Raw genomic sequence first — 62,213 nt, forward strand, 5'->3', positions numbered from 1 at the left:
TTATTACGTAACGAGCTTTGCTTTATACATTACCGGTAAAGTATGAAACGCCGGCATTCTATATAATGCCGGATGTTTTTAGGCAAGGTATGAAATATGAGAAATATTAGATACTTTCCCTAGACATTGCATATAATACCTAACATTCTATAGAATGAGAAATGCTATTTAGGCAAAGTATGCAAAAAAAGGCGTCCTGATGAGGTTATTATGTAAATGATGTGCATTTCTCAAAAATAAAAATTTTATTCTATAAAATGCCTAGACATTGTATATAATGCCGGATGTTTTTATGCAAGGTATGAAATATGAGAAGTATTAGATACTTTCCCTAGACATTGCATATAATACCTAGGCATTCTATAGAATGAGAAATGCTATTTAGGCAAAGTATGCAAAAAAGGCGTCCTGATGAGGTTATTATGTAAATGATGTGCATTTCTCAAAAATAAAAATGTTATTCTGGAAAAATAATGAGAGTGCTATTAAAAAAATTTATCCAAAATGCGTAAAGAAAAATTGAAGTTGTATAAAACATAATTTATGCCTTTCTTATTAAGGGAAACAAAATTTTCGTTAAAAAATTCACATCTAAGTCACAATTATTTTCAGTTGAGAAACAAATATTGCACAAAATATCCATTTAACACCTTTACTAACATGGCCACAGAAGGTTTTATACTTTGCCGATATTTCATTTGGCATTCTATAGAATGCCTAAGAAATGTGTGAAATATAAATCATTTCATACATTGCCGGATAGTTTCAGTTATTATATACAATGCCTAGGCATTGTATAGAATGTCGGATTTCAAATTTTGCCGGTAACATGCATATGAGGAAGAGAAAAACCTCTTCGCAAGCTTCAGAACCGGTTTTTGTTTATATACCGAGCAAAGGACTGGCTTTTATGAGGATTATTTACGCTTTTCATTTAAGCTAGGTTAACAGCTAACTAATAGTTTGTCTATATAAGGAACTCCCCTTACCATTCGTCTGGAGTAATGACGGTGACTATGGTTACGGGGTTTAACTATTTCACGAAGGGATGTTGGGTCATAATTTGAGCCAGGCTTAGCTCGAGTCGGCGAGAGAAAGGGAAACAGGGGAGAAAGACGCTCCCCTCTTTGAAATGAGATATTTCTTCTTTCCAAAGCCTTAGACTTCGTGGCAAGGGGGGTTCCTTCTATACATAAACACTAGCTAGAATGAAAACTTGACTTGTTGTCTATTACGTGAAGCACTTTGGCAGCTGAAAAACAAAATCTTGAGAAAATATTTATTTTTGACTATAACTGACTGTATTGTAATGTTTCGAAGTAAAGCTGTAATTAAAAATCTTTATAGTGTGCAGTTTTTTACTTTCATTCATATAATCTTTAATCTTAATATGGAATATATAATATATTACCACTAAAAAAGATTTTTAATAATTTATTCAAAAAATGATAATATTTGAATTCAAACAAAGCAATTGCCAATTTTAGTTAAAGCATAAAAAATTGGTTTGTTGCGTAAGCTTTAAAGTCTTATTAAATAAGAAGAAAACAAACCTTTTGCTTAAGAAACTTCTTTAACGACTTTAATCTCTTTTGAACATTCACTTTGGATTTTCAACAACTGAAATACAAGCAAAACAAGCATAACTCTGAAAACGACAGGAACTTTTTTCTTCTTTTACTATTTTAATGCTAGTTGAGAGATCTTTCTGCATTTCAAGAATAAGTTTCGAAACCCTAACTACTACAAGTCATTAAATATGAAGAATTTTTGGAAGAAATAAAAGTAGACTACATACAAATAATAGGCTTATTTATTTTCGGTCTCCCAACAGAAAACCACTTCTAAGGCTATTCTAAATAAGAACTGCAAATATTTTTTCTTAAATTATGATTAGTCAATTATATTATATTAATGACGAAGAAATATTGATCAATAAATTTGACAGTAATATTATTCCTTTTCATTTACCTTAAATATTAAGAAGGTTGTTATCAAGCAAAAATAAATGATATAGAAAGTTAAAAAGGATCTATACATAAGAAATGTATAAATTCTTTTGAATCGAAGAACAAAAGATTTTTTTTTTGATCTTCTTAACCTACTTCTTTTGTTATTTAAATTTAATAATCAATTTATAAGTTTTGAAAGAAATTCTACAAATCATGAAACATAAAGAATTTTCTGAAGAAATGAAAGCAAACTACATACAAAAAATAAGCTTATTCATTTTCGGTCTCTATACAAAGAACCACTTCTAAGGCTATTCTAAATCAAGCTGAATACGACTTACAAATACTTTTTTAAATTATGATTAGTCAGTTATTTTATATTAATGGAAAAAAATGGATGAATAAATTTGACAGCAATTAATTTTTCCTTATTTACCTTAAATATTAAGAAGATTGCTATCGTACAGAAATAAATTATATAGAAAGTTAAAAAGGATATATGCATAAGAAATGTATAGATCCTTCTGTACCAGAGAACAAAAAACAAATTTTTTTTGCTTTTTTTATCCTATTTTTTTTTTGTTATTTCAATTTAATAATCAAGGTATAAGTTTTGAAATAAATTCTGCAAGTCATTAAATAAAAACAATTTTCAGAAGAAATAAGAGTAAACTACATACAAATAATAAGCTTATTTATTTTAGGACTACCTACAGAAAATCACTTACAAAGCTATTCTAAATCTAACTGAATAAATTTGAAAAAATAATTTAAAATTATGATTAGTTAGTTATTATGGAAAATATGGATCAAAAAATTTGACAGTAATTATTTTTCTTTTTAATTACCTCAAATATAAGAAGATTGTTTTCGTGCAGAAATAAATGATATGGAAGTTAAGAAGTTAAGTTTTACATAAGAAATGTCTAGATCCTTCTGTACCAAAGAACAAAGCCTTTTCTTATCCTATATTCTTTGTTATTTCAACTTAATAATCAAAGCAAATTCTAAAAATCATTAAATATAAAAAAAGAATTCTGAAGAAATAAAATATTTAAAAACGAGCAATAAAATTCACTTAGTTTTCCGTCTCCTCTAGAAAACCACTTCTAAATATATTCTAGATATTGCTGAATAAGAACTGTAAGATTATTAACAACAACAACAAAAATATGATTAGTTACTTATGTATCATTTCTGAAAAAAAGGGATCAATAAAACTGGTAGTTAATATTTTTTCTTATTTCTTATTAAGTAATTAGAATATAGCAGAGATAGATATAGTAAAAATATAAATAGTATAGAAAAATCAGATGTATTTGTGAATACCAAATGATTGTAAGTTAACCCTTTGCTTACGGAAGCCCACGATTCTGGTCCACCTGTTATACCAGCCGTACTTTTTCTCTGTCTGTCTCTTTCATTAAAATGAGTGATAGTAAATATCTGTATCATCATTTGGTGCAAATCTGATATCATCATTTCGGCACATTATTTGGTATCATCATTTGGTCATCACTCTGACAAAGGAGACTAGGGAAGTGTGACTCGCCAATTTCGAAATAAACTAGTGGGATGTATGCCTTATAAGGAATAATTTAAGGGGGCAACATTCGTTTCGGCCCATAGAAGGTCCTATGAGAGATAAAAAATAATTCAATATATAGAAAAATCGATATTTTATTACTTCAATGCAGACTATTAGTTATTGTAATTATCTCATACTCCATTTAATTTGCAATTAATTGATTAATTAATCAATTATTTAGCAAATTAATTAACTAATTATTAATTAACACTAAAACTTTGCAGGTTCTTTTTCAAATTTTCATAATGTGAAATGATTTTCACACTAAACTTTTCTTGGCATAAAAACAAATTTTTTAAACACCTACTATGCCACATCACAAACATAAAATTAAGTATATAGAAATATTTACAAATCACATCATCAAAACGCGCTTCGCTCCTTCCTCCCACATACTAATCCTTTCTACACCACACTAATAGAAGACAGATTCTTTTTTTTTTTTTGATTAATTCTTAAGTTTTGTTCATATTTTGTAGCGCCATCTAGTGGTGGCAAACCTTACACCTCCCACCAAGGGAAGCACATGCGTCATCTTCAATGACCAGGTGCTGAAAGAAAGAGGTTAGTCACACACTCACCGGAGTCCTGTTCCTGAAATGAATATCTAATTTCTAGTTGAAGAGTGCACTATTTGATATAGTAAATATAAATGACTAACCAAGATCTTTAGCATATACACACAAAATTGAAACAAATACAACAAATCAGATAAAATACATGATATACGACTATTAATGATTACATTTATTATAACTAGAAAGTTTTCCTATTCATATGCATAAATAGTAAAAATGGAATGAAAATACGTACTAAAAAAATTAACTAGTTAAATGGAATGAAAATATGTACAAAAAAAATTAACTAGTCTTCAAAAGGTAAGCGAGAGAGGGCGTCTGCATTACCATGGTGAGCTCCCTTTCGATATATAATGCGTATATCATAACGTTGTAAGGCTAGAGCCCATCTAGCCAATTTTGTACCATGAGGTAATCCTTTAGTCAAAAATGTTAGTGGGTTGTGGTCAGAGACAACCTGTATCTGAGATCCAAAGATCCAACAATCAAACTTTTTCAATGCACTTAGCACAGCATAGGCTTCCCGCTCTATCGTGGACCAGTTTATTTGGCACGGTGTTAATTTTTTGCTGAAGAAAGCAATTGGATGTTCTGTGCCATTCTCGTCATTTTGTGCAAGGCAAGCTCCAACGATAGTAGCTGAAGCATCGGTATACAGCTGAAATGGGCGATTCAGCGCAGGGGTGTAGAGAGTAGGCATTTCAACTAAGTTTTTCTGTAATAACTGAAAAGAGTTTTCGGCGTCATTGTCCCAAGGAATCTTGTTAGCTATCTTCTTCTTAGTCAAGTTCGTTAAGGGTAGAACAATAGAAGAAAAGTTTTTTATGTAGTCACGATAATAACTAGCTAAACCTATCAGTCCTCGCAACTCTTTTTTAGTTGTAGGTCTTAACAATTTGGACATAGTTTCCATCTTTTGTGGATCAGGAGCATGCTTTCCAGAACCAATCACATGACCCAGGAATTTTACTTCGTTTTTCCCAAAATCGCACTTTTCTAAGTTGACGGTTAGTCCAACTTCTCTCAAGGTCTTAAAAACATTTTCTAAGTGCTGCATGTGATCTGACCATGTTTCTGAAAACACTGCCACATCGTCTATGTAAGATCGACAGTACTTCTGATGAGGGCTCAACACTTGGTCCATAGATTTTTGAAATGTGCTACCCGCATTCTTCATTCCGAATGGCATAACTTTCCACTGATAATGTCCAGTATGGGTAACGAAAGCTGTATAGTGTTTTGACTCTTCTTCCATAGGTATTTGCCAGTACCCTTTTGTGAGATCTAAGACTGATATAAAATGAGCTTTGCCTATCTCGTATATTAAATCCATCGCATGTTTCATTGGATATGCATCAGGTATTGTATAACTGTTCAAGAGTCTGAAGTCTATGCACAACCTAATGCTTCCATCTTTCTTCGCAACACACACCAGAGGATGCGCCCAATCACTATCACTCGGTTCTATCAAGTCCATTTCCAATAACTCTTTAATCTGACGATCCACTTCTTTCTGGAGGGCAATCGGCACTCTATATGGTTGTAATCGCTTCGGTGAACAATCTGCAGTAACTTTAACAGAGTGTCCTCTCACTTTGGCTTTTCCAGGACGTTTACAAAATATATCTTTATATCGTTGTAGTAGACTTTTCAACTGGTATTCTTGTTGGTCATTCAAGGTATTAGTCATTCGTTTTAATTCAATGTCATTATTTTTATTCCATGTGGTTTCTTTGTCCGTTGGAGCATAATACAATTCCCCAAAATCACTATCTTGATCAAATATAATTCCAACTTGTTCAACTCTAGCGATATAAGGTCTCAATTTATTTACATGTAATTCTCTTGTACTACCATCCTCCATTTCTACTAAACAGGAGTGGGGTCTAGTGAGCTTTACTACTTTGGCTGGTCCTATCCAGGTATTAAGCAATTTATGAGTTGAGGAAGGCATAAGAATCAGCACTTCGTCACCAACAGAAAAACTCTTTTCTCGGGATCTCATATTGTAGTGTGAAATCATACGTTCCTGATTTTTAGAACTATTTTCAGATGCTATTAAGTGGGCATCTTGCAGTTTCCTTTGCAATTGTTTCAAGTAATCTTCAACAGGACGAGCAGCATTAGTTGGAATTCCTCTTTCACCAGTCTAAAATTCTTTTAAAATGGCTAATGGTCCAGTTGGTAATCTTCCATAAACCAATTGATATGGTGACACTCCAGTGATTGCATGAGGTATTTCCCTATATGCAAAAAGTAAATAAGGAAGGTGAGCGTCCCATTCATTCCCATGTTCTTGGATGTTTTTGTTCAACATGTTTTTCAAAGTTCTGTTCCATCTTTCAACTGCTCCCATACTCTCAGGATGACCCGGAGTGGAAAATCTAGGAGAGACTCCCAGTATGTCATGAAAAGCTTGAGTTAACTGTGCTGTAAAATTTGTACCTTGGTCCGTACATATAGTCTTGGGGAAACCAGTCTGACAGAAAATCTTCATCAGCACATCGCAGGTAGTCTTTGCAGTAATATGTTTGACCGGTATGGCTTCCGCCCATCTTGAACACAAATCAATAGCGCATATGATGTACGAGTGTCCTCTTTTAGATCGGGGCTCTAAAGGTCCAATACAATCCACGCTCCAAACCTCAAATGGATTATTAGGCCTTACAATTGGCTGTATAGTAATTCTATCTCTATATGTTGTAGTTCTTCGTAACTGACATGGCTTGCATGCTTCACAAAATGTTTTCACGTCACTTTTTATTGAAGGCCAGAAAAATGAATATTTAATGCGTTGCTTAGTTTTCTGTTCTCCAAAGTGTCCAGCTAAAGGAATTTCATGAGCCATCTGTAAAACTTCCTTTCTTTTGCAATTAGGCAGAACAACTTGTTTTACCTTCTCCCCACAAACAACATCATTATGCATCAGCAAGCAATCTTCTACTTCGAATGATCTTTCCTTCTTAGTTGCTTTTTCCCATGCATCTTGTAACGTTACGTCCTCTTTCTGAAGTTTGATAAATTCCTTTCTCGTCTCACTGTCAAGATTAGAATCAACTTTGTTTTCTAGGTTGACCGGTTCTGCAAATAACTCTCTTTCTAAATATGATTCAGGTGTTTGATCTTCATTGACCTCGACATTTGCGACTTTGATTATTTGGGATTCATCATCCATTTTTATATTGAATATTCTCAAAGGAACAATTTCACTATCACCAAAAGCTGATACTAATTGGATTTGTCCTTCTCCAGCACTTTCAATGTCTTTTACTAAGTCCGCTCGCACAACAGAGATTTGTGCTCCAGAGTCTACAGTTCCTTTGAAGACAACATCACCACATTTGACTTTTACAGTCTTCAATTCATCAATATTCTGTGCCAAGAAGTTATAAGTGGATTTGGGAGTAGACATCTGTACTGTCATAATATTTTTCGTATTATCCTCAGCCTGCACTGCATTACTTTGGGCTTTAACTGGTAGAGGTTTGTTTCTTTGAGAATTCTGCTTACTTATGTTCCTATCCCTGCATTCTCTCAAATAATGACCTTCTTTGCCACAAGAAAAACATGTAGGTACAAAACGTGTTCGATTATATTGAGTTTCATGGCTGTTATTAGAATAAAAATTATTGTACTTGTGACTTGTCACTTTATCTTTATTTCCTATATTCATTTCTTCTTTATGGCGTGGTTGATTCCATTTATTCGAAGGAAAGGTCCTGTGAAAAGATTTCTCTTTACTGTTCAATGGCACAGCTGGTTTCTTGGTTTTCCGATGAATGTCCTCATATTCATCAAGCTTTTCCACAAGCACCTTTGGAGTTTTTATTTTAGACCAGTCATCTATGAAATGTTCACGTATCTCGGTGGGCACCTTCTTTTTCATTTGGTCCGTTATGAGAAGATCTTTAAGTTCATCAAAGGTTTGAATATTTAACCCATTAAGCCATTCCTCGCAAAAATTTCTAATTTCATAAAAGAAATCTTTCCAGGTTCCTTCGGGGTTCTTTTGATGTGTGACAAACATTTGGCGAAATTTTTCAGGGCTCATTTTAAATCTTTGAAGTAATAATTTTTTCACATATTCATAATCAGCCGCATCTTTTTCTGGTTCACGAGCAATAAGGCATACGATATCTGACGGTATAATACTCATAAAATGCGTCACCCAGCATTCCTTCGGTAAATTTAAGATTTTTGCTTGACGTTCGAACGAAACTAAGAATAAACTGATATCATCATTTTTTGAATCAAATTTTGGAATTAACTTATGTAAATCAATCTTGAATTGTCCAGATTCTTTCACCTCATTTTCATCTCCTGTTTTCATCTCGATTTGTTTCTTCCGAAGCTCGAATTCCATTTCATCCTTCCTTTTCTTTTCTTCAACTTCATCTTGCCTCTTTCGTTCCGCCATTTCAAATTCTTCTTTTCTTTTACGTTCTTCAATTTCAAGTTCTTCTTTTCTTATGCGTTCATTTACTTCGAGTGCTTCTTTTCCTTTACGATCGTCTATAATAGTGTTCAACAGTTCTTTACGAAAATCTTCATCGAAATTTTCATTCTTCAAGATGAGCTCTTTCAACTCAAACACTCTTAGATTAGTAACATTTTCAACCCCCATTTCTATTGCCATGAATTGCAAGTCTATTTTTAAGCCTTTTCCTAAAAACGCCATCTCGCACCTTATTATAATTAACTTAAACTAATTACTTTACCTTGGTTAAAAAAAATCTAAAAGTTTGATATGTAAAAGAAAAATAATAAAATTTTTTAAACTTTTTTTTTTTTACATATATCTGATTAAATTTAAATTCAGCCATATGCTATTATAATAAAAAAAAATTAGTAATATCCTATTGTAATGTATACACGTAATACCACACAAAAAAAATCTCTTCAAATGCAATAAAAAAAGGTCTTTTTAAATTAGAATTCTACTTAAAACAAACAACTTATTAAAATGCAATCCTAAAACAGAACTACAAAATTCTCGAAACATAAATTAAAATTTTATTAAAACGCAACCTTCTTAAGTTAAAATAATACCAAAGCAATTTGTAAAATAATAGCAAACTACTTCTTAAAATCAATTCAAAATCACTAATGAGAACATAAAAAAAATCAAAAAGCATTAGACCTCAAGAACACAGTAATAGTAATAAATCACTAGATAATATTTCTAGCAACAGAATAAATGTATATCTTTTATCAATAACAGAATGAAGTGAATACTTTTGACAAAATATTTCTCTTAATCACCACATCAAATTACTTTTCAAAACAAACTAATAAAATCTATCACTTTAAATATAAACATTCAATCGTATATTTATTATTCTTTTTCAGAGTCATAACTTTCCTTTTTTTTTAAAAAGAATGAATAAGAATTCACCAAAACAAAACAGCATTTCACTTACTAGACTTCTTTTTTTTCATTAATCATAAAACAGAATGCCAAATATCAAATCAGAAAACATATAAACTTTACTGATATATAATTTAATATTCAATAAACCATAAGGAGAAGATTTCATTTAAACATCTACCATCATTAAAAGCAGTTATACAATATTTCAGAATTACTAATTCCAAAGTCATAAATAACTCTTATAAAGTATAAACATTTCTTCAACTAAGAAACGAATTAATCCATTACTTCCGCTTTCGGAAAATAAGTTTCACTTTGTATGCTTAACTTTCTTTTTTAAAATCTTTAAAAAGCAATAGATTTTAGAATAAACTGCAACTTTATGCTTTTATACAGATATAAACACAGTAAATATATATTTTCGTTGATTAAAAAATAAGTTTTCTTAAGATTAGGATAATCTTTACACATTAAAACACAATAAAGTGATCAGGTTGATCAAAAGGTTTTGAATTGACCAGGACGGTCTCTGAACGAACGATAATATTAAACGTTTTAACCGGGATGGTTAAAATCTATATTTATTTATGATCAGGATTGATCAAATTTATATTTAGTAAACTAAATATAAAAACTACTTATCGTCTTGGATTGACGCATCTATTCTTTTTGTTTTGTTTTGAAAACAAAAGTTCCACCACATAAATTTAACTGATGTCAAAGAAACTATGAACTAAATATTAAATTCTTTATATTTTCGATGAAACATAAATACTCCTTTGAAAACTTTTGGAAACAATGATATATTTAGAACAAAGCGTTCTTTCTTCAAACCAAAACAAAAATGCGTTTTCTATGGCAGAAAACCTAAATGAAAATATGTTTTCTATGGCAGAAAACCTAAATGAAAATATGTTTTCTATGGCAGAAAACCTAAATGAAAATATGTTTTCTATGGCAGAAAACAAAAATTATTCCTTCTACAACGAATATTTAATACGATTCTGATGAATCAAAACTATACGATTCTGATGAATCAACCCAATAAGTTAAACTGTAACTTATTATTTTCATACAATTAATACCAATTATTCACAGTTCCAAAAGTAATCAAGGCTAATAATAATGCACTCTTACCATTATTTTAAATTTAACTAAAATTTTACTAGTGAGTGTGGACTCCTCTTACCTGGTTTCTAATGGAATCCTTCATTTCCTTGATTGGAAACCATATTTCGGTTTCAGCTAATTGCTAATTAATTAGCTAATTTCATCTAGAATTCCATCCTGCCGACTACGCCACTAAAACTTTGCAGGTTCTTTTTCAAATTTTCATAATGTGAAATGATTTTCACACTAAACTTTTCTTGGCATAAAACAAATTTATTTAAACACCTACTATGCCACATCACAAACATAAAATTAAGTATATAGAAATATTTACAAATCACATCATCAAAACGCACTTCGCTCCTTCCTCCCACATACTAATCCTTTCTACACCACACTAATAGAAGACAGATTCTTTTTTAATTAATTCTTAAGTTTTGTTCATATTTTGTAGCGCCATCTAGTGGTGGCAAACCTTACATTAACTATTAAGTAATTATTATTAAGTATTAAGTAAGTATTATTAACTATTAGGTAATTATTAATTAACTATTAATAAATTAATTATTAATTATTAATTAATTAATTATTAATTAACTATTAATTAATTATTAATAATTTATTAATAATTTATTAATTATTAATTAATTATTAATTATTATTAATTATTATTAATTATTATTAATTATTATTAATAATTATTAATTATTATTAATTATTATAAATTAATTATTGATTAATTATTAATTTGCAATTACATGCTCCAATTAATTAGGAAAAATTTTTGGAAGAAAAAAGTTTAAAAAACTTGATGCCAATTTTTTTTTTAATTAACCTAACAGGTTTTTCTGAAAAACTACAGATATATAAATTTTCGAAATCAATTTTGATAATAAATATGCATTATATAGTACGTGAAAGTACCACAAAATTAATTGGAGTATGAAATAATTACAATAACTAATAGTCTGCATTAAAGTAATAAAATACCGATTTTTCTACATGTTGAATTATTTTTTATCTCTCATATGACCTTCTATAGGGCCGAAACGAATGTTGCCCCCTAAAATTATTCCTCATAAGGCATACATCCTACTAGTTTATTTCAAAATTGGCGAGTCACTTCCCTAGTCTCCCTTGTGAGAAAGGTTATAGTTTATAAAACCGAATCTGCTTGCAAGTCCATTTCTGTACTTTAATTTTGCTTTATATATAAGTTCCGCGTTTCACTTTTGTATACATAACAGAAAATATATACTTTTTGAATATGTATCACACTCTTTATTAAAAATAATAATATGCAATTTAATAAAAACAAAAGGCTGATACATCACTTTCTATGCCATTACATGATGGCTCATAGAAATTTTAAACTTTTGTAGACCTCTGTATGTAATATAGTTATAACTTAAATTTTAAATGTAATCCCTCGATTCTTGGAACTTAAATATTTGAAAGGAAACTCCTTTTAAGTAATGGCGCAAAGGAATCCTCTTGAATAATATTCTTTGAGATACCATTTAAAGCGAAATTTTAAGTATTTAAATTAAATGCTCGGTTTCTCAATTAAACTCTTGCTTTGTGACATACCTCTCTTTTAGATTAAAAGGTCTAGGTAGTTATATGACTCATGCCATACACTCTTTCAATTAAATTAAGTTAATAATATGAAAAATGAATTTTATATATCACTTTGCTTTGAAAGAGTTTCTTTTTATATATTAAATAAAAAATTTTAGAAGTTGCTCATTAAAATGAACAAATAAAAAGAATTTTACAAAAAGTTTTTTATCATCATACAAAAAAATAACAGGCGTCTCTATTAATTTTAATATCTTGCCGTCAAGTTAGCTTTCAGGAAAGAATTAATTAAGCAGAGTAGTTCTGAAAATAAAATAAAAAATTTTAAAAAAATATAAAATTTATAGTTTTTTAAATTTATTTTCAAATATTACTTACTTTATATTAAAGAAAAAAGAGAGTTGCATGTCCCGAGCAGCACGTTAGCTTTATCCATAAAAGCACTTTTTTTATGAAAAAAGATAATAAAATATTTTTATAAACCTGTTTTTTGCACTTTTTTTTACGTGAACAAAATATTTCTAAAAACTTATTTTAGAGAAATTAATGATCAGGATGATCACATATGTTAATGGTAAATATTTTATTCCCATGATATGTAATTATTAATTAAGATAGTTCTGTTTGGTTTAAGACTTCAACAACAACGTAGACATTTTTTCTTATAAAAGCAAGTAATTTTTTTTTAAATTTGTTTTAGAGAAAAAAAGAAACTTTTTTTCTAAAAGAGTATAAAAATACTTCTGAAATCTGATTTTCGGAAAAATAATGCTCAGGGTGAGATGAATAAGTTAATAGCAAATACTTTATTTCCATCATCTGTAATTATTGATTCGGATAGTTCTGTTTAGTTTAAAACTTTAGCTATAACATAGAAATTTTTTCTTTTAAAAGCAAGTAAAAATTATTTTTTCTATTTATTTTAGAGAAAATAAGACGCATTTTTTTCTTAAAGCGTTTACAAAGTATTTTTAAAATCTGCTTTTCGGAAAAATAATGCTCATAATCAGACGAATAAGCTCATCGTAAATATTTAATTCCCATGATATGTAATTTTTTATTGAGATAGTTTCTAACAGGCTAAGTTTAGTTCTGATTGGTTTAAAATTTTAGAAACATTTTCACTATAAGAACGAGGACAAAATATTTCCAGAAACTTATTTTAGGGAAAATTAGGTGCTTTTCTTCTAAACACGTGTAGAAAATATTTCTAAAAACTGGATCTTAGGGAAAATAGTACACAGGATGAGATGAATAAGATAATGATAAATATTTTACTCCGATGATGTGTAATTACTGATTTGGATAATTAACAGGTTACGATTAGGTTAACGTTACGTTAATAGGTAACGTTTTATTGGTTCAAAACTTCTCCAACAGTAATGGCATTTTTTATATATATAAAAAGGAATATAAAATATTTTTTAAGAAACTTTCTTTTGGGAAGATCAGGCCCTTTTCTACTAAACACTTATACAAAATATTTCTAAAAACCAATTTTGGAGGAATAATGCCTAGGATTAAACAAATATACATGAATAATGACTATTTCATTCCCTTGGTATGTTTTCGTAAACTTTTTACCCAACAATAAAAGCCTTTTTTCTCATTAAAATAAGCAAAATTATTTTTTAAAATTAATTTTTAGAAAAAGAATTCTCAAGTGTACAAGAATGATAAATAAGTTATTCCCTTGGTATGTATTGGAATTTGTTTTATTGCTTTAATTAGGTTAGGTTTAGTTCTGATTGGTTTAAAGCATTAAAATCAACAAAACATTTTTTCTTCCAAACATAGTTCCAACAAAAAAAATCAAACATTGCTAAAAACTAATTTTAGTCAAAATATGGCTAAGCATGATATTAATGAATGATAAGTTTTTCTTCTATTTCCCTGGTATTTATAAATTGGTTTTGATAAAAAGATTATCATAATTAAGAAAAAAGTATGTACACTCATCAAAATAACATAAACCCCTAAAATTATTTAAATTTTCCAATGAAGAATAATGTTAAAAATCTAAATGAAAAAATAAGTCCACAGTACATGAAAGAAATTTCACTCTCTTTCGAAATATTTCTTCTAAACAAATATCATTTTTATCAAACTTTCATTCTACCCGCATAAAATTTTCTTTTAAATTTCGATATTTGACTTTTTAGAAGTACAACGAATTTTTAATTCGATTTTATTTCTAAAAATTATTATTATATTTAAATTTTCCAATAAAGAATAATGTTAAAAATCTAAATGAAAAAATAAGTCCACAATACATGAAGGAAATTTCACACTCTTTCTGAATATTTCTTCTAAACAGATACCATTTTTATCAAACTTTCATTCTACCTGCATAAAAATTTCTTTTAAATTTCGATATTTGAATTTTTCGATGTACAACGAATTTTTAATTCGATTTTATTTCTAAAAATTATTATTATATTTAAATTTTCCAATAAAGAATTATGTTAAAAATCTAAATGAAAAAATAAGTCCACAATACATGAAGGAAATTTCACTCTCTTACTAAATATTTCTTCTAAACACATACCATTTTTATCAAACTTTCATTCTACCTGCATAAAAAAATTTCTTTTAAATTTCAATATTTGAATTTTTCGAAGTACAACGAATTTTTAATGCGATGTTATTTCTAAAAATTATTATTATATTTAAATTTTCCAATAAAGAATAAAGTTAAAAATCTAAATGAAAAAATAAGTCCTCAATGCATGAAGGAAATTTCACTCTCTTACTAAATATTTCTTCTAAACAGATACCATTTTTATCAAACTTTCATTCTACCTGCATAAAAAAATTTCTTTTAAATTTCAATATTTGAATTTTTCGAAGTACAACGAATTTTTAATGCGATGTTATTTCTAAAAATTATTATTATATTTAAATTTTCCAATAAAGAATAAAGTTAAAAATCTAAATGAAAAAATAAGTCCTCAATGCATGAAGGAAATTTCACTCTCTTACTAAATATTTCTTCTAAACAGATACCATTTTTATCAAACTTTCATTCTACCTGCATAAAAAAATTTCTTTTAAATTTCAATATTTGAATTTTTTGAAGTACAACGAATTTTTAATTCGATTTTATTTCTAAAAATTATTATTATATTTGAATTTTCCAATAAAGAATAATGCTAAAAATCTAAATGAAAAAATAAGTCCACTATACATGAAAGAAATTTCACTCTCTTTCGAAATGTTTCTTCTAAACAGATAAAATTTTTATCAAACTTTCATTCAACCTGCATAAAAAAATTTCTTTTAAATTTCGATATTTGAATTTTTCGAAGTACAACGAATTTTTAATTCGATTTTATTTCTAAAAATGAAATATACAAGCACAATTTAATGAGAAAAAAATCTCATTCCATAGCAAATTACCCCAAACAATATTTTATACATCATCTTCGAAGTGAGGAAGTACGTTGTTCATTGCATACGGCATGAAAAAAAAAACTTCCTTGATTGAATGTATGTATTCCTCTATTTTTCTTTCAACTGCATGCTTCCTGATCAGCTAAAATAAGTTATTTCTTTGCCTCTAGTTATCGACTCGGGAAATATCATATCATCCTCTGAGTTTAGATTGTAGGGCATCAGAGCTGAGAAAAATGCTGAATTATTCATGAAATACGCGGGAGTTCACCACAAACTACCGCGAAAGAAAAACTTTAAATTTAAGAAAAGTAGGTGAGTAGAGAAAAACTTGGGAAGTCGAATTATGAATTGGAGTCGAAATTCATTATTCAAAGAAACGTATGTGCAAATTAAATGTACTCTTACATTTTCGAAAACTGGAACCCTCCAGGAGTTCAATGAAACAATATTATAGAAACGACATTTGAGTTTAAAGGAAAATGTGCGTTATTATTGCTGTTATAGAAAAAACTAGTACTTTTTAGAAAAAAATTTTAAAAAAAATTATGATTTTAAGAATAAGAAAGAAGCATAGATTAATATAGCTTGTAAGTAAATAAATACTACTTCCTCTTCTTTTATTATTATTATATAATTTTATGTTGTTTTTTTTAAAAAATAAGAAAAAAAGAGAGATTAGTGCGGTTTGAAAATAAATAAATACTACTTTCTCTTCCATTATCATTATTATTATAGTTATTATCTTGGTAAACAATAATATACCTCGTTATTATTGCTATTATAGAAAAAAACTAGTGCTTTAGAAATTGTAAAAAGAAAAAAAATTTATGATTTTAAGAGTAAGAAAAAAGCATAGATTAATATAGATTGCATGTAAATAAATACTACTTCCTCTTCTTTTATTATTATTATATAATTTTATGTTTTTTTTAAAAAATAAGAAAAAAAGAGAGATTAGTGTGGTTTGAAAATAAATAAATATTACTTTCTCTTCCATTATTATTATTATTATTGTTATTGTTATTATCTTGGCAAACAATAATATACCTAAATTCTGGTTGCCAAGGTTATTATATAATTTTATGCTTTCTAAAAATAAGTAAGTAGGATCGATTAATATGGTGTACAAATAGTACTACTTCCTCTTGCCTTATTATTATGATTATTATGACTTTGTTTAATATTATTATTATTATTATTATTATGAATTTCATTATTAGTATTATTATTATTTTGACGACTTAAACAATTTTTGTAAATAAAAGCAATTTTTTATATTATATAATGAACATATAATATTATTAAATGATGTTGTAATATTTAAAATACTACTCTATTATGTATGTGAGGTCATTACTTTCCTTTAACTTTCAGTGTACATCTCATATATCTTCATGACTTTTTCGAGTATAAACAAATTTACGCGAGCATCTTATAAATTATGCAAAACTGAAGCTTAATTTTAAGTACAAAAAAGGATTGTAAAATTTCACTTTACTTTCAATCGCGGTTATTTCTCCACTTTTCTACATAAGGGAGAACAAAACAGTAAAATTTTCAACAAAAAAATTAAAACAAATTATTGCATTTTTCAATAGTTTATATTTTAAAAATTATTGTACCAAAATATTGCACTGATTTTCGTAAAAACGCGAAAGTTACAATGTAATATGCCAAGCGCGGCACGTGGAGACATGCATGAACAAGTTGACTTCTGCTCTCATTTGATTAATGGATTTTCTTACTCCTATAAAAACAATTCAATTACTATTATTCCAACTATTTTATTGAAATAATTTATGTAAAGTATGTAAGAAAAAGAATTATGGTATTTTCAATGTAAATGGGAGAAATTGCGACTTATTTAGCTGTATTACAGCAAAACCGCAAAATTTCAGTTGCCATTCTAAAAACATATGACATGAGTATAAAAACATGTCACATGAGGGTAGATCGACAAAAAAAAGGGCTAGACTAGCACTTAATACTTTTGAAAAATAAGGGAGGGGGGAGCATCTTATGGTACTGGTACTGAAGCATTATAGTTATTTACAAAATTTAATTTATTTATATGGATTATTGATCACAAAATTTTCGACACAATTTTCTCGAAATTATGTTTCTTGTACTTGCTGTATCTCTACCCAGAACAATTTTCACCGATTTACTTCAAATTTCGACACAAGTTCACAATATATAAAGTTTTCGGTTGTTGTTGTTGTTGACGCATGCCTGTTTTTGGCAGAGGGGGTGCGATTGTTCTTGTTTTCCAGTGGCGCCATCTATGGCCAAGAATTCGACTTCTGCCACATTCATACGTCACACCCGTTTATAGGGCGGACCCATTCATACATTCATTCCTTCATCCACAGATCGTAATTTTGACCTGAATCAGAGAACGATCAATCTCCAATTCAGTACCCCCAGAGGTATTGATTTGTTATGGGAATATGGAGGACTTTGAGACTCGACAGATTTAACGTGCATGAGTCACCATTTATTACACGGGGAGTCTTCGGCCAGCAAGGATCGAACCCACGACCACTTGGACATGGGCCCAGTGCCCTACCAACCAGGCTATTCCGGCCCAAAGTTTTCGGTTTCACGTAGTGAAAGTAGGCCATTTTTTTAACTGGCTTGACTGGGGGGTTTTAAGTAATTTATTTTGTATCATTTTTTGAATTTTCATACAAAACACTGCCAATTCCGAAAAAAAACTTACTTTTTTTAGAAAATCTTACGTGCAATGAAAACTACTTTCATGTAGTTGGTTAATAAAAACTACATTCTTGTAGCACAAAAACAAAATCAAATTATGATTTTTCTTTCTACTTATGAGAACACAGCAAGTTAAAAAAATAAGTTTAAAAAATAAGTTTTAAACATTGTATTGTACAATCTCCAATTTTTTATTATTTTTTTTAATTTGTAATATGATGTGACCGATCTCATAACTTAACTGGCAACAAAAACTACATTCTCATAGTACAAAAACGGATCAAATTATGATTTTTTTTCTACTTATGAGTACAGCAAGTTAAGGGAAGTTTTAAAAATTAGTTTTAAACATTGTATTGTACAATCTCCAATTTTTTATTATTTTTTTTAATATGTAATATGATGTGACCGATCTCATAACTTAACTGGCAACAAAAACTGCATTCTCATAGTACAAAAACGGATCAAATCATGATTTTTTTCTCTACTTATGAGTGCAGCAAGTTAAGGGAAGTTTTAAAAATTAGTTTTAAACATTGTATTATACAATCTCCAGTTTTTTATTATTATTTTTTACTTATGATTTGATGTGTCCGATCGCATAACTTAACTGGCAGCATAACTACATTCATATAGTACAAAAACGGATCAAATTATGGGTTTTTTTCTTTTTTTGTACTTATGAGTACAGCAGGTTAAGGGGAGTTTAAAAAATAAGCTTTAAACATTATATCATGCAATCTCCAATTTGTTATTATTTTTTCTTATGTTAGCAAAACGGATCAAATTATTATTTTTTTTCTACTTATGAGTACAACAAGTTAAGGGGAGTTTTAAAAATAAGTTTTAGACATTGTGTTAAACTATCTCCAATTTTGTATTACTTTTTTTAATTTATAATATGATGTGACCTATCGCATAACTTAACTCACAACTCTCTCTAATTTTGCAGAAATTTCTTAGAATCAGACTGCATTCAGCTTGAGACAAGAGCTTCAGTAATTCATTCCCTTTTCATTTTCTCACATGCACTGTCGAAAACAATGAAAACCTCTTTCAAATTCTCAAACGTTTCTCATTTGTTCACAAACCAATTTCTTATCTCAATTCCTCTGGGATTTTAAAATTTCGGAAAGCTTACTTATTTGAAAATATCTCTTTTTTCAACTACCAATCTTCAGATTATATTCCGAGTGCCTTCCTCCTCCCAAATCGACTGTCAAAACATCGCATTTAAAATTCGAATGCTACTCTGATTCGACAAAGTTAAGAACGAAAATCATGGCAAATGTGAAAGTGAATTTCATGTAGTGACACTAAGATTTTGCTTTTAACTTTTTGAAAGCAGAAAATGTCACCGTGCTTTGACTAAATTCTGCTGATTCTGTCAGTATTGCATTATGCTTTATTTTTATAAACATTGCTGGAGCATGCACAAAAATAGTTTTCTTGTATTTTATAAATTGTAAACCATATACAAATTGTCAGGAGAGGAAAAAGGTTATATTTTTAATTATGTTAAAATAAGGTTTTAAATATGTATAGGTACTTTTTATCTTGTTATGTCATACTAGAAAATGTATCACTTATTTTGTTCTAGTTTATCATTTTGTGTGCTTGAATGTTAGTCATACCATTTTAATCCCATATCAAGAAGAATCTTGGCTTAACGCCATTGCAAAAAATGTTTAATTTTCTAATTATTGTTGACGTTGCGTTATGTCGCGTTTATTTAACAAGTGCTTGGTAACTATTTATATTGTAATATTTTTTAAACAACGCATAAAATTTGTGTTTAAAACTATTCCAAAAAGTATATTAGTTATTATTATAATTTTAAGTTTCCAACTTACTCAAACTTTGATTTCCAAATCGTGAAAATTAATAAATTACAAGAATATCTGTGATTATATGCCTTATTTTTAAAATCAATATCATTACCCTTTTTGAAGTGATACTTCTTATGCGTCTTCCAACAAGGTTACATTAAACGTTTAACGCTACATTTTTATTGACCGAGAAATCACGTGTTTTCCCTCATTCATTTCCATATTGTTTTGGTTCTCACTGGCATAAAAATAATAAAAGTCATAAAAGTATTGTTTTTCTATAAATATTTTAGTTTGATTTGATACACATATAATTTAATAGGGTAGCATTTTTTATTTTCAAACTTAGTGGATAACAATTGTAAAAAATGAGTGAAAACAATCTCATGGACAATGCAACGGATTTAAGGTTATGTCAATGTACGTCTCTTGTGAATATCAATTGATTGTTAGGTTTTCTCTTTTCTAATTGCCATTTATATTTCACCAAATGCAGCCATGAGGGATATTAAATTATTTATCGCAAAATCTTTATTGCCACTATCCACTGCAGGTTCACAAGTTCTGGCAGACGTTACTGGTGAAGAAATTGATCATTGTGAGCGGCCTGTGATCCTTACAGGAGTTTTTAATATGAATTTCTCGTTACCTGAAGCTGAAACATTATTAACCTTCCTTAAAGACAAATTTGGATTGGAAATGATAAATGGTAGGAATGATCCAACAACCAAAGGGGGAACTACCATTGATGCAGTTTTCGCAAGAAATATTGAAAAAAATAGAACTCAAACATTTCGTATCTTACTTTAGTTATCATAATCCCATTGTAAATGTTATAGGTTTGGATATTTCTCCACTCGAAAATGATAATTAAAAGATGCGATCAATTGTGAGTTGTAAGCAGGGGTTAATAACTAACAATATGATTTCACTAAAAATCTATTTCTACCCCCTCCTATTTTCATTTCCACATTACGAAGTTTCACTTCTTCCGCGCGGGGGGACGCACTATTTTTTTTTTCTACTATGGCCTAACCTAAAACATTTCCTTGTGATGTTTCTTTTTCACGTTGATTGGTCCCATGCTCTGTATTTTATTTCACCTTAAAATTAAAAAAAAAAAAGTTACTTTTTACAACTGCAAAAATACTTTTTCGTGTGTATACACACAACTTTCAGATTTCCTGTGCCCATTAATCGAGAACGCTTTCTTGTGTTGCATAAATAAAGATCATAGAGAAAAATAATGAAGCTAATCAAAGGAATCTATCTTTCATGACCTCGATTTCATCAAGGGTATATTATAACCCGTCGTTTCGAAGTCCGCGTCTCCAGCTGAGCGACTGCTCATTCCTATTTACCTTCAATGAAATATACACAAAAAAAAGTTTCTGCCGCAATGCTCTCAATAGCATGCTTTAAAACACACGCTTAATTAGCAGCAACTCTGAATGGTAAGTTTTGAATATCTTTTTCTTCTGTAACAAAATATTTTTATATGAACATATAATATTTTTTATAAATATATAATAATTTTTTATGTTTAATAATTATAAAAATAATGATTTTAATAGTTTATGATTCTTATGATTGATAATTATAAAAATAATGATTTTTATGGTTTTCATGGTTAATAATTAAAAAAATGATTTTTAAAATTCATGATCATAGTGATAATCATAAATTTTTAAATTGTTAGTCATTAATTATTAATAATTATATTAATAATTTTATAACAAATTTATAATAATTATTAAAAAAAGTATTTTACACTTAAATAAAAATAGGATAGATCTCCCTTAAAATGCAATCAGTAAGGTAAGTTTTGAATATCTTTTTCTTCTGTAACAAAATATTTTTATATGAACTTATAACAATTTTTTATAAAAATATAATAATTTTTTTTGACTCATAATTATAAAAATAATGATTTTTATAATTTATAATTTTTTAAGATTAATAATTATAAAAACAATGATTTTTGTAATTTATGATTTTTGATGATTAATACTTAAAAAAATAATGATTCTTAAAATTTATGATTATAATAATAATCATAAATTGTTAATCATTAGTTATTAATAGTTATAGTAATAATTATACAATTAATTTAAAATAATTATTAAAAAAAGTATTTTACACTTAAATAAAAATAGGATAGATCTTCTTTAAAATGCAATCTATTTTTTGTTCACATCTGTTTATGACTTTACTATTTAGCCTTATTTGTCTTCAGAGAGATGTTATTTGGGGGGGAGGGGATGTGAATTTTATTTTCAAATTAATTGAGCTGAGAAAAAAATAAAAATGCAACGTTTTAAAGTATTTCGAAAATTATAACTTTCCTCAACAGTTAAAGCATGCATTCAAGCGATTATTACAAAATTAATTTTCCAGAGACATCTTCTTTGTTTTGGTGCATTTTTATTTTTGGTGCCTACAAAACAATTAAATAAACAGAAGGTGCCTTACAACGCTTTAAACTCTTCTTCCAGAATAGAATCTTGCATTAAAGTAGTTTTAACAAAATTAGTCTTCCAGATACATTATTCAATTTAAATATATCTTCCTTTTTTTGTGCATATTTATTTTAGGGGCCTATATGACAATTGCATAAACAGAAATTTCTCCACAATTATTTCAAAATCGATCGGCAGCATTGCATCCTTTATCTTTTATTACAACAATGAAAAACAGCTTTGTAGCAGGCTTTTTTGTATTAGACTTAATACAACCACTAGCATTTAGCTTCTGCGTTTTAATTTATGTTAAATTGTAGGTCACAGCTTTTTTTTTAATTTCATTTTGAATCAATAAATTTCAAAATTTTAAAAAAACATTTTTTTAATTGTATAACTTTTTCAATAAATACATTGACTGCAAAAAAATCAAAAGAAAAAGAGTTCAATAAAATAATATCTAAAATTAAATTTTAAAATTATGGATGGCTATATTTGTTATTAGCAGTCCACTTTATGTTTACAGACAGACCAAAAGGTGAATATTTAAATTCATAAAAAAAATTCGAAATTTAAGTATTCTGAAACATTTTCAATTTATATTTATCTGCAAGAAAAATATTTTCGAAATTGTTTTTTAAAAAAATCAATGTACCAACTTCTTCAGTAATTTAACCTACTCCTTTTGGGGGCGTTTTCACAAAAACTGAAAATTCCATCAGAAAAAGAAACATTTTCTCGAAAACTATTATTTCAATACATCTGAATTTAATCGTATGTATTCATTACGCTATTATATGAAATATTTTCCAAAAAAAAAAACTTAAACGGAATTTTATCAATAAAATTGGGTAATTTTTTTTTATTCATACTTTGAGAAAAAAAAATTTTCTGATTTTCTTCATTATATGTTAACCGTGTTTATCATTTTTCCTAGAAACATCATTATGAGGAGAAAATAACAAAGAAGAATAGATAAACAAAAATAAAAATATTTTTCCTTTCCTAAAAACAAAGCTATAAATTTTAAAATATTTTTGGGCTGGCTGTAATGATATTACTTGCATTAATAAAATATACAGCTCCTAACTCATATTAGAAAAGCCAACTTTTAAAGAAACTTGTAAGAAAATGTGAAGAAAAAATTTAAGCGAAGTCCTTAATGATTCCTATTTCGTCATGCAAAGGTTAATCATCCTTTCAAGAAAATATTTGCCAGCGTTTCTTGAAACTATTCACCCAAGAAAAATGAGAAAAGGCCACAATTATAATGCCTTAGACTTGAACAGCAAAACTATAACTTTTAACTACATGTACTGTCGATCCTCGCCGGCCGAAAACTCCCCGTGTAGTAAATAGTGACTGATGCACGTTAAATCTGTCGAGTCTCAAAGTCCTCCATGTTCCCACAACAAATCAATACCTCTGGGGGTACTGATCCAGGAGTTTCCTTGTCTTCTGGATTGGTTCAAAATTACAAGGCTACGGAGTTGAACGTTAATAGTCGTAAACCCATGAAATTGGGTCGGCTGTTCAACGACGGTTATGAAATAAAACTACATGTACTGAGCCATGGTGGCTCAGGGGATAGAGCGTTCGCCTTCCAATGAGGTGAACCGAGTCCGAATCCCAGCGATGGCTGGTTGATACGAATTCCGTCCCCGGCTCGCACCGATTACAAAGCTGACAGAAAAATATCCTCAACAGTAGACGGATCATGGGTTAGAGTCCCCTTACCGTCAGGCTAAACATGGGAGACTTTCGTGGTCTTCCTCTCCATGTAACTCAAATGCGAAAAGTTCTCCAAGAAAGCAAATTTCTCCCAATACTTGATCAAGGAGTTCCCTAGTCATCTGGATTTTGTTCAAATTACAAGGCTACGGAGTTGAACATTAGTAGTCGTAAACCCAAAAATTGGGTCGGGTGTTCTACGACGGTTATAAAATCAAAACTACATATGGCATCTTGCTTTATCTGGGCTTTAGTACGGTAACAACCTTATTTCTTTTTATCGAGATGAAAATCATTGGAATCGATTTACTCTTAAAATCAGAAAATTTTTACTGGCTAAAATAATGCCATGGGGTAACATTTTATCTATCATCAAATTAGATGACAAAGTTTTTGCACCATTTTTTTTGCACCAAAGTTTTTGCACCAAAAGTTTTGCGCTATTTTTATAACTTACATAACTCAATAACAGCCGAAAAAATGCCCTAACAGTAATAAATAACTGTTGGAAGCTCACAACCGATATATAAATAGCATATCGCCAAAGAGAGTTATTTAATGTGACGACAGAGCTTTCGAAAGACAATCTCATCGATATTCTTTCCCAATGTTCGCATTTTATTTGAAGTCATCATTTTTCTCTTCAAAAATTTCAGTTTATATAAAACTAAATTTAAATTTATTTTACAAAGTTATTTGTGTTTGTTTTTTGTACCTCTGTGCCAATTGAAGCGAAGCAAAAGAGAAAAATATCACCAGTAATTAGAAGTAACTATTTCTATTGTGACTTGTTAATTGTTGTCTGCGACCGAAGGTCAACTCGCGTTTACGGAACGAAACAATGGGGCGGGAAAGTCATTTCATACAGATCAGTGTCAAGATATGGCCACACAACACGGGAGTATAACTAATACAAAGATCAAGAAAAAAATAAATTAATGAAATGCGAAATGCACTGATAAAGCTTAATTTATTTCTTTTTTTCCACATACTACTTTGATATTTTCTAGATCTGAGGTCACCACATAAATTTTTTAATGTGGAATGTTTATCTTATTATTCATTATGAATATTAATTTTATTATGTTCCTTACATTATCAATTATGGAGCTCATTTTAATTTTCAATTCATAGTTTCTTTAAAAAAATTTATTGTTCATTGCCCTTCCTGTACTGTTTTTAAAAAGAATAGTCGTCTATGGTCTCATTTTGCATGATTTCGGCAAATATTTAATTGAAACGTACTGCTATGAGAAAAAAGCAGTATTCGTCAAAACAATGGTAACGGAAAGAGGAGAAGTGTGGAAAGTGGAGAAATTACGCATCCTTGAAAAACCTTTCATATTGACAAAGAGTTAAATATGGGCCAGTATCCATTATTCCAAAAGTGATCTAACAGCCCAAAAAAATTTTTCATTATTGAAAGCTTTGTTTTTACGTGAATTCCATAATGCTCTTAGTGTGGGGAAAAATTATGGTCTACTAATTCTACTTTATTGATGACACTGAGTAATGATCGGAATAATAAAAATAAATAAAATATTGCCCGAATAATGAAAAATACGGTTACTAACGCATATTAGAAAGTTTAACATAAAAAAAGGAGAGAAATATGAATAGAAAACAGATTTACATTACGTAAAAAAATATGTCTTAATTTGATTGAAATATTATTTCGTTTTTTTTTTTACTATCATACAGTATTAAAAAAATCTTTGCTTGCAATAGTTTAAGAAAAACAATAACGTCTACTACGTATATGCAAGATTTAATATAAAGAATAATTGCGAATGGAAATAATGGAAACTTAAAGGAAATAACACGTTCTCGAGTGTGAAAAAAAAATTTTTACCTTAAGAATATGGTGTGTTTTCCACAATCAATCAATTTCAACATTCTAATTATTGTATTTATGAAAAGTCAGTTTTTCCTTCAAATATTTGGGCGTTTGTGTTTTAAAAATGTTTTAAAATAAAATGTTTATTGATGCTTGTTTAACAATATTATATACGCTAGTCATTATATAAATTAAGAAAAAATCACATAAATTATGATAACTCAAAGATTTTATTAGCTCCAAAATAAACTCAAATTATCGAGAAAAATTTTTTGATTCGTAAGAAATTTCGAAGGATTAATTCAATTCTATTCTAATTTTATTTTTCTATTATATTTTCTAGTTCCATTTTTCTATTCTATATTCCAGTTCAACAATTCTGGATTTTAGTTACACTTTTCTACATATTAGTGATTAAGAAATATTCTAAAAACATTGTTCTCAAGTGAAGCTGTTTAACCATTAAAATATTCATACATTTTCAAATAATGTGTGTAGAGCATTCTCTTCTAAAGGAAATTTTTAGTAAAGCACTACCATAAAAGCTGCCTAATGGCGTAAATGGAATTAAATTTTCCTTGAATCAACTAAGCCTAAATTAATCAAAATAAAATTTTGAACTTAAAAAAATTCAGGAGTAATAATTCTGTTCTATTCTAATCGCACTCTAGTTTTTTATTCTATCTCTAGTCGTACTTTTCTTCTCTATATTCTTACTCTAGTTTAATATTTGATACTCCTGTTCTCAAAAAATATTCTAAAAAGATTGTTCTAGAACAAGCTATTTTATCTTAAAAATATTTATAAATTTGTAATAAATGCGTGCGTGAAACACTCTGTTGTGCAGAAAATTTTAGTAAAATCATATACGCTTTTTACAGATGCAAATAAATTAAATTTTGCATTCGTCAATTGAACCCAAATTAACTAAAACAATTTTTTTTTGAGAAGTAAGAAATTATGTATCATTAATTCTGTTCCATTCTAGTTCTCATTTCATTTTCTGCATTCTATTGCTACTTTTCTGCTTTGTATTTTAATTCTCTAAAACTTAAAATTAACTTGACGGAAAAATTGTTCTCGAGTGATGCTCTTTTTCAAGAAAATATTTACTTCCTTGTAAACATGGGTGAACATTTTCTTGTAAATTAAAAGGTTGTAAAACACCACAAAATATACTGTATTATGGCGTTAATAGATTAAATTTTACTTGCATTATCTGATCCCAAATTAACTAAAACATTTCCTTTGCACCTTGAGTATTTACAAAACAATAATTCTAATAAACTCTAGTTTTACTTTCTCATTAAGTCCTGGCTTTGTATTCTATTTTCTAGTTCTCAAGAGAATTCACCTGAATGAAAAAATTGCTCAAATGGGATACTATTTTTTTCTGAAATACTCTTATTTACTTCTTTGTAAACAATGCATAAAGAACATTCTCTTTCAAACAAAAATGTCGCAAAACACTGAAGCGACTTTAATTATCTAAATTTCACATGCATACACTAAAATCCAAATTATTTAAAAACAATTTTTCTTGCAACATAAAAAATTATGGAAAAATAATTCTATTATTTCCTAGCTTTATTTTTCCTTCCTATTTCCTGGTCCTACTTTTCTATATTCTAGTTCTGAAGCAATATTCTAAAAAGATTATTCTCGTGCTAGCGCAATTTTCGCTGAAATTATTTATATATTTGTAAACTATGCAATAAGAACATTCTTTAGTAAAATAAATTCTATAAGACGCACCCATATAAGCTGTCAAGCAACGAAAATAAATTAAATTTCACGTGTATCAGCTAAGTCCAAATTACCTAAAACAATTTTTTTTGAGACGTCAGAAGTTGTGAATGATTAACTCTGTTCTATTCTAGTTTTACTTTTCTATTTTATAATTTAGTTCTTCTTATTCTAACTTTCAAAAACTATTCGCTTGACTGAAAAATTGTTACCGTGTGATGCTAAAATATTTACTTCTTAATAAGTATGGGAACCATTTTTGTGTTAGTTAAAATGTAGTAAAACAACATAAAATATGCGATATCATGACGATAAAAATTTTAATTTTGCATGCATCAACTCAAAAAAATTACCAAAAACATTTTTTCTGCACCTTAAGAAATAACGAAACAATAATTTTGTTCAAATAAAGTTTTACTTTTTAATTCCATTTCTCATTTCTACCTTTGTATTCTATTTCACTAAAAACATTCACTTGACTGAAAAAATTGCTCATTTGGGTAACTTTTTTCTCTAAATTTTTTACGATTTTCTCCTTAAATAAAATTCTTGTTCAAATAAAAATGTCGTCTTAAATAAGTTGCGTAGCAATGATAATAAATTAAATTTCATAAGCAACAACTAAATCCAAATTATCTAAAACGATTTCTCTCGCAACATAAGAAATTAAGAAACAATAACTCTATTCTATTTTTACTTTTCCATCCTATTTCCTAGTTCTGCTCTTCTATTTTATATTCTAGTTCTCAAGAAATTTTCTAAAAAAAATCGTTCTCGAATGAAGTTATTTCACTCTAAAAATATTTATGTATTTGTAAACAATGAGGAACATATTCTTCTAAAACTAAATTTACTAAAACATCACCATCTAAGCTGCCTAGCGACGTAAATAAATTAAATTTCACATGCATCAACTCAAAAAAACTACCAAAAACATTTTTGCACCTTAAGAAATAACGAAACAATAATTTTATTCAACAATAGTTTTACTTTTTAATTCCATTTATTAGTTCTACCTTTGTTATATTCTATTTCACTAAAAACATTTACTTGACTGAAAAAAATTGCACGTACTATTTTCCTCTAAATTTTTTACGACTTTCTCTTTAAATAAAATTCTCGTTCAAATAAAAATGTCGTCTTAAATTTAAATAAGTTGTGTAGCAATGATAATAAATTAAATTTCATATTCAATAACTAAACCCAAGTTATCTAAAACAATATATCTCGCAACAAAAGAAATTAAGAAACAATAACTATTCTATTTTTACTTTTCCATCCTATTTCCTAGTTCTGCTCTTCTATTTTATATTCTAGTTCTCAAGAAATATTCTAAAAAAAATCGTTCTCGAATGAAGTTATTTCACTCTAAAAATATTTATGTATTTGTAAACAATGAGGAACATATTCTTCTAAAACTAAATTTACTAAAACATCACCATCTAAGCTGCCTAGCGACGTAAATAAATTAAATTTTACATGCATCAACTGTACCCAAATTATCTCTACATTCACCCTTCAAACATCATCCCTTAAAAGGCAATATTAGACATGCTTGAAAAATTAATAAGGCTGTGAGGCGTGTTGGGAAAAAATTTGACATTCAAAGATTTAATTAATTTTAGCAGGCTTGCATCGATCGCAGCTTGAATATTATAGTTAGTCTCATCCGTGGAAAAAAGCGCAACAATTTAATAGTGGTTTAGAAAATGTCTTCTCGTTTCTCCGTGATATTGTTTTCGCTTCCATAGAAAAAAAAAACATTTTAATTATTCAGCCAGATGTACGAGGCAAATATGAATGATTTAACGTAATTAGATCTTGATATCGATTGCGTGTTTGTTGCTTACTTCTTTCCATACAGCACATTCTCAATAACTGGACTTTAGAAATTAGCGATATTTACTACTGTAACAGGTAATTTGTACCTGTTACAAAATTGTATCTGTTCCAAAAAAAGATTTTTTTGATAAAAATAGGAAAAGCTTATTTTTTTTCCTGTTTTTTCCATTTGTTTAATTACCATTTGTTCGACTTTTGAAATTTGTACCTAAATAAAGACATATGAAATTTAAAAACTGTACGATGTTGACGTTTTTCATTGGAAATAAATGATTCTTTATAGAAAGGTACACAAAATAAGCTATTGTTCATACTTTCATCTTTTAACCTTTATAATATTGACTTTATTACAACCCGTTTCCACTGCACAAGCTTTTGAACCTAGGCAGCTATTATTATAAAAAAAATCTTCTAGTTGTTATTTTATATAATATATTATCGTCTTACTTTATAATCGCCGTTGAACAGCTGACCCAATTTTGATTTTACCACTACCAATGTTCAACTCCTTAGCCTTGTAATTTTGAACCTTATCCAGATGACAAAGAATTTCCTGGATCGAGTACTGGAAGAAATTTGCCACTGAAGTAGGTTTTCTTATGGAACTGAACCGCATTTGTTTGTGTCACATGGAGAGGAAAACCACGAAAAGCTCCCACGGTTAGCCTGCTGGCAAGGGGCCTCTAACGCGTGATCTGTCTACCACTGAGGACATTTTACGACAACATTGTGGTCAGTGCGAGTCGGGTGTGATATTCGTATTGACAAACCATCGCTGAGATTCGAACCCGGTTCATCTCATATGGAGGTTATTGCTTTATCCCCTAAGACAACATAGTTGGTATCTAGATATAGTAAAGTTCACACTTCTTTTAAGCTTAGTAAAAAAAGCATCATTTGTTAACTTTTCTTTCTTTCTTTTAATAAAAAATAATTTTGTTACGCTATACTTTACGAAATCGCAAACAAACAAAATAAGCGCTTAAATGTCCTTTTTAAGAAATATCTATTGGTATTAAATCGATGAGGCCACACAACTTTATAATTTATATTTCCTTATATATCCATTGTTTTCACACTCCTTTCCACCAGGTGGAGCTTTTAAATACCTTTTCTTTTATCAGAAGACCACTTTAATGTACCTAGATACCACTTTTGTAACTATGCTGAAGCAATTTGAAAAGACAGATAGTAGAGTTGAGCTTTTATGGGCACTTACATTCAAAAATGTAATTTTTTTTTTAGGTGTGCTTGTTTCATGAAAATGCATGTTTTACATGTAGAAATGCATGTCTTTGAAAACAGATAAGATACACAAAAACAGCTTGTTCGAATATTGAGTGTACCAGTGTGTTTTTGGCTGTCATGGAAACCTGGAAATTCATTGAATCACTGCCGAATGAACAATGGCGCCCTATTTACGACTTGAGCAATGAAAATGATGTGGCATTGCATGTTTTAAGTATGTATAATTTACTATTTTAAAGGAAAATTTTAAAGAAAAATTCTCATTTTTTAAAAATTAAATCTTTATACAAAATTGGTAAGTTTGAAGTACGATTCATTATGCATTTAATGTATTCAAAATGTCTGCTTATCTCAAAAAGCATTTCAGAACAAAGTTTCGGAAATTTGAAATTCGAATCCAATTTCTTTAAAATATCTGCTAAATGATGATTAACCTATTCATTTATGCCTTTCGCAGTACATGGGGTATCTTTGTTACAGCATATGAGAAAGACATTTTTAAGTATATGGTTGAAAAAAATCTAGAAACCACCCTCTCCATCTTCAAGTTATAATAAAATGTAAAAATAATAATAAAAATTTTTAGTTGTATTGATGGCTTTTGAGCTTTCGCGAAATTTTTTGTATTTCTTAGACCCGGGATAGCCTGGATGTTAGGGCGTTGAGCTCGTGTTCACGAGAACGTGAGTTCGAATCCCGCCGACCGAAGAATCCCCATGTATTGAATGGTGACTGGTGCACGTTAAATCTGTCGGGGTCACAAAGTCCTTCAAGTTCCCATAACAATTAACAATACCTTTGATATCCTGAATCTGAGATTGATCGTCCTCCGGTTCAAATCAAAATTACGATCTGTGGATGAAAGAATAGAGTAGGATTGGACTGGAGTTCATATTCTTGATCATAGATGGCGCCACTAAAAAAATTAGAAAATCACCCTCTGCCTTGAAAATTCGCATGCTTGCTAGTATTGGTAAGTAGCAGAAGTAACAACAAGGACAGGAGTGTAAAGCAAATTGCAATTGCGACTTCGGAGAGAAAGTGAATTTTAAAATTTTTGTAAATAAAGCGAGTAAAAAGCAGAAATGATACCACATAAACCGACATACTTCATCAAAAGAATAGATTTTTAGAAATTTTGACCTGGATTTATGGGAATAATTTTTTTTTCTTAGACAATACAAATAATTTAGTTTACGACTTTTTTAGTATGCCACTTTTTTCTAATGTAAAAATCCACTTTCTTTTCATATCTACTTCTTGCAGCATTTAAGATTCTAAACCATCTTTGTCGCACTTTTTTTTTCTCCCTTACTTTGTTCAAGCTTTTTCCCGTTCCCTTATTGGTTAAACCTTTTTTTTTCCTTCTTGTAACTTGTTTGTTAACGTCATTTCTTCTGCACCCTTGTATTCTCTTCATTTATTCCGTGTCTGCAGTCTAAAGATGGTTCTTCATTACGAAACCAAAACCATTGTTTTTATGTTTGTATGGTAATACGATCTACTTTTTTAAGAGTTGCTTAGCTTTCCTAAAATTATCAACACTCTCAAAAAATAAAGAAATGTCGAACAAATAATAACAAACAAAAGTTATAAATAATCATAACCCTTTTTAGAAACAAAATGAAATATTCCGTTTTAATTCAAAATTAGCAAAACAATTTGATAAAGATTCTAAAACAACTGACAGATTTAACTTTGATTTAGTTTGAAACCATGAACTACTAATCTCAGATATATTCGCATGGGATCTATGCAGTGCAATGCATGATTAATGGCATTCCGTATAATCAATTATGCTTTTAAATCATACTACCTGTCTTAACCTCAAAAGTCGTAGTTTCCAAAAGATTGAAAGATTTCAACAATTTAATTAAAATCCCTCATTAGCATTTCATATCCATCATCTTCTAGCTGCACATGCATATGTTTTAATCTATCCGTTCGGGACTGATAAAAGCAAGAACATTTAGATTGCAGCAGAGGCGTAAGATTAAACATTTAACTCATAATTATTTTGGGAATAGATTTGAATTGAAATGCTGGTAAATTTCTCGAATTAAGGTTTATTTGTAGAAAGAGTTAAATACACTGATATAAATAAATATTGGGGCTAGCTGAGCCTTAATATTGTAATTTATGGTGGCTACTTAAACTGAGTATTTATTTTTATACTATAAAAATAAATACTCAAATGCACGAAATGCTCAAAGCAAAAATTTCGTCAAAGTGACGAAATATCTATCGTTACTTCTTTGAGGAAACTAATTTCGTTAAAATTAAGGAAATATTTCGTTATTCTATTTTTTTCCGGAAAAACACCGTTGTATCGAACTTTTCTAATTATCACTTTATCATGGATACCAAACAGGTGGATAAATGTTGCCCCAACAGCATAAGAATGACAGTTTGAGCAGAGAGGTAATTTACACCTATGTCCATTATGATATTCGAACCTGGGATCTTCCTGGTGCAAGGCTAACTCTTTAACAATCATAGACGGCGTTCGGCTTATTTCGTCACTTAATTTTCTATCGTTTAGTCTTTATGCTAGTCACTTCATTCTAGGTAACAATTTTCAACAAATTTCGTCGTATATTTGAGAGTTCACGTTTCACCACAAATCACAGGATTTCGTGACGAAATAAGTCTCAAAATTAACGAAATACTGTGAGAGTTATGTTTCTGAGAGTGTATTGGGTAGATTAATAAGAATCATTTTACAGCGTTATAACTATTAGAGAACGTTGTACTCAATATCGTAGACATTAACAGCAACTTTAGTATGTTTCTAGGTAAAACCAGGTAATGGTGCAAACTATAAACACACTAAATTTACACTATATTCACACTAAATCCACACTAAATTAAACACACCAAATTTACATAGGTTCAATTGCAACACCACATCTACATTGATCCACTTGGAATATTGCAGCTGAATTTTATTTTGAAAGAAAACCGGGCTCAAGGATCATGGAAAAAAAAGAAAGTTTCGTCAAAGTTACCAGAATGTGATAAAATTTACCTTGTTAATATTACGTTGCAACATTTATGCGACCCAGCCTTATATGTAATGTTTTTAAATTTGTCTATTTTGACAAATAATAAAGTAAAATTATCATTTAAGAAAAACCTGTAGCGATAGGAACAAGACTTATTTAGAATTTGAAATCCCCAGAATTCTCCAGAATTAGGCAATAATCTATGCATAAGTGAAACAAACATTATTATTATTAAATTTATATATTATATAATAAAGTTATAATTAATATATTATAATTTATATATATATTATATATATAAATTATAATATTTATATAATTTATACATGTAATTATACATGTAATTTATAATTATAATTATACATGTAATTTATATATTATATAATAAAGTTATAAATTATTATTATTATAACTTTATTATTTGTCTATTTTGACAAATAATAAAGTAAAATTATCATTTAAGAAAAACCTGTAGCGATAGGAACAAGACTTATTTAGAATTTGAAATCCCCAGAATTCTCCAGAATTAGGCAATAATCTATGCATAAGTGAAACAAACAATTTGTTTTCCATAGTAATCTTCATGTATACCATACATGAATAAATTAAATAAATTATAAAAAAATATAGCATAATTCCAAAATGAAGATTCAAAATTGAATGTCAAGAGTTAATTTTTCATATAATCGTTTAAAGAATTAAATATGTTGATCAAATTTATCTTCAAATAATAAAAGTTGGCATTTATTTAAAAGGTTAAACGTAATATATAAATTTAATTACAAATGAAAGTGAAGATTAAGGAAAAGATAATTTTCCTTTCTACGAATTCCTATAAAATTTTAAATTAGCTTTTAAAACGCTGCTTTAAGACGGTTTTGACAATTGGAATAGAGACATTGAATCATGAATTTCTTTAATATATTTTAAAGCTGACTAAAAAATATAAATTTCTTGAAAAACATGTTTGCCTTATATTAAATATTTTAAAATATTTATTTTATGTCTCTAAAGATAAATCATCTCTCAAAATACGATTTTTCATACATATCAATTAAGTTTAAAACTTTTATATGTTTGAGGGACCAACCATAAATTATAAACGGAAAATAATGTTTTTGAATACCCTATTCCAAGAAATGTATCAAAAGATTTGTAACTTGTGACAGTTGTTTTGGTTATTCTATGCAATAATTACACAAAATTTGAATGTTTATGGAAAACTGAACATTTTTATAAAATGTTAATTTTTTACTGTAACTTTGGCTATAACTTGCTATAACTTAAACAAGTTTTTTGCCGTAGCTTTAAAATTATTCAATAAAATTTTTAGAGCAATTTAAAATTAATTACAAAATTTTTAGAGCAATTTAAAATTAATTTAAAAAAATTTTCTTTAAAATTTGAGAAAAATTGGATTAAAGCAGCACAAGATATGAGTAAATAAACTAGTTTTTTTATGCAGAGCAAGCGCGAGGAAAATTAAAAATAAATTTTTCTTAATTTTGTAGTGAATCATATTTGGCAACTTATGAGAAAAGTCCGATTTGAATATCTTAGAAATTTAAATTGTTTCAAGCAATTTTCAAAGTAGTTTTCGTACCTTTTAAAAGAAATCTCAGAATACTATCGGGTTTTCTACAAATATTATTTTATATCATTAGACAGAATCTAATAACAAATGATAATAACTTACAATAAAGGTAATACCCCAAACTGTGATTTAATAATGAAAGAAAGCAGGGGGAAAAAGATACTTATATGGTGGATAATCTCCAACAATTCCGGGATCATTTTTAATAAATTTCATTCATGAGTACGAAATGAAATATGTGGATAATCCCTTATCATTTTGAGCATTCTCTTAAAACAATACAAAAACTACTTATAAAATCGCTTGAAACTTTTTAAATTTTTAAGATATTCAAATTGGACTTTTTTTTTATTAGTTGCCAAATATGATTAAGAAAAGAAAAGTTTGGTGACAAAAAAAATTAATACCTACGTTCATTGTTTTCGTACGGTTACAAAACTACTGTACTTTATTTAAGTTCTTATAATATTAATAACAATAATTAATAATAATAATTTTTTCGTTAAATTTTTTCCTATATATGGTTACATATGGGTAAAAATTTAAAGAAAATAAATAAAATTCGTTAGCAAGGTATTTTTTATTTATCTGCAATTAAAATTCCTACTTTCAGTTATAGTTTTAAAAGTAATATGTGTAGTAATATGTTTTAAAAGTAATACTTTTATAATTCGTTAAATTATAAAAGTAATATAATTTAACGAAAAAATTATTATTATTAATGACAATAATTAATAATAATAATTTTTTCGTTAAATTTTTTCCTATATATGGTTACATATGGGTAAAAATTTAATGAAAATAAATAAAATTCGTTAGCAAGGTACTTTTTATTTATCTGCAATTAAAATTCCTACTTTTAGTTATAGTTTTAAAAGTAATTATTTTTTTTCTAAAGATTTGCACGCAGACTTCTATTAATGCTACCAGTATTCTGTTAAAATTTGAACGTTATCGAATAAAAATTGCACTTTTTTGTTTTGAGCGACCAGTGTCCCCTTAAGCTCGTATGGTTTCAAAAAGTGCTTATTTGACTGCCTATTAAAAGTTGTTTCATGTCATTAACATGGTTTTTATAACTTTTACCATGCTTGCCAAGTATCAGACAAGTGCTTACAGTTAAATAATGTATGTGCTTATGATAAAATTCTGTTAGAAATTCCGAATTCTAAAATAAATTTAGGACCCATTATGGAATGTAGTAAAAAATGTACACTGATGTTCTCTCTATGAAATTATAGCCTCCAAGACCTTTTTAAGAGCCATATTTAAAAAAAAAAAAGTTGAAAATGATCTGTCAAATTGCATCAATAAAATTATTAGGCTGAATTTCGAATTCTTATACTGATTTTACTCGAAGAAAAAAATTCTGGTGAAATATGAATACTGTATGGCAGTGACATTTCTGGTTTAGAGAATCATAATTCTGTTTAATAAAACCAAAATATATAGTTTTTAAACCATTAATTCGATAATTATTTCCGTTCCTATGGTAACGGTTTACCAAAAATTCTGTCTTCCAATATTGGGATTCTTATTACCCCACACATCTAATAACGAAAAATACAAAACTGAAAAGTAAATTAAATCAAATAAATAGTTTATATGCCATCATGAAAGAATTTTTACTAAATTTACATAATTTTATCACATCATATAAAAAGATATTTTATTTTTAAATTTGGCAAAATCATTACCAAAGAGTTTTGGAAAGATTACAGAACTCTTTGATGTTCTCATTGAGCCAGAAGCACAGTAAATTTCGAAATATTCTTGTAGTTTTGACCATAATTGTTTCGCTGTGTATTTACCCTTTTAATAACGCTGAATTTTCTGATGTTTAGCTCTTTTCAATTAGAATATGTTCGTTTCTATTAAACCAGTAAATTAAATATCTTGTAGAATGGATTACATTTTTTTCCTCTTATTTAGTACCTTTGATCATCATGCTGATTACTTACTGGTCAACAAGTTTATTCTTCTCATTTGTTGACATGAAAGGAAAACCGAATTTCATTACAAAATTCAAAATACCTGATAAAAATGGAACAAACTACCCGGTAAGTGAAGTTTTTATATATTTTCAAATATACGTCTCGATAATAAAGCTGAATACAATATTTTCAAGTATCACATTGATTTAAATAAAGCTATAATATTTCAGACGAATAAATTTAGTTTTAGAGGGAAACGATTTTGTATTTAATTAATATTTATGCAATAATACGTAACAAATATGCATAAAACTCGAAGTATCAGTAGCAATAATCATGATTGTTTGCTAAATAAATTGCTTCTACTGTAACATGAAATGGCTGTTATTTATATCGAACATGAATTTTTTCAGAAAAATTGGGTAATTTTAATAATGATTTACTACAACTGAATGATTATAATGATAATAAATAATGATTCACTACAACTGAATGATTATAATGATAATAAATAATGATTCACTACAAATGAATGATTATAATGATAATAAATAATGATTCACTACAACTGAATGATTATAATAATAAAAAATAATGATTTACTACAACTGAATGATTATAATGATAATAAATAATGATTCACTACAACTGAATGATTATAATTATAATAAATAATAATTCACTACAAATGAATGATTATAATGATAATAAATAATGATTCACTACAACTGAATGATTATAATAATAAAAAATAATGATTCACTACACTGATTTTAAGAATGATTTACTACAACTGAATGATTATAATGATAATAAATAATGATTCACTACAACTGAATGATTATAATGATAATAAATAATGATTCACTACAAATGAATGATTATAATGATAATAAATAATGATTCACTACAACTGAATGATTATAATAATAAAAAATAATGATTCACTACACTGATTTTAATAATGATTTACTACAACTGAATGATTATAATGATAATAAATAATGATTCACTACAACTGAATGATTATAATGATAATAAATAATGATTCACTACAAATGAATGATTATAATGATGATAAATAATGATTCACTACAACTGAATGATTATAATAATAAAAAATAATGATTTACTACAACTGAATGATTATAATGATAATAAATAATGATTCACTACAACTGAATGATTATAATGATAATAAATAATAATTCACTACAAATGAATGATTATAATGATAATAAATAATGATTCACTACAACTGAATGATTATAATAATAAAAAATAATGATTCACTACACTGATTTTAAGAATGATTTACTAAGATATTATTCAAAATTACTGAGACATAATGTGTTAAGGTACCACATTTGTTATGAAGGTAATTTAGAGGTTACTAAATAATGTTTTCTATTATGCTTAACCGAATCTGACAAACCACATGTTAGTCGGATTTGTAACTTAAAATTTATTTGGGTTTAATGCATGAAAAATATAATTTCAGACATAATTATTAATGTAAATGTCTCTTTTATTTATACAAGTGTGACATTATATAGTTATAAATAGTATATTATATTAATTGTTATAAATAGTCCATGATAGTTCATTTTATATTATGTTATAACAGTCGCTGAATCCAATCTTCCTATCCAATCTTTTGGATTTACGACACCTAAGGTTCAACTCCTTAGCCTTGTAATTTCGAACCCAATCCAGAAGACAAGGGAACACCTGTATTGGGAGAAATTTGCCTTCGTGGAGGACTTTTTGATGGAACTAACCCACATTTGAATTACACCAAGAGGAAAACCTCCTACGTTTAGCCTGACGGCAAGGGGACTTTAACCCATAATCAGTCTAACACTGAGGATATTTTCTGTGGTCGGTGTGAGCCAGGTGCGGAATCCGTATCGACCAGTCATCGCTGGGTTTCGAACCCGGTTCACCTCATTGGAAGGCGAACGCATTATATCCTGAGCTATCACAGCTCATGATAGTTCATTTAATGCTTTAAATGATGTTGTTGTTAATTTACGTCGCACTAGAGCTGCACAATGGGCTATTGGTGACGGTCTGGGAAACATCCCGGAGGATGATCCGAAGACATGCCATCACAATTTTGATCCTCTGCGGAGGGGATGGCACCCCCGCTTCGGTAGCCCGACGACCTGAGCGCGAAGTCGAGCATTTTACGATAGAACAGTTTAGCGAGGACCAATACCGCACACCCTCGGTCCCTACGCAGACTGATCCAAGTGGTCACCCACCCGCACACTGATCGCAGCCAGTGATGCTTGACTTCGGTGATCTGCTGGGAACCGTGTCTTAACTATCAGCCCACTGCTGGACAATGCTTTAAATGAAAAAAAAGTCAATAAAAGTATTTTTATTAATCAAAATTTAATTAAATTAGGCTCGCTATAATTTTATGAAACGCTATGTGTATGTAGCAACAATATAAACGCTCTTTCAGTGAAAAAGTTTCTGAATTCTTAAGTTTCCTATTTCTTGCAAAGAATACTTCTGGTATACATTACATCGCATCAACTGCTCATTAATTTTCCATGAACATTCTGAATTCTTTTTTACTGTATATTCAAAAACAATTATCTCTTTCTTTTACGCATTGCTTTTTCCAACAATTTAATGTTACTACTCTGATATGCAACAAAAAAACTGTATTTATGGTATTTAACTTTGGATTATTATCATACTACAGTTTATTTTTAACAAATTGTCAATTGAAAAAGTTTATTTTTCTCAGATTTTACCTTCACGAATTATGTTTTTCATTTGAAGGGAGATTTTCCGGAAGCGTTAAAACAAAATTGCTTCCACACTAGTTTACTTTCTCAATAACTTTCAAACTGTCAAAATGTATTAAAGTCTGCTGCTTCCATAAACAAATTGAGTCTTCAAAAGTATCTTTCATCATTCAAAAAACCAATCTTATTATATAATTTATTCAAGCACAGAAGAAGAAAAGTTTAGAGGCATAGCAGCAAATAAATGTCAAGAACACTTTTAAGATCCATTAAGGTATTGAATAATAAAAATTTGCGATAGACAAATTTGCGTAGAAAAATTTCCAAACCATTAAAGTTATGAATAAAGATTTGTTATTTATTGGGGATCAAATTTGTATCAGAAAAATCTATCGTTATTTCTTTTGAAAAAGAATACTGAATAACGTTTTGAGATTCATAAATAAGACAAACTATACTTTTAAAAAACTATATCTCAAAAAAAAAAATAAAGGAACTTTTTAAAAAACTATTCAATTATAAGATTTTATTTAAGACCCTTGTTGATACAATAGTTTTTGTAAAAAACCAAGTATATGTATAAAAAAATCTAAATATTTCGATTGAATAATTCTGCTAATAATACCACTCGTACAAGATCTTTATGAGGATTAGAAAAAAAAATTCACGGAGAAAAAAAAATTCTTCAGGGATAAAAAAATTCTGGTGAAATTACCAGACTGTATAGTAAAAGATATTTCTGGTTTTAGAAGAAAAAGAAAGAAAGAAAACATATTTTATTTCATAACATCAAAATATTACGGTATTTAAACCACTCATTTTTAAAATTGTAGTTCTTAATACCACACATTTAGTAATAATACAAAATTGAAAAGTAAATTCAACCGAATAAATGGTTTTTATGAATTACAGTGGTTCCCAATTTATTTATCTACGTATCCTATTTAACCCAACATCTTTTGGTATAACCCTGACTATAAGAAAGTTATTTAGCAGGTACGAATACTATAATAAAAAAAAACTTTAATTGATTTAGAAATATTTCTTGTGAAGAATGGCTTTTTTTAAAAAATACGCATCCTTCCAATATTTTCTTCAAAATATTGTTATTGGAAAAATATATAAATATATAGTTTAAAATCTGCTAGTTCTTTTTTATTGTCATTTTACTTCAATAATTAAATAATAATAACCTAATTATTAAACAAATAATGGATTATTGGTTAAATACAAATTTAATACAGCTTTCAAAAATCATTACAAAATTTTAACACAAATTATAGAATAATATTTTATAGATAATTCTACCAAAATCATTACTATTTCGCTTCTGTAATAATTAGCATGTCTTTTGGTGTTTCCATAGAGCCAGAAACAGGGTAAATTTCACCATATTCTCGTAGTTTTAACTGTACTTTTTCCTCAATCTATATAATATTTATATCTATATGATATTTATATCTATATGATGTTTCTATTAAGAATGCATCTCGCGTGATATATCATTTTAATTGAGTTTTTATTCAAATGTAAGCTTATTTTGACGAGATATTTATAATATATATATCTTCCCCAGCACTATATTTCATCATTAAGTAAAATTTGAGTGAATTCTAATACACTGAACAGGAAGAAGATAAAAAAGTAATTTTAAATAAATAAAAGTTTCTATGCCTACTGGGCAAACAACAAAAATGCTCGTAAAACAAAATTTTGAATAATTACAAAATCAATTTATCTAACAATATTTGAAAACTGTCTATACAAAGAAGAGATTTGTCAATTATGTGAAATTTCTTTTTTTATTACTTAAATTGGTTAGGATGTTATTAGTTTGCAAAATTAAACTGTTCATGTGCATATGTAGAGGTTTCAATACTAATAAAAATCTTGAATTTCAAATTTAACACGATTCTTTAGTTTTTATGATATTTCTCTCCTTTGAGTGAACAGTTTGTCTTCTTTGAGACATTTTGCTAGGAAAACAGCAGCTTTTAAATTTAAAATATATTTAATTAGCCTGAGAAACGAAAGGTATAACAGCGGATGATAAAGCGAAGTAAGTGACTGAAAAAGAAGTCACGGTTTGTGTTTGGTGCACATTAAGGGTTGTCTCAATTTCAAGCGCGTACATGTTTCTCTTTTTACTCCCTCACTGAAATGAACTCTGCGTCCGAGGAGGTGGAGCGAAGTGCCAACTCCTGGTGAACGAACTATACATGCCACCTAAGCTTTGCTTCCGTTATATATAGTCAAATATTCTCCTTAATTCTCCTTATACTCTCGCCATCTTGAATTTTAGGTCAAATATTTAATTTGTGTTTTTGTCGATATTTTTCGTACTTAACAAACTTTAGATGATATTATTTTGATGATAGTATACAACTTAATACGATTCGTGTTTTGAGTGATTTAAAACTACACGTTTCTCCGTTTTTAGATTTTTTAAAAATCTAATTTATTACAGTTTAAACATATAGAAACCGATTTGGATGATGCTGGAGAATTCCTTTAACGTTAACTGCATAAAAACAAAATTTTTAATCAAAAATCTAAAAACAGAGAACTGTATACTATTTAACTACCTATCAAAACTCATTGATTTCAGAATTATATTAGAATAATTTAGCCAGAAAATTTTTTTAGAAAATCTAAAAAATTCCTCCCTCTTCATGCCTCAAATTGGGTTTTTGTAATTCACAAGCATCGAAAAATACTGCCAAATAGAGCAAATATCCAACACCAGTGTATTTGTAACAATTAAATAAAGAGGATTCAAAGCATATTTTGAGGTTTCCAGTCTTCATTCCTCCACCAGCTATGTTCTATCATGAGAGGAGAGGCCTCTTAAGACTTGGTTGGCTACGGGCTTCTTGGCAGAAAATTGGAAAAATTCTCAAAAAATCTAAAAGCATCCATTCGATTGTACTAAGCTGCTACCTTTTGACCACCAAACAGGAGATTACTCGATTGAGGAATTGAAAAAAAATGGTTCAATGGTGCATCCAGCAAAAATGGGAAGAAAAAAAACTAAAACTAACGCATATGCGAGATGTTTTTTTGCATGGTTAAATGCAATCTATCTACCACATCAAGTGTTCCTAAATTTTCCGATTAGCACCATTAAGAGATGCTACCTTTTGACCACCAAACAGGAGATTACTCTATTGAGGAATTGAAGAAAAATGGTGCAGTGGAGCATCCAGCAAAAATGGAAAGAAAAAAATCTAAAACTAATACATATGCGAGATGTTTTTTACATGGTTAAATGCAATCTATCTACCACATCAAGTGTTCCTAAATTTTTCGATTAGCACCATTAAGAGATCTACTTTACATCAAAGTGGTGTTCTATTACATCAAAACTCAAGGATAATTCCTGGCACTGTGAAACACCTGGAAGGTTTTTACACTAATTGGTGTAAAATAGCCACCACCAATCACCATGTTTGTTATTAAGCAACACTAAAATGTACAATTAGAGCCGTGGTGGCTCTAAGGAACCCAGGTTCGCATCCCAGTGATAGCTGGTCGATACGAATCCGACTCTCACTAACCACAGTCCTGGCGTAAAAACTCCTCTGTGGTAGACGGATGATGGATTAGAGTCCCCTTGCCATCAAACTAACCATGAAAGGTTTTTGTGGGGGGTTTTCCCATGTAACTCAAATGCGGATTAGTTCCATGTAAACATTCTTCCACGAAGGCAAATTTCTACCGATAGTAGATCCAGGATTTGCCTTCTCCTATGGATCTGGTTTAAGGCTACAGATTACTGACATTGGTAACGCAACCTCAACATTGCGTCGTCTGTTCAACGACGATTACATGGAGAGAAAAAATTATAACAGTAAGATATGATACACATGTGAATCAGTAACATTATTTTTAGAGACAGTATCAAGTAAGAATCAGAAATTGAGATCGCAAACAAACTTTAATTCTTAGAATGAATTGGAATAAATCATACATACGAGTAGCAGAGAGAATATTAAGACTAATTCAAGCAAGGCTTAACACAACAGAAGCTGGTATTAACTATTTATTTTAAAATTATTTGATATACAATTTAAAGAGACTACGAAATTAAAATGCAACTATCCTAATTACACAATCATGAACATTCCTATATATTTTTAACGGTGACTATTATTTTCTGCAGATGAAAAGCAACATTGAAGATAGCCGCAAACACTTACCAACTCGCAAAATCAAAACGCGCTCCAAGATTAGAGTTTTCGGAAGTAAAAATATTTAACGTGCAATGTAATTCTCGGTGTAAACTTTTTGCATTTTCGGTGTTTCGAGCTTTCGTTATATTGCATATGAGCACTCGATTTGGTATCAACTTGAAAAAAAATGTGTTCCTTCACTCAGCATTAAAGCTTGTTAAACATCAAATCCACAGAGATATTACACCACAGGCTTTACAGTGTACGAAACACAACCTTAAACTGTTCATATTTGACTTGAAACACCCCTTGGAACCATTCCTCTCACCCCCAAACCAAGAGGTAACCGTGGTAGCCCAGTCCTATATGCTCTAACCTTTGTAGCTCAGTGGTTAAAGTATCTGACTTCAGTCCGAAGAAACAGCGGTTCGATCTTCGATTCCTCTAGGACCCTCCGAGTAGGCACAATTTACGTGCTCGGAAAATCTGTGGAATCAAAATCCCTTGGTTAATCACTGAGCAATACCATGAGTACCGGAATCTGGAGAAAGTTTCCTTCCCCTTCAATTCTACGTTTAAATTGAGGCCTTACAACTGAGATCCCCTCTGTAAAGGATGGTATGTTTCCGGATCATCCTCAGTGATGCTTCCCAGACCTTCGCTGACAGTCCATTGTGCAGCTCTAGTCAAACGTAATTAAAGCACGAACCTACCCAAACCAAGAGTGCCACAACATGCGCTATGAGAACTCCTGTACTATAAAATTAAATGAAACAAAAAATTTTCGACTTTGAATAAATATTTAATATTGAATTATATTTTCATGCTTTTTTGTGACACTCTAAATATGTATGTACAGTCCGCAAAAAAAAAGATATCACCCTGAATAACTTTTGTTCTAATGATTGGATTTTCACGAACTAAGTGTTAATCTTAATGGTTCTTGGGGGTGACCTCAAATATGCTAATTAATTAGTGCTAACTATTAATTAAGTTACGAAATCAGACACAAAAATGTATTTTCTCTGAATAAACATATATTTTTTCTTACATATTTGGATTCTTAACCTTCAAAATATAAGGGGTAGCCGCAATCTGGGAAATATGGTTCCCATAGTTTGGTCAGGAGAGTGATCCAAAGTTCGTACCCCTTAATATTAATTTCACTTTTTACGTTTTTAGTCATATTTTAAAAACTAATTAAGCAATTCGAAGAAAATTTCACCCAGTCATAAAACTCATTTACCCAAAGATAATTTCACGAAAAAAATAATTTTTAATAATTGTTAATTATTTTTTGTTATTTAATTAAATTAAGGATGAAAAATTTTTGAATTATAAGGTATGAATTTTTTTATACCATATTAATCTACATATTTTTCAATTGAAAAATCGAAAGTTTCAACTGTTTTTATTTATTAGAAGCTGAGAAAAATTAAAATTAATTATTTTTAAGAAAATAATTTGGCGACAATGAAGAAATGATTAAATGGGGCGATTAATATCAAAATGTGATAAACTTGCGAGGAACTTGACTTCGCGCGCTTAACATAAAATTTCATTCATATTTTTTTCGCTAATAATCGTTTGCTTATCTTTTCATTTTTATTTTTTTAAGTTATAAAATACGATGTTTCTTTTTTAGTCGTCTAAAATTCTATTTGCACTTTAGTAAAGAAATTTGAATAAAACATTTTATTGAATAAAATACATTTTATTCAGAGAATGTGGAGTTTTATAAAAGCATGCTTCTGATAGAATATGATTATACAACAGATTGTGCTTCTTTAATGTGATTATTTTTTATTTTTTTTTCTCAATAACTGATAAAATTTCAATAATATACATACGAATGAATAAGTTTGGAATAAAATATTCATCAATTTCCTGAATATATATTTTATAAATATTAATAAAAATACGTAGTCAACATTTTTAAGAATCTCTCACAACATCGCAAATTTCTCAAAATCTTATAGGGTAAACTAACCAGTGATGGAATACTTAAGCTTAGCTTGTCTTAAAAAAAAATCATAAAAATTTCAAAATTTGTAATTTTAGCTAAATGACGTATTTGTTATTAAATGCATGTCGACATATTTGTTATTAAATGCAAATTATGTAAAAAAAAATTTGATAACTTACATAATATTGTTTTAAGCTTTTGGTGGTTTAAATAATAAGTAGTAAGATAACCAAATGAAGGAACAGTTCTTAAAATTGAATAAACACTAAATTTTCCAGTGAATGAACACTTAATTTTGAGAATGTTTGATGCTCGTTAGGAATCCTTAGGCCACACAGATATCTGTCTCCCTGTAGATGCCTGAATTGACGGATGTTAACACAGGCGGGCATTAGGAAAAAAAATCTTTTAAGTTTTCGTGCTCCCATTTCAGTATCTTAAGGGCCTTACGAGCTCTGTTTAAAAAGAGAGTATCATATCAGATATATATATATTGTCACGTTAAAGTTTTTATATTTAGTGAAGATTACAACATAAGGTTTTGATAATTTATTAACATCAGGAATTTACAAGCACCGGGAACTAGTCTGCGCCCAGAAGAACTCTTCTCTACATCATTTGGGATTGCTTAGGGCCTTTAGGCCCCATAGGGGCCTTTTACCCTTCCATCTGGTACTAGTGAGATCTGACTTGGTTGTATCTGTGGTAAAAGAGAAGGAGAGAGAGAGAAAAGAAGAAAACTAATGTAATCTTAGTTTAATATTGGATGTGCGCGACTGCAGCGCCCTAAGCCACGCCTACATTTGAAGTTGGAATTTAGTGCCAGTTATGGCTAGCGGAGAAATATCAAGTAAATAATATTGAGATAATGCAATCAGCGCCAATAAAGTTTAGCGGTAAATGTTGCAACTAAATTGGCCCTTTTAAAAGCCTTTTTAATATTAATATTTGTTAAAATTAATTAAAATTCGTCGAAAGTATTGCATCACTAGTTAGAAAGTATGCAATAGGTCTGATTTTAGAGTCCTCTATTAACATATCTGCCTCAAAAATTTTATAAAAATTTGCTGCATTGCATTTCATCGCCTTTTTAAAAAATTTGGAATTTAGATCAACAATTGTTTCAGTTAAGGTTTTAATGTGGAAATCTCTATGGATGGCACTATTTCTTATGAAGTATGGCATTCCACTCATTTTTCTTAGAATTTTATTTTGGAAAGTATTTAATTTCTTTGTTTGCTTTTTATTCAAGTTGCACCAGGCTGGGGATGCATAAGTTAAGATCGGTCGAATATATGTTGTGTATATGAATTTTTTGCTTTTAAGGGACATTTTTGAAAAGGGTCCAAGGATACATTTCAGTTTATTATTAATGCCATGGGCTTTACCAAGAATATTATTAATATGATCGTCCCAGTTTAATTTATTATTAATTGTGAGACCTAAATATGTAGCTTGGTTAACAATTGGAATTTGGTTTTCATAAAAGGTTAGAGTATTTGTAATAATTTGGCTTCTTGGCTTTTTAATAATAAGCACTTTGGATTTTTGAGTGTTAATATCAATTTTCCAATTTGAGCACCAAGTTTCAAGTGTGCTGATGTTATCCTGTAGTTTTAATAAGGCATTATTTGCAGATTTTGACTTAATAATAATTCCTGTATCATCTGCAAAGAATGCAGTGAGGCAGTTGTGATCAGAACTCTTCTCTACAATCACGGGATCGCTTTTATACTATCTCAGAATGTTCTAGAAGCTTCCTAGGAACAACGAAAGAGGAAATGACGTAGACTGAACATTCCAGAAGCTTCTGGAATGCTCATAAACTAAATAGAAAAATGAGTGTCCGCTTCCCGGATCGAACCGAGGATCTTCGGCTTTATAGAAGCGAATTCTACTCCTGAGCTACTGAGACTCGACATTACTCCCGTCTTAAAAGAACAGCGTCTCGCTGTTATAGGTTCCTGCATGATCTTGTTATTGGTCCGGAATAGGCCGTGGTCGCCTTGGAGACATCAGTTCTTGCATTTTGATTCTGAACTCTGGCGACCCGCATGTTTTGGTCTGTACTCGGTGTGCCTGGAAACAAGTCCTCTTGTGCCTCTGGTGCATAGTAGGGTTTCATCCTGAGAACATGAACGATGTCCTTTGGTTTACGCCTCCTGGATGTAGGGTCAAAATCTTGAACTTCATATGTGACCTCCGAAATGCGACGCAAAACTTGATACGGGCCGAAATACTTTTTGAGAAGTTTTTCGGAGCGACCTACCTTGCGCACAGGAATAAAAATCCACACCAAGTCACCAGGCTGATAGAACACTGCGCGATGCTTGGAATCATAGCGACGTCTTTCTCTTGCGCTTCCAAAGTGCGGATTCGAGCCAACTGGCGAGATTCCTCTGCACGGATCTTCAACCTCGCAATGAAGTCTGTTTCCGAATCCTCGATGGGGTACTGGAACATGGTATCTAATGTTGTTTCAGCCTCTCGTCCAAACGTCAAGAAGAATGGCGTATGCTTAGTGGTATCTTGCTTAGCTGTGTTATAAGCAAACGTGACGAACGGCAAAATCAGATCCCAGGTCTTGTGTTCAACGTCTATGTACATGGATAGCATGTCTGCCAAAGTTTTGTTGAAGCGCTCTGTGAGTCCATTCGTCTGAGGGTGGTATGCGGTCGTCATCCGATGAACTACGCTGCACTGATGGTTGATCTCGGCAATGAGTCTCGACTGAAAAACTTGACCACGATCCGTGATGATGGTTCTCGGAGCTCCGTGTTTTAGAAGAATCTCTTCAACAAAGAATTTTGCTACTTCTGGAGCTTCTGCATTGGGAATAGCTTTTGTCACAGCGTATCGTGTAAGATAGTCGATGCATACGATTACCCATTTATTTCCATCCTGTGATTTTGAAAAACGTCCAAGCAAGTCCATACCAATACGCTGAAATGGGACTTCGGCTGGAGGTATGGGGATCAGGTAGCCGGGTGGCTTCAGTGGGACAGCTTTTCGACGCTGGCACTCTTTGCAATGTGTTATGTAGTGGCGCACGCTTCGGAAAATCCCCGGCCAGAAGAATCTCTTTCGGAGACGATCATATGTTCTTGTCAATCCCAGGTGTCCAGCAGTAGGTTCATCATGAAAATGGCGGAGAATTTCTAACCGCATTTTCCTAGGAATGACTGGTAGCCACTGTTTTCCAGATGGGTCAAAATTCTTCTTGCAAAGGATGTCATTCACCATGGAGAACCCTGCGCTTGACAAGTCGGCTGAATTTTTGCAGACTCTGATGTGCTTGGCAAGCTGCGGGTCGTCACGTTGCTCCGAAGCCAAGTCAGTCACCGCAGCAAGGGACTCAACTCCTGAAATGTTTTCGTTAGGAACCGGATTTCGTGACAGGCAATCTGCATCAGCATGCTTCCTTCCACTTTTATAAATAATAGAGACGTCGTATTCTTGAAGCCTCAAAGCCCATCTTGCTAGTCGACCAGATGGATCTCGTAAATTGGCTAACCAACATAGAGAGTGGTGATCAGTAATAATTTTGAAGAACTTCCCAAAGAGGTATGGGCGGAATTTCCCTATTGCCCATATAGCTGCCAGACATTCACGTTCAGTGGTCGAATAATTTCTCTCGGCTTTAGATAGGGTCCTCGAAGCATATGCGATGACTCTTCTTCGTCTTGTTGCTGGACCAGCACGGCTCCTATACCATATCCACTGGCGTCGGTATATGCAGTTCGGTGGGTGCGTTTTCATCGAATAATGCCAATACAGGTTGTGAAGTCAGCGCCGATTTGAGGTCATTAAATGTATCTATGTGGGCCTGATCCCAGCAGAATCTTGAGTCTCCCTTTAAAAGTTCTTGAAGGGGTTTAGCACGGAAACAAAATTTTGGGATGAATCGTCTGTAGTAAGAACACAGACCCAGAAAACTTCTGACATTATGCACCGTCGTCGGTGTAGGGAAATTTTGTACAGCTGCGACTTTATCTGGATCAGGTTTTACTCCTCGTCCGGATAAAAGATGCCCAAGGATTTTGATTTCGTTAGCGCCAAATTGGCACTTTTTGGGATTTAAAGTAAGTCCGGCTTCTTGAATGCAGGATAGCACGCAGCGTAATCGCCGAAGGTGTTCAGGAAATGTGTGCGAAAATACAACTATATCGTCTAAATAACAAAGGCACATTTTCCATTTTAGGTGACGTAATAAGTTATCCATAGTTCTCTCGAACGTTGCAGGAGCATTACATAATCCGAACGGCATCACCTGGAATTCATACAGCCCTTCACTAGTGACGAACGCTGTTTTTTCCCGATCAGCCTCGTCCACTTCTATTTGCCAATAACCAGAGTGCAGATCCATCGATGTAAAGTATTGGGCCCCTTTAAGACAGTCTAGAGTATCGTCTATTCTGGCAAAGGATAAACATCTTTTTTGGTGACCTTGTTGAGGCGACGATAATCAACGCAAAATCGCCAGCTTCCATCTTTCTTACAAACTAGCACAACCGGAGACGACCACGGACTCTCTGATGGTCGAATGATGTCCCGTTTCAGCATTTTGTCAACTTCGTCATTGATTATGCGTCGCTCTGTAGGAGATACTCGATATGGTCTTTGGCTGATTGCTGGGTGGCTTCCGGTGTCTATTTTGTGTTTCACTTTTATTTTGTATTCTTGGCGCGATAGTCCGTAGTAGAATGCGTCTTGAAAGCTTCTCAGCAGGTTTTGCAATTGCATTCGCTGCTCCGTGCTCAGGGTTTCGGCCATCATTTGAGAGTAGTCGACTAGGTCAGTGCGCTTTGAGTCTACATCATCAACAACATCAGCGTATGAAGGTACTTCCGTCAACGTGTTCAAGTAGTCGGAGTTGGCAGGCTCAGCGTAACCAATGCACATGCCTTTTGGGATGTGACGTGCTTGTGCATGTCCATTAGCCACCCATATTGAAGTTTCGCCATTGATAAAGGAGGCTATAGAGGAGGGGATAGCAGTTCCTTGATTAATGCACAGAATTTTATTTCATTCGACTATTAAATCAATGTCTTCTTGTTTTTCTGGGGCTTTTACTGTAATGCGTTTGAAGGAACGGCCAGGGATGACAAAGTCAGACACAGCATGAAGGTTAAAGGTACAAGGCTTCGTTGGTTGATCTTGTAAAAATTCGTCAAAGGTAAGTTCAGCTCGGCCACAATCAATTACGGCTTGTGATGCTTTCAAAAAGTCAAAACCGAGAATAACGCTATGGCTGCACTTCGGCATCACGGTAAATTGGTAGGGCTGTGTTCGATCATCTATGGTCAATTGCAATACACAAGTACCCAGTGGTCTCACAAAATTGCCGTCGGCGACCTTAAGGATAGTGTCTTTTGAGGCTCGGAACATGACTTTTCGTCGTTTTTGTCTGTATGATTCGGAGATAACGGAAAAGGATGCTCCAGAGTCCACAAGTGCTTTTACGGGTTCGTCGTCGATGAGAATGTCGATGTGGTTTCCCTGCAATTTAGCGGCCAATGGAGGATTTCGAAAAATTGCAGCCTCACCTCCCACTGAGGGCGGAAGGCTTAGTTTTCCTCTCGGGTTGGCGACTGACTGGAACTGCGGTGCAGCATCGGCGATGGAGATCTCATACGACGTATCGGTGACCGTCCTCGGGCAGGACTAGGGGATCTTCGTCTGGCAGGTGCGTCGTAGGTAGTATCGTCTTCATAGTCAGCTGACGGATATCCTCTCGGGTTGTTGGATCGGTAGTCGTTAAATATGGTTCGGCGTTCCCGACAATAGCGAACGACATGCCCCGGTCGTCCGCAATGAAAGCACACCGGACGGTTATCCGTGGTACGCCACAGGTCGGTCTTTCGTTGGGGTTCACTCCAAGGAACATTATTTTGTGGCTTTGCGGCGTATGTAGTGAAACGTCTAGGAGGTCTTGCAATCGGGCGTCCTGTCGTGATAAAGGGAGGTCGGTTGGTTGTAAGGGCTGCTATGGATCGGTCCATCTCGTTTCGAATAGAAGCCACAGTAGTTTGCAGTTCACGGGGATGGACTTCGAATGGCTGCGCGTTTACATGTTGAATTTCGTCTCTGACAATCTGACCAATTAGCACAGCCAAGTCAGGTGCTTCGTCCACTGCGGCCATAGGGACAACATTAGGTAATCGGGCAAACTTGTACCGTCCCACTCTCTTTTGTCTCATTTCTTCTATGTACAGGCACCACTTTGTAAAATCGGCTGTTGTTAGGATTTCTCTCGTAAGAAGGGCTTGGAACACATCTTCTGCGACGCCCTTCATGAGGTGGGAAACCTTATCTCCTTCAGACATGGTCGGGTCAACCTGAATGCAAAGTCCGAGAACGTCTTGAATGTAAGACTGGATGCTTTCGCCGGATTTTTGTGCGCGAGACTTGAGGTGGTCTTTGGCTCGTCTGAGGTAGGATTGGCTGTCTCCAAAGGTCACTTTCAAACCATTTTCGAATAAAGTCCAAGACGTCAGTGATTCCTCGTTGTTTTCGTACCATTGTCTTGCGGTGCCGTCCAGGAAGAAGTAGGCATTAGCTAATTGCATAGTGTCATCCCAATGATTGTACGATGACACTCTCTGGTATTCCTTCAGCCATTTTGTCGGATCTTGTCCTGGAGTACCCCGGAAGATTGTTGGTTTCCTGGCTTCAGCAGCAACTGTTGGCGTCATCCAAAATGCAGGTTTCATATCCTGTTGGTCCCCAGTGGTCATATCTGTCTCTGGCACATTGGCCATGGCTGTCTTTGGCACAGTCGTTTCAGGAACGGCTTCTTTAGGTTTTTCGTATAGTCCAAATTCAGGTAGAAGTCCTTGGACTCGACGGCTTCTTCTAAGCCAGTCAGTGTTTTGCTCCGTGATATTGATTGGGAGATTAACTCTTACCCGGCGCCTCCACCAAATTTGTCACGTTAAAGTTTTTATATTTAGTGAAGATTACAACATAAGGTTTTGATAATTTATTAACATCAGGAATTTACAAGCACCGGGAACTAGTCTGCGCCCAGAAGAACTCTTCTCTACAATCACGGGATCGCTTTTATACTATCTCAGAATGTTCTAGAAGCTTCCTAGGAACAACGAAAGAGGAAATGACGTAGACTGAACATTCCAGAAGCTTCTGGAATGCTCATAAACTAAATAGAAAAATGAGTGTCCGCTTCCCGGATCGAACCGAGGATCTTCGGCTTTATAGAAGCGAATTCTACCCCTGAGCTACTGAGACTCGACAATATATATATATATATATAAGAAGACAAAAATAATCATAGTAGCAGTATTTGGTGGTAAATGTAGCTTATCGCAATTGAAGAATATGCTGTGCGACATTTTATGGTGAATTTGCGAACGTAATTTTCAGAATGTATCGAAACATGTGGATGCTATTTGCTAATCATCTTTATCCAAAGAAAACCATGTAACGTAAATATCTAGCAAAATGAAGCAATTTTTTAAACAATGAATCATACAATATGCAACATATTATTTCAACATCTTATTCTTAAACATAAAATATTTCAATGTTTTTAAAATGTCACTAAACATTCAGCAATTCATTGAGTTATAGAAAAGAGAAATATCGTAAATTATAGAAAACCTTGTGAATGTGCATTAGAATTACTATACAATCTACATTTTATTTTTCAAGCACTTTTTTTTTCTTCAAACTTTCATGCCTAGAAGACTCGATTAAAGCTGTAAAAATCATTATCCCTAAAATTTTGTATATAGCTAATATTGTTTATAGCTAAAATTTTGTATAAGTTATGTTAATTTGATTTTAGTATGAAATCCTCGAATAAACATAGCAAAAATAGCATAATCTAAATAATATCAGATAAAAAGTTCATGTATTTAAATTCTAAAAACTTATAAATCGATTCAAATTTTCTTTTCAAAGAAGAATAAAAAAAATTTTTTTTTTTTTTTTTTTTTTGCTTTTTGGACATAAATGAACTTAAAAATTGTCTATTGCCTAGAAACTTCGAGATGTTTTCTATTAACTATTAATTAAACCTCTCAGAGCAATCACAAAACATTATTTCAATTTTTTTACAGTCAGAAATTGGTTGCCTAGCAACCTAGTAAAATTAAGCCTTTCTCTTTTGAATCAGTCAATGGGTTACCTTAAAATATTTATTTGCGCAGGCGACTTTTTTTGGCGGTTTTCTGGACTATCGCCAAATATATAAACCTTTATTGCAACCCAATTTACGACCCAATTGTTTTAAAATTTTGTCTACCCCCCCCCCCCTAATTCAAGTCTCTAGATTCCAAATATGTAAAAAAAAATATGTTTATTCAGAGAAAGTACGTTTTTGTGTCTGATTTCGTAACTTAATTAATATATTTGAGGTCACCCCCAGGAACCATTAATATTGACACTTAGTTCGTGAAAATCGGATCTTTAGAACGAAAGTTATTCAGGGTGATATCTTTTTTTTTTTGCGGACTGTACTATAAAAACTTTGATTTCATGACATTTTTCAAATCATACCCTCATAAATGTCGCCTGGTAGTGAAAAGTTTTATTGCTTATTTTCTTTCTTATTTTTCAGAGAACGTCTCCGCAACGCTTATGGCACGTAGCGTCTCAAGTTTTATTCAACCAAACAGTCATTGCTGTTCCTGTAATATATTTCTGTTATATGCTCAAAAGCATCACTGGCTGCGACAAAGGATACGTTTTTCCAAAACTACATCGTTTCGTTTTCGATTTCATCCTACAAATATTGACAGAAGAAGTCTTTTTCTATTACTCACACAGGTAAAATACACTTTTATTATTTCCCTAAAAATATTTTTTTAATATTCGCATACAATTTAAAGTGACATGAACTATGCTGTTAAAACACAAAACTAGAACTGTAACACAACTCTATTTTAGGAAAAGGAAGGGAAAAAACAGCGTTAAAAAACTTAACAACTTTTAATTATTTTTAAACATAACAAAGCAAACCCAACAAAAAAACATTATACCAAAGAACAAATCAGAAAAAACATCAGTTACGTAACTAGATCAATGGTTATCGCTTTTTAATTTTTAATTTATTATCGTTTTCAAATAAATGATCTAGTTTATCGCTTTTAATTTATGATCTAGTTCATCGCTGCCTTGCTCAAGTTTATCAAGACGATTTTAGAAAACAAATGAATAAAAACTATTTACTTTATGTGCAGAAACTAGATTTGACACGAGTTTTTCAATTTATATTAACACTATGCGGTCCGCATATATTTAGTGATAAGTTCATTATTTATTATCATGCGACCGGTTCCGTGTAACTTGCTCCGCTTTGTAAAATAGTACTTTCTAGTGGTAGCGAAATTTAAGTTACTTTTAGTTTAGTATTTTTCCTTATAAGTAATTTTTTCACCACTAAATATCAAAAATTGCAAGTATGATATAAAATGAAACGTTAAAGCATCAAACTACTGAGCACAATGCTAACATAACGTTAACTCGTGAACTTTTTTGCACCAATATTGCTTGATAGGTCAGCTCTGATAGTATAGGAGCCTTATTCGTGAGTATTCATATTTATATTAAAATCACCTTCAAGACAGTAATTGCAAGTTAATAATAAAAGGAATATAAAATTACTTTAAATTATTAATATAAATACATTAAAAATGCCTGCTGGTTAAAAAGAAAAAAAAGAATTCTAAAAAAAATATCAAACAGCAGCGGTCGCCATAGCAACGAATGCAATGACGACGCATGCGTACTATTTACTATTACTCTTGAACACAGTTGAAAAGAGTGATGACGTCCAAATAAGGTGCCCATGCCATCAAACCCAAAACAACACCCATTTTATCAATGGGTAAGATAACAAACACAAAAATGAAAAACATGTACCAACACAATTAATAAATCTAAAACAATTCCGATCATTTTTATATATTAGTATTATTTTTTTATTCTTGCAGGTGGCTTTACGTTATGATATTAAGAAAAATACGCTTTTGGTATTTGTTCAACACATCAAAATGAATGTTAACAGTATTCAGAATCATTTATTATGATGCTGTTGCTCGAGTCAACTCATGATAGTCACGTGTTAGAATTTAACACAAACAAGTGATTTTCTTTTATGCTTATCCCTTTCGAGCTCCCGTTAAATACTTTTTTTCGAACAATCTATTCTGAGACTTTACAATACTGATGCAGTTTTACATAATTCACTAACTATTCCTACATATTCTGTACCTATCAAAAATGCGCCAAACACCATGATATCAAAAGTTTCTATTACCAAAATTAATTAAGCAAGATTGGCATCAATAATAATTGGCGATTTTACTCTCGTTTCCTCTCAACGAATGAGTAACAGTTTCTCATTAATTTTGATATATAGTATATAGCACATGTTTTTTGTTCCAAGTAGTACCTATTAACAAAATTAATTAAGCATCATTTGCGTCAATAATAGCAAAGTGATTTTCCAAGCTTATCCCAAATCAATCAGTAACGTTTCTCTAATTTTTCTTTTTAGTGCTTTTTAGCTTATTTTTGAATTTTATTAGCAACTGTTACCAAATCTAATTGAGCATAATTGGAATCAATTAAAAAAGGAAATTTCTTAAGGTCCCATCAAACCGAATAAATACTTTTTCGTCATTAACTTTTGTTTTTAGTACATAGATTGTTATTTTACTTATTTCAATTAGAACATATTACCAAAATTAACTAAACATCATTGGCGTCAATAATGGCATTGTTATTTTTTAAGCTACTCCCAAATTACTTGGTATAAGGTATTTAAGGAATAAATTTGCTTTTTAGTTCATAGCTTATTTTTTTAATTTAAATTAGTACCTGGTGCCAAAATTAATCAAGCATCATTGACGAGGAGGGCTATTTGAAGGAACTAACCCACATTTGCGTTGCATGGTGAGGAAAACTTCTCATTATTAGCCCGACGGTAAGAGGACTTGTAACCTATGATTGCCTGCGGTCATTACACCGTCGTTAAGGAGTAACCACAGCACGGAGTAAGAATGTAACCTATGATTATTACCACTGAAGATAATTTTCATCAACACAGTGGCAGCAACGTTGAACCCAACCTAGAAGACAAGGGAGCATCTAGATCAAGTATTGCTGCAAACTAGCTTTCGTGGAAGACTTTTTATATAGAACTAGGCCACGTCGTTTGGTTTATCAGGGCAGAGAAACCACGAATATTTCCCACGGCTAGCCGGACGGTAAGGGGATTCTAAACCATGATCAGTCTACCACTGAGGATATTTTACGTCTGCACTGTGGTCGGTGCGAGGTGGGTGCGGAATTCGAATCGACCAGCTATCACTGGGATCGAACCCGGGTCACCTCAGTGGGAGGCGAGTGCTCTATCCCCTGAGCCACCACGGTTCAATGCATTTGTTTGTATTAACTGCAGCTATACCGTTTTTTTCTTTATACATAACTTGAATTATCAATATTTCTTCCAATATAACATAATCGCGTAGCTCACATTACTTAGGCCGATTCAATTATTACAGAAAAAAATGAAAAATTGAAACCAACTGTAAAACAAATTTGTTTATTAATAAAAGTATGAAACGGCACTCGCACTCGTAAAAAAAAAATTTCTTTTTATTACAATTTTCATTTTATTTTGCCTATCTCTAAATATTTAATTTTCATTTTTTAAGCGCTTTTAAAATTTAATTAACACAACAATTAAAACAAAATTAGTTTAATTAAAATTAATTTAATTAAAACAAAAATGCCTAAAATATATTTTTGTAAGTTTTTAATATATTTTGTTAGTTCCTAATTTTTCTACATTTTTCATTTTATTTTCAGAATCTTGCACCACCCACTTTTATACAAGCGTTTCCATAAAAGGCATCATGAGTGGGTTTCTCCAATAGGAGTAAGCGCCATCTATTGCACACCAGTGGAACACGTCCTTTCGAATGTTCTGCCAACTTTTTTGGGCTCTGTAATTTTTAAATTGCACGTGACTTCCCTATGGTCTTGGTTAGTTTTTGCAACATCATATGGAGTAATAGTCCATTCAGGATATCATCTCCCTTTCACGCCGACTCCCGAATTCCATCACTATCATCATCATAAGTAAATTCAGCTATTAGTGTATTAATTACAGTAATTAATTCTTTACTTAATTATTTTATAAATTATTATTTTTATTGTATGATTAATGTATTAAATACTGCAGTTTAAAGCAATATTAATTACAGCTATTATTACAGCAATTTTAATAACAATAAATTGATAGAATCGAGTACTTACACTTCATGAAGAAGATCACAGATACCCACACATGTCACCGATGACGTCAGCACCAGCTGATCGCTTATAAGTAAAATGGCGTGTTAACGTTCTGCTAAGTTCCCTGCATAATTTAGAATATTAACTAACGCTAAATTAATTAAGTACAAAGCTGTATCTCACATAAAATTCGTTGAAATAAAATTCTTTCTCGTCAATGTCTTTTACTTTACTTAGATTTATCATTTGCTTATGTATTTTATAGTAACCTTGATATATTTTTGTTTTGAATACCAGGCCACTTCGATTCATAAATAGTTTGTTTATGTTCCACAAGGCTTCGTGCCTGTCTTTTTGTTAAGTAAGAAATATTTAGAGGAAGAATTTAAAAATTCCATTGTTCTTTTATACTGCTAGTTGTAAAATAGCCGCCACCATTTTTGTTATCCAATGATAAAAATCAATAATTTAGAATGCATATATACACCAATTCTTATAATAAAATTAGTTTGTAAATCAAACATCCTCGTAGCACCGAATCTTAAGAAGAATTCGAATTAGGCTTAACTGAACGGAAGCGGATGAAAATTTTACATTTTAAAACCATAGTTAATACAGTTCTCGTAGCTTTAAAAATTAAAATATAATTATCCTCATCACACAGCAAAATCATACATATATATTTTAGGGCAATTTTTTGTTTCTGTTGATGAATATCAGCGATGAAAATTACAACCGATTCTCGCCAACTCATTCCAGATAGTTGAACAACTTGTGGTATTCTAATTGGCGTTTCTTGGTGCTTTCGGAAGAGCGCCAACATTGGTGATTTCGGAAGTGAAAATAATTCTCGTATGGTGGAAAAGTGTGAGAGTTTCGTGTGAGTTTATTCAGTTTCTAAAGTTTAGATTAAAATTACATACTTTAAATCGTTTTTTAATATAAAATGTGAAACTAATTTTTAATAAAGTGTTCCTTTCACAAAATTTTTCGGGTTGTTCAACATTATATTAGTATAATTATTATTCCACAGTTTTTACATTTCACACTTAATGTGCATAATACGATTCATGGCGATTCATGACTCTTATAGCGATTAGGTCACGAATCCATTGCCTTACATTGTGGCGTAACTACCACTATAAATATTAAATACCAATTCACTAGTATATAAGACATGTCAACTTAATTCTTTCTTGAGATATCTTTTGATAGATGAAGGTTGAGATAGTCTATAATTATATCCCTTTAACACAACCTATTAGGAGTAACGGGATGATAATGAAAAATGTTTTTTACAGTTACTGATGTAACTTTCCGGCTAAATAATATCTATAAATCTGTCCTTTTTTTTATAGGTTTACCGAAAATTTTGGAGTTGCTGGAATACTTGATTGGCTGCATGGAACAGATGAAGAATTTAGAAAATCAAAAGCTTTTGAGAGAAACGTTGTTCTTTTATCATTATCACCAATCAGCTGATCAATAGACGAAATTAGAGTGACAGCTTTTTCCGCGAAGAAAAAACTACATTAAAATTATTCCTTGCATCCAAGAGTGTTCCTTGTATCAAAGAATGCTGCTTCTGTCAAAGAATATTCCAAATATCATAGAGTGACCTGATTACCAAAAGATGCTCTTTTGTATTAAAGATTGCCTCCTAGAATCGAATAATTCTCTTTGTATCAAAGTGTACTCTTTGTAACAAAGAGTGATCCTTTTACATTGTGGATCGTACATTTTTGTACGATCGAAACTACCAGAATAAGGTAAAATTTACCGGTTCTATGGAAACACCAAAAAGCTAGGTAATTTTTACCGAAGCGCTTTGGAAACAATTTTGGTAAAATTAACAATAAAATATGGTTTTATAATATGTGTCAAATTTGGTAACTGAGGGAAAAATTTGATAATTTTATCGTGATATCTTAAAACGAAGTATAAAAACTAATCATTCGGTTAAATTTAATTTCTAGTTTTGTATTTTTTACTTAATGTGCTATTACTGGAACTATAACTTTGATAGTCAGAATTTCTGGTAAACCGTTACGAGACATGTATTGAAAAATTTTCAAGTAAATGGTTTAATACCGTATATTTGGGTTTTATTGAACAGAATTATGGGTTTTTCTTGTACTATAAATGTCAATACCATACAGTACGGTAATTTTACCAGAGTTTTTTTAATCGAGTAGCAAAGAGTGCTCCTTGTAGCAGAAAGTGCTTCTTGTATATAGCAGTGCTCTTAGTATCAAACATCGCTCCTTGTATCAAGTGTCTGTATAAAAGATAAAATTCTCACTGTTGAATAGTTGAGAAACTTGATGTAGAAAGGGTCAAGTAATATTTTAGTGAATTTGGGAAAAAAAGCAGCTTTAAAAATTTATAAATGCTTAGAAGTTGTTGTAGTGTATCTACCACTACGAAACTACAATTCCAATTCACTAGTATATAAGACATGTTAACTCGATTCTATCTTGGGGTACCTTTTCATAGATGAAGGTTGACATGATCGATAATTACTGTCCCCAGATTGGTGACCCGGACGTGATATGAACATGCCTACCTTGACAGAAACTCCCAGTTCGATCTGAACACGCTTATCTTGACAGTAACACCCACTTCAATATGAACACGTCTACTTCGATGGTTGGTACGCATTGAAAAATTGACTTGCTACTTGTGACTGCGACATTATCCACCTCCTCGCGCTGTTGTTACTCAGTCTCGATCACGCACAACGTATTCACTCGACTACTAAAGGCAGCACAGTAGCGACCACGATCGTGAACGTAGCTCTCACGATCAGCATACAAAAGTACGGTGATCTTATTACAGCTCTCCCAGCTTCTCACAAAACAGCAATGAATCAACTAGTAGTATCCTTTCATCGAATTCTATTACACCTATAATTCTGGAGAGGGAGTAATGTAGTGTATCTACCACTAAAAAGTACAATAAGACATGTTAACTCAATTCCATCTTGGAGTACCTTTTCATAGATAAAGGTTGACATGGTCGATAACTACTATCCCCACAGTTGTTTACATAACATATTTTCTTATTAATAACTCACTTAAAACAATACCTATATTAATGTACCATATATGCAGCTCTTGAGCATAAGGTATTTCCAAAAGAATTTTTTTTTTACATTTTCAGAATTCACTTCTTGCACCAAATTCCTCTATGGAAAGAAATCGGTTAAGTATAGTGATAAGGCCCAGACATTTTTACATCAAGCTGTTTCGTAGTATTGTTTTTAAATAGGTAATTTTTAATGCATCCGTAATTTCTGCATTATAACAGAACAGTGCCCCGACATCTTTTTGTCTACTTGATGATTTTCACCAAATAATGGCTTTCCAACCTACATAGTAAGAAATTCCGGATCAAATTACGATTGAAATTACAGGCTTTCAGCTTGCCTGTAACATAAAATCTCTTTTTTAATGGAGCATGTTAAGGAACTATAAATCTGACAAATCTTAATTTTTGCAGTAATAAATACCGTAAATTCCCCG

At 30.7% G+C, this 62,213-nt stretch overlaps 2 protein-coding genes across 2 annotated transcripts; one reads left to right on the forward strand and one right to left on the reverse strand.

Annotated features, from left to right (window-relative positions):
* Positions 1-21,301: 21,301 nt before the first annotated feature.
* Positions 21,302-60,563, forward strand: LOC107440757 (fatty acid hydroxylase domain-containing protein 2). Its single transcript, XM_016053771.4, has 6 exons — positions 21,302-21,577; positions 30,984-31,200; positions 37,518-37,645; positions 55,004-55,212; positions 58,261-58,533; positions 60,048-60,563. The coding sequence occupies exons 2-6, from the start codon at positions 31,104-31,106 to the stop codon at positions 60,169-60,171; spliced, it is 831 nt and encodes a 276-aa protein (XP_015909257.2). The 5' UTR covers positions 21,302-21,577; positions 30,984-31,103; the 3' UTR covers positions 60,172-60,563.
* Positions 51,969-53,382, reverse strand: LOC147815919 (uncharacterized). Its single transcript, XM_087157763.1, has one exon. The coding sequence runs from the start codon at positions 53,181-53,183 to the stop codon at positions 51,990-51,992; it is 1,194 nt and encodes a 397-aa protein (XP_087013889.1). The 5' UTR covers positions 53,184-53,382; the 3' UTR covers positions 51,969-51,989.
* Positions 60,564-62,213: the final 1,650 nt, after the last annotated feature.

Source organism: Parasteatoda tepidariorum, chromosome 2, assembly GCF_982258835.1.
Source record: "Parasteatoda tepidariorum strain Cologne lab strain chromosome 2, Ptep-v5.0, whole genome shotgun sequence".
Lineage (NCBI taxonomy): Eukaryota > Metazoa > Arthropoda > Arachnida > Araneae > Theridiidae > Parasteatoda > Parasteatoda tepidariorum.

What these genes read in the sequence shown, in the direction of transcription:
- LOC107440757 (XM_016053771.4), top strand. Translation starts at nt 31,104, where the DNA reads ATGGAAACCTGGAAATTCATTGAATCACTGCCGAATGAACAATGGCGC. An exon ending in TGTGGCATTGCATGTTTTAA is followed by an intron (nt 31,201 to 37,517) that starts GTATGTATAATT and finishes CCTCTTATTTAG; the next exon opens with TACCTTTGATCATCATGCTG. An exon ending in AAAATGGAACAAACTACCCG is followed by an intron (nt 37,646 to 55,003) that starts GTAAGTGAAGTT and finishes CTTATTTTTCAG; the next exon opens with AGAACGTCTCCGCAACGCTT.
- LOC147815919 (XM_087157763.1), bottom strand. Translation starts at nt 53,183, where the DNA reads ATGGCCAATGTGCCAGAGACAGATATGACCACTGGGGACCAACAGGAT.